Raw genomic sequence first — 72,089 nt, 5'->3', positions numbered from 1 at the left:
TAGTTATCCTGCAGTAATCAGTGTGTAGCTGCTGATATGTTGAGGCAGAGGGTGCTGTCTGTAGCTCTGGTTGAGGGTGAGAGGCTGTCAGCAGATAAACAGAGATCTGTGTGGGTACATGAGACCCTAAAAAAGAGGCTGGATCATGGGGAGTACCACCAGTTGGTCCAGGAGCTTCTCCTCCATCATGGACGCTTACAGGCAGATTTTAGGATGACTCAGGGGCAGTTTGACAACCTGCTGTCTAGCTTTGGGTATCCAGCAACCGCTGCCACCAGTTTCTCCTCCATTAGTTCTTGTCGTGACCACCACAGAAGGCCCGCCTCTCAAATCATCCCATTGGACAATGGGGGAGAAGCGTAGATTATGTGGGGCGCTTTTCCAATCTGAGTTGAAGTTTTTCAACTCAAGGAGCTCAGAGCGCTCCAGCAAAAACACCAGGCACCTAGAGCGCAGAAACACGAGGCGCGTAGTAACGTGAAAACAGCGAGCAAAAAGCTTAATTCTCATTAAAAACAACTTTAAAAAAAAGCCGCCTCCAGCTGCTAAAATGTTTCCTGTGTGGTTGGGGCCTGGAAAGATGTTGAATGCTCAAAAACACCTGTTTGGAACATTCGACAGGTAAACAGGTATCGTCAGTGTGTAAAAAAAAAAAAAAAACTGGGGGCAAAACAGTCCAACAGTTCCAGCTCGACAGTCCATAATATCATCAAAAGATTCAGAGAATCTGCAGAAATCTCTGCACGTAAGGGCCAAGGCTGGAAACCAACATTGAATGGCTGGGACCTTTGACCCCTCAGGCTGTACTGCATTGAAAACCAACACGACTGTAGAAAGGACAGTACGACATGGGCTCAGGAACACTTTAGAGAACCACTGTCAGTAAACACGTCGCTGCATCTTCTCTCCATCACAGATGAGTCCAAGCTCATCTGAGATGGACTGACACAAAGTGGTCTGACCAGTCCGTCATGGACGTCGTGTCCTCCAGGCTGAAGGCTGTGAAGGTATGGAGGTGTGTTAGAGCCCATGGCATCATGGGTAACTTCACATCTGTGAAGGCTCCATGAATGCTGAAAGGTACATTCAGGTTTTGAAGCAGCATATGCTGCCATCCAGACGGCGTCTTTTTCAAGGACGTCCCTGCTTATTCCAGCGAGACAATGAGACACATTATGCATGTGTTCCAACAGCGTGGCTTCGTAGTGACAGAGTGCAGGTACCAGACTGACCTGCCTGCAGTCCACACCTGACTCCCAGTGAACATTTGTGCACATTATAAAAATCCCCACGTTGTATGTCATGCAAGAATGGGAAAAAATTCCCAAAACTTCAACAATCAGTGTCCTCAGTCCCCAAACATTTACAGAGTGTTAAAAGAAAAGGTGATGTCACACAGTGGTGAACATGCCCCTGTTGCAGGCATCAAATTCAGAATGAGTGTATGTTTACAAAACACAATAAAGTTTATCAATTTGAACTTTAAATATCTTGTCTTCGTACTGTCTTCAACTGAACATGAGTCAAAAAGAATTTGCAAAATTTTCATTTTTTTCCTACAGGTTTTACACAGCGTCACAACTTTTTGGAATCTGGGGTGTATAAAAACCACAAACTGCTACCGACCAATATTTAAAGTTTGCTGTTGGAGATTTTTCGATACAGACGAGTCATATTTTGGGTTGAGAATCACTTTAACACCTTCACATCCTCACAGCAACAACAACATGACAGTAACATGAAAAACTGGTTCCTCGTTTCAACACCAGAGAGAGGTTTTGTGCCTCCAACTATAATTACAACTACAGTCAAATCCGTGTGTGTGTGTGTATGTGTGTGTGTGTGTGTGTGTGAGCGTGACAGTGCCTGATGCGTGCTCTAATTGACCGACTGACTGACTGGCTGTTATTTGGCGGGTTAGGACCTGCTGTGCAAATCACTCAAGGCTGCCTAATCACGCATTGTCTGTGCCAGTGATGGCTGCGTGAAGGAATGCCAGACTTCACCTCGCGGTCAGGGGAGTCACCGCCGGGCCTTGTGGATTCAAGCAGGGACAGGCCGCCCCGGTCAGGGTCAGGACTACGGGAGTCGCACTTCCCCTGTACCTCGACTCTGTCATCACCGACGTTGTTGGGTTTTTTTCTGTTTACATGCTGCTTGACTAACTCACCAGTGTGCTGAGGAGTTAAAGTGGTGGAGCCAGGCGCTGTCACATGGCAGGGTTACGGGTTTGATTCCCACTGAGACCACCCATGTTGGAGAAGTCCTGCAGGTTGCATCTAACCATGGCGTCCTGCAGTTGAATCCCAGTGGTGGAAAGTTACTAATTACATTTACTGGTGTACTCTACTGAAGCGTAAGTGAGGAGCTTTTGTCTCCCCTCTGGCAGTGAGAGGAATCACATAAACACTTTGACGTGTGCATACAACATATCAGGCCACAAATTTTTTGCAAACCATTGATATGTTACATTTGCACGTCGTAGTATCGTCAACAATGGTGTTGAAGTTTATGAGCTGGTTTTGTCATTGGGAGGTGGAGGGGATGGTGACACCTAGGCGAGACGCCTGCCAGGCTGCAGGCAAGTTTTAACCAGTCATTGCTGTGTTTCCAGCAGCTTTTTAGGCACCAGATGTGGGTGTTTTTTAGGGACCTATGGTTCTTTTTCTGGCATCTTTTCAGCCCCCACATTGGATGTTTGTTAGGTACCTGCCACTGTTTCCCACCAGGGCAATAGTGCCACGAAAAGCAGCTGTTTACTGAGACATTGCTGCGTTTTCTGTCAAACTGTGCCCCCAAACATGATCTTTTCCTAATCATAACCAAGTGGTTTTTGTGCCTATAACCACAGCATTGTTAAACCTATACAACATATCTGCTACAAAATAATGTGCAAATATATCCGTGGTTTTCAAAATTGGGCAATACTAATTTTTTTTTTTTTCTGGTGACTGGGTTGAATGCATGCCTGCAGGCAACCTTGCTGCTTCTCTTCACCCTCAAGAGAACTCTCCTCAAGTACTTTTTGGACTTAAACCCTTCCTCTGGAGACCAAGTTTCTTTTTCATCAGGAGCATCCACTCCAGAAGATTATCTTGAATGCTTCTTGGGATTCTGGGCAATAGATTTGGCCATATTCCCGGCTGTTGTTCTGTCACTATGGCCCCTTGCACATTCCTTTTTAAAAATCTTTATTTCAAACTGTAGCAATACATAGTGTTAGAAAACATCAGAATCATGCACATACAGATGAAGCATTAAGAAAAACAATGAAATTTGTCTTAATGTTTCAAAAACACAACAATCATAGAATAAATATTTAAAAGTATGCATGCAGGATTGTCAGTTACTGTTTTTTTACACGCTCGCTGGTGGAAGTCAAAACGACAGCCAACCTCAGATTCGCTCTTGTTTAATGTTTCACCTCGCTGTATTTGTGTTTTTGGTGTTGTATCTTTTGGATGCCTGCTGCTTAAGGTCTGGCAGCTGGTTGCTACCTTTTTATAAAGCCCTGACCTCACCTGAGCGCTGTGGGTAGAGACGCCCATAAACATCCAGAACACAGACAATAATAAGAAAATAATAAAAATCAGGCAGGGGGCACAGTCTCTCCCGCCACACTGAGAGTGGGTCATAAGTGATGATGGAGAGGAATTATTTCCCTAAGAGAGTATACTTTTTTTTAGGGAAATCCTGCATGGTATACCTTTAATGTCTCTCCTCGTTAACTCTGGCTGGTTGACATAAAACACATTTCTGGTGCGCCACAGACACCTCAACTCCGGTACACTGTGATATACAGAGAGCTTTCCCTGGCAGCGATACCCTTAATTAGCATTATGTTAAATCATTTAGCGAGAGACAGACATTCATTTATGTATAAACGTCCCACACTCCAGCTTCAATAATGGTGATATTTCAGTAATACAGGAAAACTTAAATCAAACACCCAGTCCCTTTTACTAGCCCGGTGTCGCTACACATTTTGACACATAAACACCTGTCTTAATTGAACACCTGGTCTGGTTGACAAGCAGTTCATTTCTATAGAAGTTCTTTGGATGGCCCGTGCACATGCAGCGTCTTTAACCGCCTAGAAAACACAAGGTTGGGCGCTGCTTTCAAGAGCGCGGTGGCAGGTTGCATCTGAGGTTGCTAAGCAACCTTAAAGGATAACTTTTTTCAACCTGGGCTCTATTTCCCCATGTGTGTGTGTGCGTATGATTCATAGGTACAACTCGTTCTAAAATTGGTTCAGTATTGAGGGAGGCGGATGCAGCTGGGAGCCGTGAAACGAGCTAAAACGGTAACGGGGGCAAATGCGTCCCGTATAAGTTTGCGCATTAAAAGTGCTTTTTTTCGCCACTGACCGGTTCAGATCGCCAGTGCTATCTCTGTAAATAGCATACTAAGGGTTTCCCTTACCTCTGGGCTGTGTGATGTCATCTCACGAGAGAGAGGGGAAATAGAGCCCAGGTTGAAAAATACCGAAGTTATCCTTTAAGAAGCACTGTGTTTCCATTGAAAAAACATAGCATGTGTACGGCCCCTAAACCAGGTTGTTGGCTGCCCACCTCAGCTAATGTCAGATAGCTGTATAGATCGCACAAACAAATATGAATGTTTAAACTTTTGTCAGTATAGACATGCTACACATCATTAGCTTGGTTACATTACCTCTGAAGCTGTCATAAGGTCTGAATATGTGTCCGTTCCTCAATTACCTAGTAAGTCATTCATAGTTCTTTAGTCCGGAAAGGTCCATGGATAAAAAAAAATAAATACAAAAAAATCAAAAGGGTTTTTCATAGAAAGTAATCCAAGTTGTGAATATTATTTTAACAGGATAAAGTCCTGTTGTGTCAGTATGCCGGGTGCTGTAACCCTCGAGTACAGTAACTCTCACTCTCTCTGATGCTCTGTCGGAGTTAGATTAAATGAATGACACATAATTAATACGTCATTCAAAATGTAATTTCTAAACAAGTAATATTTGTACTAGTTCAAACAATTTGACCGTATTTTCCGACACATTCTCACTCCATCCTCGTCACATATTAACATTGGTACAACACCACAAATTAACAAAGTTTTTTCCTTGTTAGCTCAAGGTTGGGTTGAAAAAAAAACAGGGTTTGGCTGTAGAATCTTACGGGACACGAACATCACTCTCTCGGGTGAAGGTGGCGTTTGTTGGACCCATCTCCCATCCCTACCACCCGGCCAACTCAAACTTTCACCACCTCAACTTTCGTCCTTATCCCGCCATGTTTCCCTCTGACGCTGCCTGGCTCTGTTAAACTACAACAGCAATTGGCCACATATCATGCCGACGTTAAAGGACACTTTTTTTCATTGGTTTCTGACGCCGCAAATCACTGCCCAAGCACCGACTTCGGAGAGAGGCCAGGCTCTATTTTCCCATCTTTGCTGAGCAAATGTTTTGTTTGAAATGAATTAAAGGCCTCTCCCAAATATAGGCCTGTTGAGTTCTGTGATTTAAGCAAATAATAGGTTATTAATAGAAGTTTTACAGTAGTTATCCCCTCCTTTAAAAGGCCATCCAGAAAACACCGTAAGGCCACTGGCATATACTATTCAGTGCATAAACACTACACAGACCATGAAAACTGTGAAATGTAAACCAAATAAAGATGGACGAAAGTTCACTCCTCTCACATTATCAGATAACCATAAACTGTATCTAACAGTTTAATAAAACGACAATAAATCATAGTCAAAATAATCTGAGTTAACAATTAACCCTTACCATTACTGCTTATTATCTGGCATGTGTATATTTTTAATTACCGTTCAACAGTTTGTATTTATGACACTTTACTAAATAACCTGCTTACATTTCAAGCATTTTGTACATTTGGTTTTTGCACCTTAGCAATACTCCTTATTGTTTATATTCTATTCTATTTGCACCCTGTTATTTGCACTCTTCAATACCACTGCTGCCAAATGATTTCCCTCTGGATAAAATTTGTCTAATCTATTTCAAAGCTGCTCACCTTTCTTCTGTTAATTTTGGGTCGTCTAAAACCAGCTCTGCTTTAGAAGATGTCATTATGTATGTTGAAACTGGCTGGATATTTAACTAGGAGGCACTTTTGTAAACTTTTGGCCTCAAACAGCCGGCCGACACAAACCCTCAAACATCCAGACAGCAGCCTCTTTTCTTAAAATCAGTTCCTCATGCAGGCAGCGTCCTCTGCTGGCGGCAGGCAGGAGTGACACGTCCAGGTCTGTCAGCAGTTACAGACCAGTGGTTCTCAACCAGGGGTCCAGGGACCCCCAGTGATCCTTGAAGGAGTTCCAGGGTGTCCCTGGAAAATTGGGGACTGTTTATTCTCACTATTTAATTAACTATAGAGGTCAGGCCAATGTGAGTAGATCATAAGAGTCAGTATTATGATTATGAGTTTCACCTCCTCCACACTTACCTCCTCAGTTGTTGACAGTTGGGCCACTATTATTTTTCATTATTGATTCATCTGCCCCTTATTTTGGCAATTAATCCATTTATAATTTTGTTAATAAAATGTCAGGAAATAGCGAAACATGCCCTATGTAATCTCCCAGGGTCATCCATCTCATCACCTTTCGAGACATTGCTCCTCAGATTGATTTGAGTTTGCTTATCTGTGAACGGAGCTCCATGTTGTGTCTGAAATGCTGTCAAAACGTTCATGTATAATTACCAACACAGCCTTCAGAATTCTGGACTAGGAAATAAACAAGGCGCAGAGAAAACAGAAAACCTAGATATGACCCCAAATCACAGAGATGCTGATTCACACAGCATAAATACTATTTGGTGAAATATGGCAGACATGGCAGATTCACATGGGATAAAGATCACAGACGACTTCTGGAGTTATTACAATCTACCAGAGGTCCTCATGTAAAACTAGTCCCTTGCAAATAGGGCTTAACAGTCCAAAAATTCAAAGTAATTAAGTTTATTATCATGTATGAAGTAAGGCATCAAATTCTCACGTTTGAGAAAGATGAAACCAGCAAATTTTGGGCCTTCCAAATTCCAAAAACGATTACATGATCATCGAAATATTTTCTGCCAAATCATTTTCAATCAATTAATTGACTACTTGTTGCAGCTGTAGTTGACGGTAAAAGAATTCTGGTCTTAATCATACTGAACAACCAAAATCAAGAAGCAAAAGGAAGCAAATTCTTATCCAGTGTGTGTCAAGTTAGGAGTTCTTGACACGAAAAAGGTGGAGACCGACAGTCTGCAGCCCCTTTTGCGCTGCTTCTCTAAGGCAGAAATTTCACGCCATTATGCCGCCTCTCCTGTCTGTATAGAAGGTACAGTGGTGCAATGGGGGACAGACTTGTCTCACCTTTGAGACAGTGGAGGTAGTAACAGCCCCGAAATGGCCTCTGTGTAAAAAGGACAGCTGGCAGGAAAGGACCATCAAAGGATGGGTGTGATGTTTTGACCACGTGTTGTGTCAGCGACCCACTACAGAATACTTAAAAAGCGGCCAATAGCAGTTAGCAGCTAACTCAAAGAAGAGAGAAACAGTGGACGAAAATGTCCATAAATGAGAACAAACAATGAGGCCCAGGAACTCCAACTCTCCCAGCAGAGGATGAGATCAGCCGCCACATAACAGGGATGGTAAAGTTAGCCAAAGTGGCCTAGACTTAACATGTACGATGAAATTAGCCGGGCCGCCTCCAGTTGCCCGACTTGGCTGACACTTGGCATGAATGACAACACAGATTCGGGCCAAATCAGCTGGCGTGATTCCAGCTGCCGACACTGCCATCACTTGGCATTGCTCATAAAGTGCTACTGAGGCCTATGTTACATGTCACGCTAGAGGGCAAGCTGTTGTGCTACATGTCACGCCCGTCACACCTCTGCTTCAACAATGTCAGTATGCTGTCTAAAATCACAAACTGGAGCGACACGCTGGCGCCGTTCTTTGGGTTCTGGGTAAAAAACAAAAGCGGCATAACGAAGGGACTCTGTGGCGGCCCTATGGCACAACCTCAGTGTAAAAAGAGCAACCGACACCCAAAGTGGTTTACTCAGAGAATTACACCGTGTCCTAGCAACAAGCGAGCTCCATGCTATCACGCCACATTGTGTTTCATTGGACGCTCTCTGTCCACACTGGATCTGTTCAGTATGAATCTCTGTCATGTCATGTAAACAAACCACGCACCTAGCAGCTGTGATCTCAGAGTAACCTTATCATTCATATTCATGTCAACACTACTGTGGATGACTTTTAGATATCATTGCATCATCTCCACTTTGTAAAACAAGCTCTGCTGAGCATCCCACGCAATACTTAGCAGAAATGTTCAGCTCCCTGGTGAACTCCATCCAGCCAGATGCCAACTTAATTTGGTTTTAATGGTGAAATGAGGAGGTATTATATAAAAAAAACACCTCATCTCAATCTTGTGAATCAGCCATTCTTCGTCCAGTATGGTGCTTTCAGTGTGAGTGACAGAAAATAGAAACAAGGCGTCTGACAAGTTTCAAAACGGTGTGTCGCTCATGGGCAGTTAGGACTGTCCAATGGAAAACAGTGCAGTCAAACGGATGTAGTCACTGATGCTCACTTGCATCACATCCAGTTATACACACAGGGTACACAGTGCTGGAATATAAGTTGATTTACTCAGATACTGGAATACTATTTTGAGTTACTAAAGGAATTTCAATTTTGGAAACATTGCACTGTTTAAGGCCTAACATTGTGTCGTTCACGTTTGCACACTGACTTCGAAACTTTAGTTCGTCATTTAAGTGACCTAAGTGATTTAAAGTGACCTTTTGGAGGGGCCTGACCCCCAAGTTTGGAACCACTGGACTAAACTAGCCAGCTTTATATAAAGTATTTCAAACTGGCTCCACCTGGAGCAGCTACACCAGGAACATGCTGCTCTAACATTGATGCTTCAGTATCAACATCAGTCACAGGGCCTGACAAGTACTTTTACTTTCAATGTTATATTTAGCTCAGGACGTTTACTTGTAATGGAGTATTTTTACACTGTAGTATCGGTATGTTTACAAGTGAATAATTCCTCCTCAACTGGAGATTTAATTCAGATTTTTTATTTTAGTCCAGAAATGATCTTCATCTTCACAAATCATCCACAGGGGTCAAAGGTCAAATATCTGACAACTTATTATTTTACCTCTCATACTTCTTCAGGCTGCAGTTTATCTTCATTTTTATTTCATAAAATGTTAAAGTTTTATTAACTTGTAAATAAACCTGTTTCTGATTTTAAAAAAACAAACACTCATGGTTATGTCACAAAATATTAACAAAAGATATTAGGTCAACAGGGTGACATTTTGTTTCTCCTCCTCATCCACAGAATTCATATCTGTGTACTGGACTGACCCTGAGGCCTGCATGGACCCGTCACCTCTGACTGTATCAGACGTTTTGGCGCCGTGACTCGTTCATCCATGTAGATTTCACAGAATGGTCCTGAGAGTAGCAGCGGGTCCCCGTCATCCAGCGTCTCGCCTGTATTTTCATGTCTTCCAGGACTCGGTTGATAACGCTGCTGGTCAGTAATGACAAAATAAACACACGACCACGGATCAGTCCACAATGTAAACACAGTTAATATGCACAGCTGCTGCTGACGTGACCACGTTTAATTATAGGAACTTGCATTAGCGTTAATGTGGAGGGTCTTTCATAGAAAGCTGAGGTGCTTTTACAGGTGACTTGGTATTTGGTGGTACTTTGCACTTTCAGAGAAATGTGTTTGACCTGCAGCTGCTGTGAGGAAAACTTCAAATTATTAAACTTCTACATGTTTCAGTGTATTTCACTGATTGTTTCAGTAAAACAGTGAGTGCAAGACTTTCACATCAAGGTGGTATGAGACTTGACTTTACTTATCCACGTTGATCCCTGTGGGTCATATGGCTGCAATAAGCTTGCTCCATGCACCACTCTCTTGAGCTTTGGCTGATGCTTCAGCCCATGACAGACCCATCTCCTGGCTCAGCCATCACTGTTCACCTTGACTTGACTTTAGTCTATTTGATCTCAGTGACTTGTATTTGACCCCAGTGACTCGGACGAGCAAAAAACAGGGCATATTTAATCTGCAACTTGCGAAACTTTAAAGAGACAGTTCACCCCCGAATCAAAAATACATATTTTTCTTCTTACCTGTAGTGCTGTTTATCAGTCTAGATTGTTTGGGTTTGAGTTGCTGAGTGTTGGAGATATCAGCCGTAGAGATGTTTGCCTTTTCTCTAGCGTATGGAGCTAGACAGCACTCGGCTTGTGGTGCTCAAAGGGCCAAAAAATTAGCCTGAGTGTCAGACTGAAGCTCCCAGAACCTTCAGTCTGACATGACCTCCATTGAAGGTGATTTACAAGGGGGAGGGAATTTGATTTTTTCCCTAACCAATCAGTAGAGATCAACAACTCACCCAGAATCTGACGTCATTAGTATCCATGCCTCGGGGGTGCCGAAAACAAGCGAGCATTGCCCGTTTAAAATGTCTCTGTCGTCGTGCACCCCCAGCTGCATCGCCGTTAAATCCAGTTTAGCAGCTTCCTTAATTTGGTCCTCCATTAACGCGAGTAGTGGCGAAATACCTCGATAGCATCGTTAATGTGGTCTGTAGGATCTGTAGCAGTCGCCATTGTTGCTATCCTCACCAGTTACCCACCGGTGTACAGCTTGACATCAGCGTGGCGCTGACTGGCTAATTGCTAGACCTCCAGCGTTCATTGGTCCGTCCATCGTTTGGACGAGATAAATCGCAAATTCATTGCAGTATGCCAGACCAGTAATGCAAGCCTACTCAGTTGAGTGGGCGGGGTCTATGGTCTGGAACTAGGCTACCAAAAAATACATCTGAAAAATTCAACAGCAATGTCTCTCTCCAGAAATCAGCAGCTGTTTCATGTAGGAACTATTTTCTTTCTACCAAACTGCACCTGCCAACTGTATCGCCACGCAGATGAACCATGCATCTAGCGCCACTGAGCTAGCTAACGTTACAGCTCAGGCGAGGAGGATACCAGCAATGCTCACATCTCATGTTGTCACAAACACGAGCCTCTCGTCCATGACTAGCCTACATTCAGAGATGGGACCAAGTCATTGTTTTGCAAGTCACAAGTAAGTCTCAAGCCTTTGCACTCAAGTCATCTTTCATCTTTCATCGCCGTTAGTTCTGTGATGTCGGTTTGATGTGTCTGAGTCTTTACAGCTTGGCTGAGAAGAACACCATTAATGTTTATGTCTCACACTGTCATGAGCACGAGCCTCTCGTCCATGAGTAGCTTAGAGAGGTGGGAACAAGTCATTGTTTTTCAAGTCACACATAAGTCTCAGGTCTTTGCACTCAAGTCTCAAGTCAAGATGGGCAAGTCCAGAGTCAAGTCCCAGGTTATAGGCCCCGACACTCTAAGCCAAAGGTCGGCATCTGACCAGTGCTGGGCCGATGGTGAGCGTCTGTCGCCCTAGTCGGTAAACAAACAACTAAAGTCAAAAGGGAGTGAGATCAAAACAAACTTGTTACATAAAGTACGATTATGTTCTTTAGCCACTGAGCTCTTTAGCGGAAATGTTTCATTACTGTTTGCATTTTTGTTCACTGGTGCATGGTCATGACTTCTGGAAAAAGACACTGCTGTTGAGTTTTTCAAATGTATTTATTTATTTATTTTGGCACTTTGAGCTGAGTACCATTCCAGTGGCAACCTCACAACCTACAACTCACCCGTTTACGTTTTATTAAGGCCCAACTGTTGGATGTCAGACCAGGAACAAGATTTAAGATTACATTCATTTTTATAGAAAATAGTCGCAGAGGACGACAAAATTTTATTTTCTACTACAGCGTTCTCTGCAACTATTTTGTATAAAAAAATAGATCAAAATAAATCAAACACACACTCCTCTACGTACATGAACAGAATTACTGACGTGGTGAAAGATAATTCATCATCATAAGGAACTGTAAAAACTCCCATTTGTCAAACATGGATTTGTCTTATCTTGTTTAAAGGGCCAGTGTGTAAAATGGGTTGAAAACCGTTGAAAACAGTGACATCAGTGGTCAAATTCTAGATTGCAGGGCTCACTCGCTCACCCCTCCTGTTGGGTAAATGATGGCGGCCTCGTAGGGACAAAAAGCCTTGTGCACGAGTTTTTCAGGAGTAGGTCTATCTAGCGACGAGGTGAATATTTATTTAGAAATCTTAACCATGTTACGATATTGTAATGAATCCCTCACGAGCAGGAGACCAGAGGAGCATTCGGGAAAAAGGCCCGTTTATTTGAGCACTCCAAAAACTCCAGTAACACTCCAGGGGGTAAAAGACTCCGTCCCGAACTCTGACTCTTCTAGCGTAACACACACACTTCATACACACATAGGCTACTCATTTACCATACCGAGTGGGGACCCCCTCCCCTCTCTGCTCCACCAATCTCCAGCCCGCACACTGACTGACAGCGTAGCCGGTAAACAGAGCTCAGCTGTTTATTTAGCCTAGCAATATCTCTGGACTATAGTAGCTGCAATGGACGACTTTGAACGCGATTTTGAAGAGTTTCTTGTAGCGGACACAGATTCAGAGCCATACCTGTTTGAGCCGGAGCATACAGATGAGGAACTCCATGTGTTTGATGCTGAGCGGGCGAGAAGAGAGGCTGAATGCACAGAACGGGATTCGGTGCTACTGCTACCATCGTTGGGGAGATATATCATCAGGAGGAAAAGTGCCACAGAGAGTGCATCACAAGGAGTGAAGTTGCGCCTTCTTTTCCTCGCAGATGACGGTTCGGGTTCATTCTCTCCTGTTGCGTGGTAAGTGTGGTCCATTCACAAACTTTATAACTACAAAAACTTTTCACTACTCTCTATCGATGAGCTACTAACATTCTCTGTTGTTTCCTCCTCCTTCTTCCTTCCTTCCGCTGTCTTCGTTGGTTCATTTATACACGCGAAACGCGTTCCCTGGCTGGCTGGATTGTCCGTTCGGTCTGCCGTATATACATGGCGGCACAAGATTGCGACCTCTCTAAAGCAAGGCCCTTGCTATATATATATATATATATAAAAGCATAATTATAAGGCTACGAAAACCAAACAAATTTTATTTTATAGCGATTATACACTTATATAAACATATTAATGGGTAGAATATTCAGATTCATATTCAGATTGACAATAAACCATGCCAAATATTACACACTGGCCCTTTAAAACTTTTGGAGACGTCCACATATAGTGTGGAACTAACAGACAACTTTTTAGCTAGCTAGCTAACGCTGCCTGTTTATTAACTCCTTGATCATAACAGAATATAGAAACTTTCACCACTGCTCATTTTTGAAAAGGACACCACAAGAAAACATGTTCTTTGTTTAGATTAATAAACAGACGATGGATCATTGTTTGTTTCTGGCTGACACTGATCAGCCATAGGTAGCACGCTAGCAACGTTAGCTACATTGCTAATGTGAAGGTGCCCTTTACTTTCCCTGCCTGGATGCAGATGGGATCGAAACATACATTAAAGGCTTTCTTGCGGTGTCCTTTCTAAAGTGAGCAGTGGTGAAAGTTAATATACTTTGTTATGATCAAGGTGTTAATGAGCTGACTGTTAGCTGGCTAGCACGCTAGCACGTTGATAAGTTGTATTTCCACATTAAATTATATGTAGATGTTCGGAAAGAAGTTGAAAACACACACTCCTAAAGTCCTAATTAACTGAGACAAACCTTTTTTTTCCCACAACAAGTAGATCATAAACTCATGGATACAGGAACGAGTCATTGCAATCGGTTAAGAAATATAAACGTTATAGTGCTTTTTACAGTTTATTTGGCGCTTACACCGACACCACTACTGTCCCTTTCTGCCACCACCCACAAAAAAAACACACCGCCTTGGTGACTTGTATTTGACACACAGAAGCTAATAAAGAGCTTAAACATTTAATCAATTATTTGATTAGTGAATTTAACCTGAAAGGTCCCCTTGAGTTTTGATATTAAGAGGCCCAGGCCGTGGATATCTTCTGTAAAATAAAGCAACACAAGATTATGTTAGTATAAAACAGCTTAGCTTAGCTTAACAGCGCTAAAACTCGGAAATTACCACAAGAGGGATGTGGCTTACCTCTCCCACAGAGCACAACAACAAAAGGGGAGAGGTAAGGCAGTAGACACCTCTTTATAGGTGGGGTACGCCTAAAGGTGAACATAGGGGTACAGAAACTGTATCGGTATCAAATGTTCCACATATTGACTATGGAGGACTGAGCGTGTCAGGTAATGACACCTGAACCAAATTTTGTGGGATTATAATACTCAACATTACAAAGTCGACTTGTCACACACATTACTGCTGTATAACTGACCCTGTCACACATATACGTAATTAATAAAATAATCTGCAGATTAATTGATGATGAAAATGATCATTAGGAGCAGGTGTGAACTACTGAAGCTTTGCTGTGTAGCTCTGAGCCCCCCTCAGCTAAGACATAAATACATTAAGGAGGAATGTTGAGCCTTTTCATTTCACTTTGTGTCACTATTTTGATCATTTTGATTCAAACACTCTCCACACACACCTCCAGTATTCCTCCCTCACTGGTGCTCTCGCATCCCAGTTCCCACTGACTCTGCAGCAGCGCAGTCCTGTCTGTCCTCATGTGACCCTGAAACATGCATTTTGAGTTGGAGCAGCCATAATATCCCGTTCCCCTGCAGTGACGTCACGTACTCCTACATACCAAGCTGCCTTTTTTTTGTTTTTGTGCAGTGTTTTGTGTTTTAGCTTCTCAGTCCTTTAATTTACACCTGTGATCACACCTGAAAAGCTTTAGCAGTCCGGTCAGCGGCTATTTACGTCCTCAAAATCTTATTAAGGGACTAGACTAACTGCGGCGCGCGTGTGTGTGTGTGTGTGTGTGTGTAGAGTTGGCGGGTGGAGGTGTGAGTGAGTCCCGAGGCAAACGAGGCACAAAAAGCCGTGAAAGTCGAACTGCAGCGCGGTGTAAGGTCGCCTCCGGTGCCGCTGCCTGTCGCACCTGCCTGCCTGCCTGCCTGTCTCTCTCCACCGTCCTCTGTGGGTGTCTACCTGTCTCTCTAGCTGTCTTTCTCCTGGTACCGTGTCGGGTCGAGCCGCCATTTCTGCTTTAGAGGACCGTCAGTTTGTCAGAGAAACGACACCCAAACACCGGCGGGACCATGTTGACTATGCTGACCTCCATGTATCTGGTGGTGCGGGCGTTTTCCTCGCAGGTGAGTTGAAACGCAGCCGTTTAATGGCCGGTCCGCCGCCGCGGCCGGGGACGGAGCTGACCGGCTGCGCGTCCGGTCTGAAACTTGACCGTTAACCGGCTGGACTCCGTTTACCCTCCCAAACTAAGTGTCGTGTCGGGCTTAGTTAGGTGTATCTCATCGTCGTTTAATGAACAGATGGGCGACTTGACAAGGAGAACAGCCCCCGGTGTTTCTGTACCCGGGGCCTTTTCCCGTTACACTTCAGGTGTGAAAATGGCCGCCGGAAACCAAACACCACCTCCGTGTAGGTGAAGGACCTCGGCAGGTTGCGTCTTTTTCTGACCCCGTCATTATTAATTCAGTGAGAGTAGTCTTCACTTGGCAGCTTTGGCGGAGAGTTTAGTGAAGCACGCCATGGTTAACAACAGGACATCCGGTGCGTGCCTTCAAAATAAAAGCTCTAAATTCGAACGCTGAGTAGATCAGATAATGTTTATGTCAGATTTAAATAAAAATAACAAAAAAAGAAGTGTTAACTACAGACTTGCAATAGCAGGGAAGCTTGTTTACCCCCAGAAAATATTCTTAAAATTAAAAAAGGACCGATAAAAGTACTTAATGTAAGTAAAATAAGAACTTATAAAACACAAAGAAGTGTTAACTACAGACTTGCAATAGCAGGGAAGCCTGTTTACCCCCAGAAAATATTCCTAACATTAGTAAAGGTCCAATAAAATTACTTACTGAAAGTAAAATAATAACTTATAAAACAAAAAGAAGTGTAAACTACAAACTTGCAATAGTAGGGACGCCTGGATACCCCCAGAAAATTCTTAAAATTAAAAAAAAAAAACAATAAAAGCACTTTCTGTTGTAAAGTAATAACTTATAAAACAAAAAGAAGTGGTAATTACAAACTCTTAGTAGTACTGAAGTCTGTTTAACCCCCAGAAAATATTCTTAGAATTTTTTTTAAAAAATCAATAAAAGCACTTTTTGCTGTAAAATAATAACTTATAAATCAAACAGAAGTGTATACAATAGTATACACTATACATTTAAAGTATACATTTATATTACCGATATCAAACACACCAAGACAAGGCAAGTTTATTTGTAGAGCACAGTTCGTACACAAAGTAATTCAAAGTGCTTTACAGAACAAGAAAATGCATTAAAATCACAATACAAAATAAAAACATAAATAATCATTATAAATACATAACAACTCATTTGGCCAATTACAGATACCGACATTGATACATTCCTTTTTTCCCCACCTAATTTTAGTGATCATCAAGTCTCTCATGTAGTGGAATTAACGCACTATCATGCATGCATGCTCTTATTGTGACTGCCCACCAGCAGATGGAAACATGAAATACAATACTTTTATTGTATGTTATATTTATTCACTGTGGAAAATAATAAAAAAAAACATATCTCCAGTACAATTCCAGTAGTTCATTTTAAAGCCAATATCGGCCAATACCGATGATGTGCCAATATTATTGTGCATCCCTAGTAAGCAGTCTTCCCTGACAGCTGCAACAGGACAGCATTTAAATAGTTTCATTATTTGTCTTTATGTAAATGTATTTTTAATTGAAAGGCATTAATCGATCCTTGGTTTTAACCTCATACTGAGCAAGTTTTATTGAAATAAGAGAAAAGTCTGAAAAAGTATTGACCTATTTAATAACTGAGTAAATTAGTCATCATAATGTAATCTGTAATCTGATAATCAATACTGGGGAGGTTACTTCTGAAACTAAATAGATTACAGAATACCCGTTAAAAATGCAACAAGTAATGTAACCATTTTGATTACTTCACCTAGGTAATGTAACTCATTACAAGTGATTACTGCTTGATAACTTCTTCAAAAAGTGTTTAAAACCGGGCCATCAAGCTGAAAAATGTCCAGAAATAGGCTGTGTCAAAAGAAGACGTTCCTGCACAGTGAAAAGATGCAAAGCAACAGAAGGAATGTTATTTTCTACATTTTTTAGCAAAAAGACTATAATCAGGTGTTATCCCATTGTAGCCTCCAACATTTTGATTACCTCTTACACTACCTGCACAGATAGTTTCACTATTTTAGAATAATTTTATAGTTGTACCTAAATGTTTCTTAACGTCATCATTAATTAATTTGTAGGACGTAATATGCAAAAAATAATATACAAAATAGTTTTTTGAGAGGTCAGATGAGATTAGATTTTCTGCTAAAGAAATACTCCATAAAGGGTACATCTAAGATAAGCATCAATAAAACAAAAGATACGATAGAAAACTATATATATGGTGAGCAAAACAAAGCACTTAATATGATATTTCCCTTAGAATTCCTTTTTATATCTTATTATAAAGCAACAATATCTGCGCTTTTATTTTGAAGGCTCAGTTACCAGACTTCCGGGGCTGAGTTCCCTGTTTTGCCGCCACCTTGATGCAGCAGTCCCGCCTGCAGATTATCAGCACCACGGTCAGTTCCTGCCAGAAGCCCAGAACCGCAGCCTGTTTTAGCTTCAGGCAGCTTTACAGAAACTGAGCCCAGCACACAGCACACGGATCCAACATGGCCGCCGGTGTCCTTGATGGTCTGAAGGATGGATGGAAGTCTGACTGTAATTTAAAACCTCACCTGGCTGAAACTTATACTCTCTCTGAAACAACATCCATCTCATTCACTTTCATTCTGAGCTCTTTCCTTTAAGGGAGCTGTTGGTTGACAAAAGTATGTGGACACCTGAACATTCCAGCCACACAGGATAGCTGCAGATCTGCTGCTACAGCCTCAGCTCCTCTGTTACAGCTGCCTGCACGTGTTGGCTGCAGGGTGTTGGATGGTGGTCAGGGCAAGTTGTTCCACATCAGGCTGGGAGAATCATTTCTTTATGACTTTGTGCACAGGGGCACTGTCATTTTTAAGTAAAGGGCTTTCCCCAAACTGTAGCCGATGTTAGAAGAACACAGCTGTCTAAAATAATACTGTGCGCTGTAACATTAAGATTTCCCTTTACTGGAACTCAGGGGTCCAAACAAGGAAAAACAGCCCCAGACCAGAATTACAGCTGTCCACATACTCCTGGCAATTTTGAAAATGTCACATATACTGGGCAGCCAGTGTTGTATACTTCTATTTTAACGCAGTCATTAACTCCAGTTTGTATGTTCGATAAAACTTCAATTAGTAGCCTGGGCTACTAAAAATCATTGAACTCAACAGGCTTATATTTGGGACCAACACATTCTCACTCCGACCTCGTCACATATTGGTCATGGACTTTCCACGTCCACATACGATGTGCAAGGTACCCTGGGTGTGTTGGTTGTTGACGTTCTGGGACACCGTGTTGAGTTCTCTTCTTTCAAAATAAACGTACTACGTTGGTACAACACCACAAATTTACGTTTTTTCCCTTCAACAACAAAAACACGTGGGTAGGTTTAGGAAAAAAGAACAGGGTTTGGCTTTAGAATCTTATGGAACGTGAACACCGCTCTCTCAGATGAAAGTAAAGAGAGTCCAGAGTTTGTTGGTTTCTGACGCCGCTAGTAGCTGACCGAGCATCGGATTTCGATGACTCTGAAGCGAGACCATGCTCGGCTATGAACTTCTATAAAATGAACTGCTTGGCAACCAGACCAGGCGTCTAATTGATACGGGCCTTTATTTGTCAAAATGTGTAGCTACACCAGGCTAGTAAAAGAGACTGTGAATTTACTTGGGGCTAGGCTTTTAATTGAAGTTTTACAGTATACTACAAAAGCCACATTTCAAAAGTAATTTTCAGCGAAAAGGTTCTTGTACTTTACCTGAGTATTTCCATTTTATGGAACTTTACACTTCCCCTCCACGACATTTCAGTGGGAAATATTGTACTTTTAACTCATTTAACTCATTTAACTCACAACATGTGATGAGCTATATAAATACAACACATTGTTAAAAAATTAAACCAGTGGTTTGTGACCTTTTTGGGGTAAAAAGGTTGCTTCTTTCTTCTCCCCTTAATCCTTTCACAGCAGCCCAGTCACCAGAAGAAAATGCTGGCATTGTACGTTTCTGCAAACCATGAATACGCTACATTTGCACGTTTTATACGTATCATCTCAGAGTGTCTACAGTGACATAACACCTAAGTGAGACGCCTGCCATGCCGCAGACTGTTAAAAAAACAAAAACAAAAACAAAAACGGTTATTTTTTTAGTGAGTCACTGCTGTTTTTACAACACATTATCACTCCAACTTCGTCACATATTGACGTTTTGGTCATGGACTTTCCACGTCCACATACGATGTGCAAGGTACCCGGATGTTGTTGGATATTGACGTTCTGGGACACCGTGTCAAGTTCTGCCTGTTACATGCATTGACTGTTTTCAAAATATACTTCCATTTTTGCAGGAAATGTACAGTTAGCATACAGTCTCTTAATAAATACGCTATGTAGGTACAACACCGCAAGAACATGGTTTGGCTTTAGAATCTTACGGGATGCAAACACCGCTCTCTCAGGTCTCATCCACCACCCCTGCCGCCACCCCTCTCAGACTTACACCACCTTAACTATAGTCCTTGTCCCGCCGTGTTCCCCCCTGATGCTGGTGGGCGTTGTTAAACTATAACAGCAACCGGTTGCATATCATGCCAGCGTTAAAGGATGCCTTTTTTCGTTGGTTTCTGACGCCGCAAGTCACTGCTCAAGCGCCGGAGTGAGACCAGGCTCTATTTCCAGCAGTTTTTTAGCATAGACTGTAAAAATACTGGACGTACCATTGGTTTGTGGACTCCATTTTTGAAGCCTTGAGTTTGGCATTTCACCGTCACCATCTTGTTTTTTTGGAGCCAGAAGTGACCATATGTGGGCAAGAGGTGGCGCTGTGGAGTGTGGGGTGGATCTGACTGAGAAGCTGAGGGCACTATCGGCAGACAGCCTGTCACTCAAAGCGGCCCGCTCTTAATTTTGCATAACTTTGAGCCTTACTAAAATGTAAAAGGGTGAGTTATATAAAAATTGCCTCCCCGTTCAGTTGTCATAAATGGGGAAATAAGCTATAGAGACCAAAGCTATTTTTTGTGTGAGGATGTAAACTTCTTAATTTCTGCTGTTAATTTGGGCATGTTACCATGGGGGTCTATGGTGATTAACTTGCTCTCGGAGCCAGCCTCAAGTGGCAGTTAGAGGAACTGCAGTTTTTGGCACTGCCGTGTTGGCTTCATTTTTTAGCCCTGGAGTTTGCTGCTTACCTGTTAGGCATCAAATGGGGTGTTTTTTAGGGACCCGTCACTGTTTTTCCAGCAGGGATAGTGCCACCAAAAGCAGCTGTTTTCCACAGAGACATTTCTGCTTTTCCTGCCAAGATAATAGCCTGAAAAAAGGAGTTGTTTTTTATATAGATATTGCTGCTTCTCCAAAAGGGATTGTGCCCCCAGAACCGTATCTTTTAAGCCAAAACATGATATTTTCCAAACGTTAACAAGTGTTTTTGTGGCTTAACCTAAACACATTAACAACAGTGTTTTTTATTAACTTAATGTTTCAACGTATCTGCAACATCATTACGTGTAAACTTGATATATCCGTGGTTCGCAGAAACATACAATGGCAACATTTTGTATGGTGGTTGGGTTGCTTACATCTCCTCAGATTTTTCTGGTGACCCTTTTAAGGGATCCGATCCCTAGGTTGAGAACCACAGGTGTAAACTAGCTAACTATATTTAAATTAGTTAAAATTAGCTCCACCTCAGGCAGCGACAACCATAACATGCTGCTCTACCACTGACACACTAGTATTAATAATATGATAATGTGAGAGGCACTTTTACTTGAGTAACATTCAGTGCAGGACTTTTGCTTGGAAGGAAGTATTTTTATGCTGTTGTACTTTCACTTAAATGATCCGAGTACTTCTTCCACCACTGGTGATGTGTGAACTTTTTGCTGTTCTGCTCTATAATTGTCAGCAGATCAGACAGCTCGTCTCGGCTCAGATTTACCTCCTGCGAGGCCGCAGATAACAGGCTGAACAAGAACTTAACAAGCTGGCAACAGAACCCAATGACTTCCTGTAGTCTGGGCAGTGAACTTGACCTCAAGAGACCTTTCACCTTTGACCCTGGTCATCCAGAATAATCTACAGACCTCACTGTGAACTGTGAGCTGTGTGGATCTTCCAGAGGAACTGGGACAAAAGAGATTAAGGTCCAAATTAAATTACATTTGCCTCCATCGTATTGGGGTGCATGGAATTGTTATATGTGTTCCCATGTTCCAGGATTTATTGGTGAAAAACTTTAAAAGGAAGAGAAAATGTTCGATTTAGGCCCCCAGGAAGTGCCCCGGACTTTTAAGTCAGTTTTCCTAGTGACCAAACAGTGGTACTGCGCTGGGCTCCGTCACGTGATGCCCTGCACCTAAAAAGACTTTTCCCCATGGACTTATATGGCGTAAATCTGTGGATACATATTTCTGAGCGTCACAACCCCCACAAAATGATTTGTTACACTATCAGGATTTAGTCCGTTTAGTCTTGATATCATTTGGAAAACCGCACGATGAAATCATGTCATGCCCTTTCAAGTTAGCAGAGCGTTAAACTGGAAGTTAACACAGACGGCAGAAGTAAGACTCTTGGCCACGCTCTGTCGCACTTGGCCGCTCTAAGTCTCTAGTGCACCTGCTCTATGGGCTGCACAGTGTGAAAGTAGTTCCAGCAATCCCAGAATCATCCGGGTAATTTTTTTGCGGCAGTTGAACCATTTTGGCTTCATATGCCACTGAACAAATTACATAGACCTGAACAGGACATTGTGTTCAATGCTGTATCCAGTTCTCCTAATACATCCATGGTTTGATTTAGTCATTAAACCACATAAAAAACCACATAAAATTCATAGCGTTGGAGGCCTGGCCCAGTTCATTCCTTTAAAAGATGCTCAGTGGTACAAAAAAGTTCAACTTCCCAGGTATAAAATTACCTGGATCTTTTGAATCTTTGGCCTATAGAGCAGGTTCACTAAACACTACGCTGGCCAAGCAGCTAACTTCCAGTTTGACCCTCTGCTTACTTGAATGGAGATACAAATTTCTAATTGTGCAGCTTTACTATAGCCTGGTTCCAGACCATAGACCCCGCCCACTCAACTGAGTAGGCTTGCATCTCTGGTCTGGCATACTGCAATGAATTTGCGATTTATCTCGTCCAAACGATGGACGGACCAATGAATGCTGGGGGCGGGGGTGGGTCTAGCGATTAGCCAATCAGCACCACGCTGATGTCAAGCTGTGCGCCGGTGGGTAACTGGTGAGGATAGCAACAATGGCGACCGCTACAGATCCTACAGACCACATTAACGATACTATCGAGGTATTTCGCCACTACTCGCGTTAATGGAGGACCAAATTAAGAAAGCTGCTAAACTGGATTTAACGGCAATGCAGCTGGGCGTGCACGACGACGAAGACATTTTAAACGGGCAATGCTCGCTTGTTTTCGGCATCCCGAGGCATGGATACTAATGACGTCAGATTCTGGGTGAGTCGGTGATCTCTACTGATTGGTTAGGGAAAAATCAAATTCCCTCCCCCTTGTAAATCGCCTTCAATGGAGGTGATGTCAGACTGAAGGTTCTGAGAGCTTCAGTCTGACACTCAGGCTAGCTTTACTAGGCTTCTGAAATGCTGTCAGACCAAATGGATCAAATCCCAACAGAGAAACGAGTCATTTTGCAGGGGTTGTGATGCTCAAAAATATGTATCCATTGATTTACAGACATCTCTTTCACAATGTAAGGTCTTTTTGGCCACATGGTGTCACAGAAGGACCCTGAAGTTGTGATTCCACAGTTTAGCCACTGTAAATTGTCTTCAATGTCAGGTGCTGTTCCTGGGGGCTTGGTAACAACATGGAAAAAGCACCGTCCATTTTTATGGGACCTTTAAGTCACTTAAAGGATCATTACGTGAAGCTGCTTAACTCCTGCAGGCAACAGAGGAATGTTGTTAGTACACGGTGGTAGTCAGTGTTCTCCTTTCTCTGGATAAATCTGTAAGGGTTAAGGCTGTAACCTGGTGACTCACTTCACACGCTTGTTTGATGAATGAAAACTTGATCAGAGAAGTAACTAGTAACTATATCTGTCAGATAAATGTGGTGGAGTCAAAGTACAGTATTTCCCTCTGAGATGTAGTGGAGCAGAGGTTTAAAGCAGCATGTAATGGAAATACTCAAGAAAAGTACAGGTACCTTAAATTGTTTTACCTTAAACTTGATAGTAATTCAGTGTAAAAATTGAGTAAATGTTGGAGTTCTTGATATAGATCTAGAAGTTGATGGGGCTTAAAGGGTCCTTGAGATTTTTTCAAGTTGTTCTTGAGGACACCCGGGGATCATTGAGGGGGACATTTGTGAGATCCTTTATGAGTTCAAAGGATTCTTCTGTGGTTTTACTGGTCTTCAGGAGATACCAGGGCAATCATACACTGTACGAATCAATCATACCTATTATGAAAATGCTCTTAGTTGTTTCTCAGGGGGTCAGGGACATACGAGGCTCCAATGTTTCCAGAAATCAAGGGTCTTTGAGAAGTTCTAAGGGGTGGCTGTGGCTCAGAGGTAGAGTGGGTCATCCACTAATGGGAAGATTGGTGGTTCGACCCCTGGGTCCTCCAGTCCGTGTGTTGAAGTATCCTTTGGCAAGATACTGAACCCCAAATTTCTCCAAGTGGCTGTTCGATTGGTGTGTGAATGGGTGTAAAAATGCCTTGAGTGGTCAGAAGGCGCTATACAAGTGCAGTCCATTGACCATTTACCATTCTAAGTTCCTGAGGATGTCCCTGTGTTTCAGGGGCTTTAAGTGGATTCCATGGATTCTTAAGCAGTTTCTATAGCTTATAAGGGGTATCTTGGGAGGGTCCTTATGGGATTACAGTTATTTCTTCAGGTGGCTCCAGGGGTGCCTGAGAACCTCCAGTGTTTCCAGGGTTTAAAGGTCCTAAAGGGGTTTTGGTTCCTGAGGATGTTCCTGGCGTTGTTTATGTCTCGTCTCGTCTCGTCTCGTCGTCCTGCGCTTATCCGGGTTAGGGTCGCGGGGGCAGCAGCCTCAGCAAAGAAGCCCAGACAGTCCTCTCCCCAGCCACCTCCGTCAGCTCTTCCGAGGGAACCCCGAGGCGTTCCCAGGCCAGCCGGGCGATGTAATCCCTCCAGCGTGTTCTGGGGCGGCCCCGAGGTCTCCTCCCAGTTGGACATGCCCGAAATACCTCCCAAGGGAGGCGTCCGGGAGGCATCCTTACCAGATGCCTGAACCACCTCAACTGGCTCCTCTCGATGTGGAGGAGCAGCGGCTCTACTCCGAGTCCCTCCCGGATGTCCAAGCTCCTCACCCTATCTCTAAGGCTGAGCCCAGCCACCCTGCGGAGGAAACTCATTTCGGCCACTTGTACTCGCGATCTCGTTCTTTCGGTCACTACCCAAAGCTTGTGACCATAGGTGAGGGTTGGAACGTAGATCGACCGGTAAATTGAGAGCTTTGCTTTCTGGCTAAGCTCCCTTTTCACCACAACGGACCAGTTAAGCGTCCGCATCACTGCTGACGCCGCCCCAATCCGCCTGTCAATCTCCCGCTCTATCCTACCCTCACTCGTGAACAAGATCCCGAGATACTTAAACTCCTCCACCTGAGGAAGGACCTCCCCCCCGACCTGGAGTGGGCAATCCACCCTTTTCCGGCTGAGGACCATAGCCTCAGACTTGGAGGTGCTGATTCTCATCCCAGCCGCTTCACACTTGGCTGCGAACCGTCCCAGCGAGAGCTGGAGGTCACTGTTCAATGGAGCTAGGAGGACCACGTCATCCGCAAATAGCAGGGACGAGATCCTCCCGTCACCAAACCTGACACCCTCCACCACTCGGCTGCGCCTAGAAATTCTGTCCGTGAAAGTTATGAACAGAACCGGTGACAAAGGGCAGCCCTGGCGGAGTTCAACCCTCACCGGGAACAGGTCCGACTTACTGCCAGCCACGCGAACCAGACTCACGCTCCTTTGGTACAGGGACTGGATGGCCCTTAGCAGAGGGCCACCAACCTCATACTCCCGGAGCACCCCCCACAGGATGCCCCTGGGGACACGGTCGTACGCCTTCTCCAAATCCACAAAACACATGTGGACTGGTTGGGCGAACTCCCATGCCCCCTCCACCCCCTGCCGTTGTTTATGTGTTTTCCCGAATTTCAAGTGGGTTCCATGGGTTCCTGATGGGTTCCCTCAAAGCGTCCCAGGAATCAGTGAGGGGAGGCCTGGAGGAGGTGTGTTTATTGATAAGGTACCCAAGGAGTCTTTGTGGGAGTTCCAGGAGTTCTTGAGGAGACTCAAAGGATCCAAGGAATTAATAACAAGCATTGTCAAATGGGTATGTGGAAGTTCTTGAGAGGGTTTTCAGAGGGTTTTCAGAGGGTTTTCAGGGGCTTACACAATCACTGACCTATTTTTTTTTTTAATATGAGAAGTCATACACAAGTAAGAATGAATAAAAACAGTAACAGACAAGAACACTCTCAAAGCAAAACTATTCTGCAGGACAGCGGTGCAGTTCCGCTGCCAGCCACGAGATGTCGCCAAAGCACAGTCTCCTGAGGTTCAGTTAAAAAAGGAGCCTTTTCAGAAAATCCTCTGCCGCGTATGGAGTGGGTGGGTGTGGCGTGACAATTACGGTGCATCATGGGAGAGTGTGTTCCTTTTGTCAAATCGGCTCGGTTGCGAAACCTGTTTGTGCCATAAAACGACTACAAGTCCCGAAGTGAGTGAAGCACGAGTCGTTTCACCGCCTGACTTTACAATACAGGGATAGAGGTGACCCTTCCGTCTAGACCGACTCTGAGCAGGGAGCACAGGCACCGCGGACCCGAAGCATCTCCACCCGATAGCTAAAATGGTAAGATGGCACATGAGCTGTTTATCGTCCTGATCTGATTGTAAAAGTTTGATATGATAATTGAAGTCCTTTATGAGTGCATGAGATGATTGTAACGGTGTGATAAACGATGCATCAGCAGTTGACATTGACAGGAGGGCGGCAGCGTCATCACTGTTACTTCACTTTATGCTCCCGTTATTTGATGTGCTTTAATGGAGGTTTTGATTGCGCTGACTTCCTCGTTGAACCAAGGGCACAGCTGCGCGCAGTTTGTGGCGCAGTTGCAACGCGCAGATTACAGATGGTGGTTGAAGGCAAACCTCAAAGATGCAGCGTTAGTGTCTGCAGCCGAGGGTGCAGGTTCATTTCCGCTGTTTTAACACACTGCACTCTGAAGCATCTGCCTCCATTTTAATGAGCAGGCTGTGGCGTGGCGTCAGCGTCATGTTACATCATCGGCCTATTCTTTTATTGAGTCCGGTTCATCGAGCATGGCAGGAGGCTGAACCTCGCTTCTCAAATCTCGCAAAGTAAAGATTTCTTGCTGATGAGACCAGTTGCAACCAGTTAAAATATGATGCAAGGCGATTTATGAATGTACCGGAAACACCCTTCATTTCGGCTCATGTTTAATCACTGTATGGTTTAGAGTTATTAAATTCTCGTGGGTTGCCCTTTCATTCATTACCTCGCACAGTGACACTCATTAGAAAGTTGTGTAAAGCTGACGGGTTTTAAAAAGTTTGTCTGCTGATAATATGCATGCCGAATTAAAGAGTGGCATCAGCTGTTACAGATAAAGTCTAACAGTAAACTGAAAGTCGTACCTATTCCTGCCAGCACCAAGGTCAGTCTTTATTACGCGATTTTCTTAATGGAGTTTGGTGGCGAGTCCTGTTGATACAAAGGGCAGAGTTCCACAGGAGGAGGAGCCACTGATGAAGGCCCTGTGAACCAGCAGCCTCACTGTGAGGATTCAATCTGTTTAAATATAGACCTTGTGACTTCACACCAAACAATGCATGTGCTGTTGCTTGGATTCCTCCCCCTGTTGTTTGTCTAGGTCAATGACACACATGAACCAGATCTGTTTTGTTTTACCCCCAGGCCGAACCAATCCGTGTTGTGGTGACCGGCGCTGCTGGCCAGATTGCGTACTCCCTGCTGTACAGCATCGCCAAGGGAGATGTGTTCGGAAAGGACCAGGTAAGACTGAGCCTGATCTCTTGATTACATAACCTGCAGCAGCAGCAGCAGAGCTCCCTCCCCCCCTTGAAGCTGATCACTGCACAGACAGCTGGGCGACGATGCACTGTGTGTGGCATGGCTGTTACATAAAGTACTTACCATGAATAATACATGCTTTAATGTAGGGATGCCATCAGCACATTGGAGGCCTGATCGGTGAAATATTGTCAGATACAGAAGGAAGAAACCATCGTATCGTCTCTAAATATTCTGCTTTTTAAGTCAGCACAAAAATATCGTTCCTCTCCATCAAGCCCCATAAGATGATTGACCCATAGGAGGCACCGTGAAATACACTCATCAAGTGATATGAAACTTTGTACCAATATACATCTCTAGTAGCATTTGCACTATCCTTGGAAATGGAAAGTTTCCTACTGATGCTGAATTAACCCTTTGAAACCTGCGCAAATTGGCTTGACTTTACAGAACATGAGAAGAAGGCAACGAGCAACGACAGATGAGATGACCCAAAAAATTTGCAAAAAAAAAATTGAAAACAAGAAAAATTGTTTAAAAAAGAAAAGGGAGGTAAAAATGAAAATTAAAACCAAGAAAATTAGTTTAAGAAAAGAGAGGAAAAAGAAAAAGGTGGAAAACATAAAATTTAAATAAGAAAATTAGTCTAAAAAAAAAAGAGACCCCAAAAAAGAGGTAAAAACAAACAAACAAGGAAATGACCTGTAAAAAAGAGCTTAAAAAATTATAATAAATTTCTTTTTTTACCCCTAAAATAATAATTAAAATAATTTTCTAAACCTTCAAGATCTGCAAGAAATACATTCTCACCATTTTGGAAGTTTGAAAACAAATATTGGTCACAAAGACATGCGGGGCATTATCTTATTTTAGACCTTGATTTGTCTCCATGTTGTGATTTGAAACATGACCTTTATGTGGCCGGATCAAAGTCATTTAAAGGTTTTCAGGCCACTTGTTAGTGACTGTTGTGTGTGCTTTTTCATTTAATACACAGGTATCGTTTTCAGGTGACACCTTTTTGTTGTGCTTCTTGTTTTCCAGCCAATCATCTTGATCCTTCTGGACATCCCTCCCATGCTGCCGGTGCTGGACGGAGTCGTCATGGAGCTGCAGGACTGCGCCCTCCCACTGCTGAGGGGTGAGCCAACTCTGTGTTTGTGTGTGTGTGTGTGTGTGTGTGTGTGTTTAAACCAAAACACTGATCTGACCTTTTAGTACAAAATAAAATGCGTTCCGCTTCATTAACGCTTTTGGTGTGGAGGTTTGACCCGGTGTTTTTCAAGGTGAGACAGTATGTTTATACAGCACATTTCACACACACAGGCAGCTCAAGGTGCTTTACATAATGAAGCTTTAAAACAACAGGAAATAAAAGTGCAAAATAACTTCATCTTTTACACAAAGAAGTTTAAAGAAACAATGGTAGCAGCAGTAAAGTGATCTAACATTTAAAGAAAGGTTAAAAGAGTGTCATGTTAAATAAAAGTTAGTCATGAGCGTTGCCGTCTTCAGCCTGTTTTTAAAACCAGTTGCAGTTGGTGCAAATCTGAGACTCCAACGATAATATTTTTTATGCTGGAGGAATGTTTCCTCTGGAGTTGTTCCAGTACTGAAAGCAGCATCAGAAATGTCTTCCATACTACCTAAAAGCGAGACCTGGTATTGGTGAGTGCGTGACTCTATGCACTGATTCAGTACCACAATTATTAATTAACTTTTATAGTGGTTTAATATCTGGATATAACAGTTTGTTTTTTTCCCACCTGGACCTTTATGCTCTGCCATTTCTCCTCTGATCATCACGCTGTGACAGGCTGTTATGATACCACAACTATCACACAGTCACATATATGGAGTTTGTTGTCGAGCTGCGAGCGTCACGTAGGTTTACATCACCAAAGGGTTATGACAAAATCACTTGACGACACAGACTCCTGTGTGTGTGAGAGAGGAGAGGGAGAGACGCTGTGCTGCTGCCAGAGGAGCCGCTGAATGAGTTCCCTCTGAGCGCTAAGAGAAGGAAAACATTCAGGACGCCACAGTTTATTCCACACTACTGAAGCTGCTCCTCTTTTTGGAACCACCGCGGAGTCGCTAATAATTTTGCTTTCAGCCATGCTTGTTGTTGCCGTGGGTAACAGTGTGACGTCAATATGCCAACAAGCGGAAATATCACAAGTATCATGATGTAAATTTTTCATATCATATCAAAAATGATGCTGGTATTACCATGAACGAGATGATGTGACACAGCCCTACTCTGATTCTGCGCCACACACCGGATGTGTCGCACAAGCAGGAGACATAGTGAAGGTGCAGTAGGTCAGAGGTGGAGATACGGGGAGTGAATGTCATGATGTTGCGTCAGTGCTTGGAACAGGACAGCGTGGTGTCGACCTCACTGACGTCCACACTCCGGTCGACTTAGATAGAAAACAAAAGGCGTGGATGATATGATGTGTCGGATGGCGGAAGGTCACACTGGCGTGTTTCACCCTGTGAACTACTACAGACATTTTATCTCATTTTATTTATCCATTTCTTAATTTCTTGTAATGAAAATGAGCGAACCATTCCTATGTGAAAGTCCACATTTCTAATGTTACAAACCTTAAAACACTATAATACTGTCATTTTATTTCATACCTGCAGTTACCTGTTGGCAAAATGGAGATTAACTTAACTCACTCTAATAACCATATTCCTACATAACACTTCGCTGCACACACAGGACCACATACATACTAATTGCCTGCAGTGTTTGAATAAGTAAAACGTGATTTGTCCAAAAGTCTGTCCTAAACTTGGTTAAAGTGTCTCGAACAGGTTTTAAAAAGCATTAAATTTAACTGTCTGATACCTGAAGAGGTGCTGGCCCCATCCAGCAAGAAATACATGTACAAAATGATCAGTGAAATGAATCATAGTGCCTGTGGTCTCTGCACCCATGGGTACAGCTAGCGGTATCTACCCCCCTGACAAGAACAAAATGTTAAACTGGCGTTATCTACAGGAGCCTCTGCAGTCCAAACCACAGCTGCTCTTTGTGTGGTCGACCACAGTGTCTCAACTGCTGTTGTTCAATGTGGAGCATCTGCTAAGTTTTTTTTAGCAGGACACACTGTGTGATTTTGAGTGTGAGGTATTTGTCCTTCATAACCTCTTCTCTGTGTTGCTGCTGCTGCTGTGAGGAGGAGGAGGAGGAGGAGGAAGGAGTGTCTAAAATAAGGCCTCTGGTTGGCTGCTGGTGAAAGCACCACAGGAGCCAATCAGATCAGTGGTGTGACAACAATGACCGCAGGAGAAGTGAACTCTGACTGAAGTCCAGTCTGATAGCAGCAGCGGACACCAAACACATCTTATCGTCGGGATTGGATGAGCAGCAGGAAATTTATCACAGAGGCTCTGAAATAATCAGAGTCTGTGGACTTTAATTATCAAATGAGAGTCTCCTGTCTGAGGACGTTCAATGACAGCGGGAACGTGAACAGAGACTCAGAGCAAATTAAGTTGAGAAAGTACATTAAGTCGAGGCAGAGTGAGTAAAAAATATTGTGATACAGAGAGGGTTGACGTACGCACATGTCGTATCAGTCCCAATACATCATCTTATCGTTATCAGAGTGTTCCTGTAGCAGAGCTGCCTCCTGTTATCTGCACCAACAGATAAGATATCCCTCACTGCAACAGGCTCTCAATACATATCAATAAATTAATGTGTCTCAGGGTGAAATGATTGAAGCACTGTGGATATGAAATTCTCCTTAAAGGGACAGGGAGTTTGTTGATACAGTTGAGCATCGTCTTCATCATCAGTTGGAAAAGTAGTTGACTTCAATGCAAAATTATGATTTATGTTTTATTTTTTATTGAAATTTCAGAAGATTTCCCCGAACTAAGACTAACAAAAATCGGAATTTAACTCTTCATCTTATATTTAAACTGTAAAGGGACAGTTCACCCCCTTTAAAGTTTAAGTGTTAGTTAAATTGAGGAGTTAATTTCCAAAATGTTGAAGTCTCAGTCCACAGAAATTAGGGCTGCTCCGGACTACAACTCCCAGCAGTCCTCATCAGGGTCCATCAGTTTATCTAATAATCTTAATAATAATACAGCTGTGCGTTGCCTCTGTAATAAAGTGAGTCCATGCTGAACACGTCCCTCTCCTCCCCCCACAGAGGTGATCCCCACTGACAAGGTGGAGGTCGGCTTCAAGGACATCGACGCCGCCATCCTGGTGGGCTCCATGCCCAGGAAGGAGGGGATGGAGAGGAAGGACCTGCTGAAGGCCAACGTGGCCATCTTCAAGACCCAGGGAGCCGCCCTGGACAAGTACGCCAAGAAGACCGTCAAGGTGACGTTTAATCCTCCATTGTATGTATTATCATTTCATCATTTATTCCTTCACTGATGTTGTTCCCACAGCCTCCTCATTCACTCAGTGTGGATCGATCACTCATGCTGGAGGGTCACTGAACTCTTTCTCAGGGTTTTCTGGGAGTTTTAGCTGTGCTGTTCAAACAGGGGGAAATGAAAGTGCTTCTCCAAACATCTTTCCTTTAACAAAGCTGAATGTTTCTCTTACTGCGGCTTTATGTTCCTGCACAGCTCTAATCTGGAAAAGCTCAGCAGCTCTCCAAAGTTCCTCTGTGCGTTTAGAGCCGCTTGTGCTGTAATGTGTCAGCCCCATAGCTCGTAGATCAGCAGGAGGGCCCCTAATGACCCTGAGTCCACTGTGAGGCCCAGCATCAGAGTCTCTGCTGAGGTCAGAGGTCAAAGCTTCACATGATGTTCAAGGTTCATTTATTGTCTTTCTGCACCACCACGTGCAGGCTGTCGTCCCTTCATGCCACACGAGAAAACCAAAAACAGGAGTGCGTTTCTGTCGGACAGTGTCTTGATTTGCAGCAGGATATGTGTGCAACTGTTGTTACACCAGAAACCTTCAGAAAAAACAGATTTGTCTCTTTATTTTTAACTTTTAACTGTGAAATGGTGAAAAAGTTAATTTAGAAATAAACATCTAGGCAGTAAAACTTAATATTCGCCCCCTAAAGTTTACTTAAGATAGTACTAATTTGATTCACCTTCAGCTCTGGTCGTACACAATAATCTGTTTCTTGAGACTTTGAGAAGACATTTTAAAAGACTGACACTCCTCTTATATCTAAAGACAGTGAGCGGTTTTAGTCGCACACTATAAGATTTCACCAAGACTGGAGATCTTGCAGGGTCACCTTTTGCAAAACTACAACTAGATTACTTTTGATTATTTCTCATCCTGCTCTTGGTGGAAAATATTACGCCAAAGTCCCTTTAAGAAATAAGTCATATTAACAATTCCTTATGTGTCCGCAAAAACACATAACTCTAGAAATACAAGATAAAACGTGTCATATATCGACAGCATTCTTGTTAATTCGGCATCAGTATAAACCATAAAGATAAACTGTATTTGTGTACAAACTTTATATTTTGGATTTTGTCGCCTTAAGGCGCTGATCACACAGAAAGCTTTATAGCAGCTGGAGGCAGCTTTGTGGAATTGTTTTTAATGAGAATGAAGCTTGTTGCTCACAGTTTTTGCGTTTCTGCGTTCTAGGGGCCTGGAGCTTTTGCTGGAGCGTTCTGAACTCCTCAAGTTAAAAACTTAGGGCCTGTCCCAATTCCCACACTTCCCCTGGAAATACCCGCTTGCACTTGGTTGTGTGCGTTCATGTTTAGGCTAGTGGTGTCCCAAAACAGAACTGAGGTAGTGGAAGTGGTTTCCAACACTTAAAACCTGCCCTAGATTCCAAGGGAGGCCCGACCCACACTCTCAGCGAAGTGGAGGATGAAATTTCCCAGAGCACCTTGTGAGGTCAGCAACTTCGGCAAGTTTTGGAAAACAGTTTGTTACTGTACGATTGGAATGTAGCCTATACAAACAACAGACGGTTGGACTAGCGTAAACTCATCAGCAACTCAGCTGAACACAGCGTCAAAATATTTAAACAAATCGACTTACCCGAACAAAATCGATCAGAACCAGAAGACGTCGTAGGCGCCTCCTGTTTTCAGCATTTCTTCTCCGTTGATTCATCAGACAGAGAAGAATAAACATAGCACACGCCACAACACAAGCGCTAGAGCCGGCATTTTCATTGTGTCGCCTCTATGTGTGACGTATGCCCGCACGTCGGTCACGCCGATTTGCATGAAGTGTTGTCCCATTTCTTAGGGAAAGATCTCTACCCTAATATTTCTCACTTCCCTCACCAAGGGTTATCTCACAAACGAGGGCACTAATACCAAGTGGAAGATTTAAGGGGTAGAAATTGGACAGGCCCTTAAACTCAGAGCTGAAACACGCCCTACGTCATCTCTGCTTTTTTCCCATTTTCCAATCAGATGATTTGAGAGGCGGGGCTTCTGTGTTGATCACGACAACAAGTTTACAGTTGGTGAACAATGGAGGAGAAACTGGTGGTAGTGGTTGCTGATGATAGACAGCAGGTTGTCAAACTGCCCCTGAGTCATCCTAAAATCTGCCTGTAAGCGTCCATGATGGAGGAGAAGCTCCTGGACCAACTGGTGGTACTCCCCATGATCCAGCCTCTTTTTTAGGGTCTCATGTACCCACACAGATCTCTGTTTATCTGCTGACAGCCTCTCACCCTCAACCAGAGCTACAGACAGCACCCTCTGCCAGCCTGTGTTGGTGAGCTGCGCTGTTTAGTAGGAGGAGAAGACAGTCAAGATTTCTCTCTAAAATAAGTGCTGGTTGATGGATCAGATACTTGCTGAATTAAACACTGACTATTGTTCACTCCACAACTCCAGCAGTTTCTCCTCCTTTCTCACAGTACATGAGAAACAAGACTTGTTCACGTTCTTGTGCCTCTCCACAGTCCTCCATGTTCACGGTCTACCCAGTTTGCCGCTTCCTGTTTGGTGTTAGAGAGAGCGCAGCTATTGGTTGTTGACATCATTGATTGAGCCAAGATCTAAAAACTTACACCAAACAATTGAGATCTTCACATTTTATTCCATATTGATTCCATATTTTCACGCAGCTGCCGGCTCACCTGTGTGTCACCGTCAGTCTGATGAAGGTGTTTCATGTTTTTCAGGTTCTGGTTGTTGGAAACCCGGCGAACACCAACTGTCTGATCGCCTCCAAGTCTGCTCCATCCATCCCCAAAGAGAACTTCTCCTGCCTGACCCGACTGGACCACAACAGAGCCAGCTCCCAGGTACACATTTGAATTCTTTATTTTATTCCACCAATTACATTAAATATGGCAGGGAATCAAATACAAAAGGGGTCAAGAAGACAATACTGGTCACTGCCTAGAACAGCAGAAACAGAGCAAAATTTAGCAAGCTTTTTTGCTCTGCACTTAGATATGCCAGCAATGTTCAGGCCACTAGTGGAGAATTTGCATTTGTAACCAAGACTTGTTATGATTTGGAGTAATGGTTGATATTTTGAATATTTGTCATGGAAAGCCTGGTCCATGTACAGGTCAAACACACAGCCTACTTCCAAAATCAGGACCTCCATGTGGCGGCTATCAACAAAAACAATGTCAGGTGTATTGGGGATGTTGGCAAAGATGTCATAATCCAGGTCAAACCAACCTGGCAACACTCTCAAGTTTTTATACCTTGCAGCGCTTGATGGTAAAGCTTTTTGCACAGCCTCAGATACTAGATCGACAATGCGATCATGACGAGCAATATACAGAGCTTTGTAAGCATGACACCCATTAAGAACATGTGCAGTTGATTCAAGTTGTTCAGAATCATGGTTTAAACAAAATGGTTCATGCACATTTGGGTACACACACACACACACACACACACACACACACACACAAACGCACATGATGGCCCTGATTATTTTCTATGTACAGCTACACAGCGGCGGCAGCTAGACGTACGCCAGCGCTCATAGACGTGTGATTATATTATTTATCTGATCTTATCCATTCATGCAGGCTCATCTGGTTCTTTGTCAGTTCAATCAGTTTGCACATTTCTTTTTCCCCACAGTTAAACAACTTAACTTGCGTCACCATTGTCTCTAAAGCCCAGCTCAGACCAAAGATTCACGACAAGACGAAACTATTTTAGAATGTTGCAGCTGTGTGAGCTCGACTCAAGCCGGCCGATGGTGTCACCTGCAACTCAGCTGGTCAAATCACCGGCGGCTCACTATCACTATCCTTAGTCATATTTTGAGAAGCTACAAATTATATTCAGCCACAAAATAAGTCTGAAAAGCTGCAAATCAGAATAAAAGGTACAGAGAGTTGTTGCACAGAGATGACGCACCGTCTCATCTAGTTGCAGTCAGAACGTTGCAGACCACACGTTGCAGGTAGTCACCTGTTTCAACTCGTCTCGTCGCAAATCTTGGGGATATCTTGATAATATTGACCAATCTAATATTCATTTACATTAATAATTGTTCTCCATTATTGATCATCAGGTGAAAGTCACTTCTCATTTGATTTATTTCTGATTAATGGAATAACTAGAGTGACACTGTTGCTGTACCTGTCCCTCACCTGCAGGTGGCGATGCGTTGTGGCGTGTCTTCCGACAAAGTGAAGAACGTCATCATCTGGGGGAACCACTCCTCCACCCAGTACCCCGACGTCCACCACGCCAAGGTCAACTTAAACGGCAGCGAGAAGGCCGCCTACGATGCCGTCAAGGACGACGCCTGGCTCAGAGGAGACTTCATCTCTGTGAGCGCTCGCTGTTTTCATCTGATTTAATTCTGAAGAGATTTAAGACAGATTTTTTTTCCTTAATTAAACAGTAGAGCTTGTTTCTGTCCTCTTTTCAAACCTCTTCATCTTCCTCTTCCTCCTGCAGACAGTGCAGCAGCGCGGTGCAGCCGTCATCAAAGCCAGGAAGCTGTCCAGCGCCATGTCTGCTGCCAAGGCCATCTGCGACCACATGAGGGACATCTGGTTCGGCACCAAGGAGGTCAGTGTGGACGGAGAGACAAACAGAGGAGACGCAGCTGAATGTTTCAGTCCGACAGTGATGAACATTTTAGCACATTTTCCAGGCCTGGGAAAAGTTTAATATTCAGTCAGAGAAAAGTTTTATTCACTTAAACTGATTTTAAAAAACAAACAAGAAATGTAAACATTAGTTATGAGTTACTGTCAAGTCAGTTGTCAACTTAAAGAAAAGATGTTCCTGTTTGTAAGAGGATATAGAGGGATAAATATATTCACATCACAGGTGGTATTTGTTATGGCTACAGCTTTACGTCAAGGAAATATTCTCAGTGTTTCTGCAGCATTGTGTCTGCAGTTCAGTTATTCACAAAATTCTTTGTCTACAGATTAGGACTGAAACGGTGCGTGAATTTGTCCAGTACCGTCACAGATGATGCTCGCAGAATACGTGGTGTGTAGATTGACACATGTAATGCAGAGCAAAAGTTCACAAGCCAAGATCTGCCCGTGAACTTTTAGCTGTATGCTGTTCGCACACAGTGTGAGTCAGTCACACTGTGGTGAGTGCAAATGAAACGGTGGATCTGGACGACCTGCCTCCGTGTTCCCCGTCAGCTATAACAGCAACAGAGAGACGGTTGCGAACAGGACGAGGACGATGTGTCAGCTTTGCTCCACTGTTGTGGTGTCTGTGAAAGGAAACGCGTCCAACACACAAAAGCCTCCTACACACTGTGAGATGTTAGGAGTCTTATAAGTTTAGTGCAGCTACACTGTGCGACATGGATCTAATAAACTTGGGTACGATGTCAGGCTTGATGTCTGCAGACTGTACGATGACAGTGCCTACTGAATCACAGGCTACGACGTACGATGCAATAGTTTCTGATAATGACACATATGGACAATTTAGAGTCACCAGTTAACCTGTGTGTCTTTGGACTTTGGGAGGAAGCTGGAGCACCTGGAGGAAACCCACGCTGACACAGGGAGAACATGCACAGAAGGGCTCCCTGTTATTTATTTATTTATTTTAATTAAATAAATAATTTATTAAAATAAAAAGTGAAAACAAAACTTATAACGATCTGACAACAGGCTGCACAGTGTCTGATATTTATTGTTGCAGCAGGATGTGTTGTTGTTGTTGTTTTTGACTGACTGAAGTTGTTGTGTTTCCTGCCGACAGGGTGAGTTCATCTCCATGGGCGTGTACGCTGCCGGAAACTCCTACGGCATCCCAGAGGACCTCATCTACTCCTTCCCCGTCGAGATCAAGGTGAGCTGCCGGCAGTTTTTTTTCCCCACTTTCATTCATTTACAGAAATACAAATAGACATATAGACTTAAAAAATGAAATACATAAAAGTTCTTAACATTAAATAACAGTAGAAAGTCATTAATAAAGTTCAGGAAAGACAGTTTGTTTCAGATGAATATGGAATTTTCCAAAAATACTAAAGACTTGTATGTATGATGAGCAACATTCTTATCTGGACTGAAATAGAGCACTAAATAAACTTATTTATTCCAACATTTATCTCAAGTTCCTTTTTTAGAAAGTTGGAAACATCAATCCAAAACACTCTGGAGGGCACAGTGAAAAAATACATGACAAATACAAATGTTTTTCTAGTCGAAAGAAATCACACTTACAATAAATATTCAACTTCTTTCTAACACAGGCAGGTAAATTATATGTAATATCTTGCTTGTTGGTTAAACAGGATTTCTCCCACCGTGTATCATTAAATTAGGAACACCAAGAACATCTAGAAGAAGAGACACTAACATAACTTATTGTGTTCCTTATTCCGTCCAATCAGCTGCCAGCCAACAGAACATAGACGCTGATGTCACTGTCAGTACGTTTACCTGCACAGTGAAGTGGAGCTACAGTTCCAGCTCGACTGGGACATCTAACTGGACTCCTGTCCTTGTCCCAGTATACGAGCACAGAAGGGGAATCCATTTATTGTGCGACTCCTCTACGATAGGTGGAGATATGCTCCCTTTCAGCTTGTTAGTATTGGACCAACTTCCAGGTCAAAGCCCGGGGAGGAAACTGTGGAGCATGCTCAGAGCGCCTCGGCCAGTTTGCGTCTGATTGACTGTATACATGCAGGAGTCACATGACCTGGGTGTGTTAGTGCGACTTTGAGAAATTCAATTTAGTACGATTTCAGTCGCACTAACATGTTTTCATTGTAGTTGGACCGACACTAAATGAATAAACGCACTGAGTGAACATCACAGACAGGCTGTACTTGTAAAACCAGTCCACGTTGTGTGTGGAAGGTGTGTTCGATAACTAGGCTTTGCCGTGGTGATGACACGACGCCATTCTGGTCAATTACTTCTCATAGTGTCAAGATATGAGAACCTGAGAGACACAATTTGGCATCAGCCGTATTTGAAGTTCAAACAGAACCAGATAAAATACCACAAAATGAAAATCTTGACCTCTGACCTTCCCTCTGTTTTCGCCCACAGAACAAGACCTGGAAAATGGTTGACGGACTCTCCATCAACGACTTCTCCCGCGCCAAGATGGACGCCACAGCGGCCGAGCTGGTGGAGGAGCGAGACACCGCCCTGGACTTCCTGTCCCAGTGACTGTCGCCTCCTGCTGGCCAAGAGCAGCACATAGCTCCCCTGAAGGCTCGCTGCTCACGGCTCTGAAGAAGAAGAAACCCTCCACTCTTACTTACCGTCCCAGCTGGTGTCTGTGTGTCACCTCTGTGTGTGTGTGCGTGTGTGAGAGTGTGTGTGCGCGTGTCAACTGGCCACTTCTTCAGGTTTACAGAAAACCTGTTTAACAACCACAACCTGGCCTCCTCTGTCTGCAAGACACTGAGAGAATGTCTCCGTTGGTAGATGATAACACACACTAGCTGTCCAGAAACTGTAACGGAACATGTTGTCACCAATAAAACAACAAGGAAACTGACATCACACAATCACGCTCTCCTTCTTGCTTCTTTTAATGTTCGCAAGTCTCAGTATTTTACTCTGCAGGCAGTTATCACAGATGTTTTTACCTGAAAAATACACTCTTAAACTTTAATTTGAACATAAACACCACAGAGGGGGATTAGGGCTTCCAAATACGTTAAAAAATGGCCGCCCACAGACGCCATAAGAGGAGATCTGATGCCCTCACTGTCTTTGGTTTAGTTTTACTCACTGTTCAGTGATCCAGGTGTTTCAGTTGGCTTTAGAGTCGACTGATTTGCAGGATGTGTGAAGAGTTGCCAGAGGACGCTATGAGCTGAATGTCTCGAAATGAAAACTAAAAGAGGCCTGAACAAAACAAAGTTCAAATCAATGACGTATTAAACAATTTTGGCACCAAGAAATCAAACCTCAAACAAGTGCCGTTATTTAGATAAATCTAAGTGACTTTTGTTATTTGGATATTTTGTTGATGTATTTACAGTATAAAGGAGATTATTATTAGCTCCACTAGCTTCTCAGTTCTACCTTAAGCTTTAGAAACTCTTTTCAACATTGTGAGAACATCTCATCGGAAAAGTTTAACATCCTCATTTATCTGTTCGCACAGCACCTTTAACAGACAATACAAAGTATATTAAAACCAAAAATACAGTGATATAAAATGACACAGAGGATTCTGAAGGAATAAAAGATTTTTTTGCTTGTATTAGATAAATGAAATTTTCTGCTGCATTCTAATTGTTTTAAAAATATAAGATTATAACAAACTAAAATTGAGTCGAACAATAAAACAGAAAAATGTCAGTGGAGGTAGAGATAGGAGTAAATATCCTGTAATTTAATAAAAGAGACAGTTGGAGCAGAGTTTAAGTTTTGGGGGTGTTCTGCTGTAGATATTTTTTTACATAGAAACTTGAGGCTTCTTCAAGTTAATATTTGATGCTCAGGTAATTTGTTTAAAAGCTTTCAAAAACACAAGGACAATATGTGGCAGTGTTTCAGCAGCCAAGAGAGACATGACATCACTTTCAGACTCCCTCCCGGGAAAACTACCAGTACAAATCTCAGTTTGTATGATGACAATTTTCTTTTATTTAACGGTTTAAAAAAAATGTAAATTTAGGATTTGAATCCAATATAATATAATAAGTGAAATCTAACAGTAAACTGATGAGTGATTTCTGTCAGCCTCAGTTTTTATCTACCTGTAAATGACTTACATGAAGTCCTCCAGTGTTTTGCAGTGGATCATTTTAACCACACGAGGGCAGCATCGAATTAAACTGAACATATATTGTGTGATTCTTTTTCAACTATTTATTTATTTATTTATTTATTTATTCAGTTACTTATTTATTATCTTAGGAGCTTGAACATTCACTCTCTTTATATTTGGAAAAAATACAATAACAAGAAACTATATTCTCTTCAAAACAAAATGTGTGAACTGCAAATAAAATCAGTTGGCCTACTGTATTAAAAAAAAAAAAATGCAGTAAAAGACTGCTGAGGGACCCTAAAAGGTTCACTGTGTGTGTTTTTGGTAATTTGATTAACGTAATACTGAATTTCATATGACTGAACAAGATCAAATATATATTAATATAATATAATATAATATAATATAATATAATATAATATAATATAATATAATATAATATAATATAATGTGTGGTAGGCTGGTAGTTGCCTCATATTAAAACAATATGTTATTGCATAATAACGTGAAATAACAAGATAAAAAAAAGTTCATTGTTACAACTTATTTTTTTTTACAAGAACAGTTTCTTGTTTAATGTGAAAATATCTTGTAAAAATAAAAAAAGCCATCTTTTTATAACAAAAAAAACAACTTTTCATGTCATTACCTGATACTGATTTTATTTTTATTTGATTTCATTTTTTTATTTCATTTAATTTTATTTCATTTCATCATTTTATTTCATTTTATTTCATTTCTTTTTTTTCTTCATTTCATTATTTTATTTCATTTTATTTATTTTTTAATTTCATTTCATTTCATCTCATTTTATTTTATCTTATTTTTATTTCTAAATCATGGTGTGGCAGCTCTACTCTTAGGCTGAGATACTCTAGTGATAAAATAAATTGTAATGTAGACAGAAACAAATAAATACATATGTAACGTGCAGTGTGTTCAGATATAAACAGATAGTAATAGTAGTATGAAGGTTAAGTGTACAGGGGACACTAAAATTATGTAAAAAAAAATCAGTTAAATTATTTCTAATGTTTAAATTTGCAGTAGAATAAACAGGAACTGAGTCAAAATTGAACTAAAAATAAATAAAATGGGCATAAAACTGAATAAAACTGATCCGAAATGTGACGAAATATTAGTTAACTGTATTAAAACCTTAATATATTTAAATAACATTGAAATGAAGACATTATTTTAATAAAATAAAATCATTTTTTGTAGTAAAAATAGACCATCCTGTGTGGGCGGGGCATGTCGGCAACTTCCTCTGATTGACAGATTACTTCCACCAATCACCGTTCTTCTTTATTGTTGTGCGTTCTACGTCACCGCGTTCAGCAGCACGTTTGTCTGGCGGACTGTCAGCTACAGAAGCTAACAGGCTGCAGCAGGAGGATGAAACTGCGACATTTATCCGTTTAACTCGAGTTCTGTTTTATAACACTGAGTCCTCCGGGTGTGTTGGTGGTCTGTCCCCGTCTCAGGCTGTCCCTGTTGTCCTCGGCTGTGTCTTTGAGGCTGTCCACTGTGTCCAGGTGGGTAAAGCTCCGTCTGACAGACATATTGACATATTGAGCTTGCACCAAAAGTTTGTCATAAACAAGTTGGTGTCTGCAGTCTGGGGGGTTTAAATGGGAATTTAACGCATTTAAACTATGACTTAAACATGTCTGACATGTCTGCTGTCATGGACCTGTGTGTGTGTGGCTGTGTGGGTGTGTGTGTGAGAGTGTGTGTGTGAGAGTGACTGAGTCATTTAGAGGCGTGTCACCAGTGAACTACCAAACAGAAAAACTAATTCGCACAGCAACATTATTGAGGTATGCATCAAAATATGTGAAGATAACCTGTATAAAAATATTAAATATTCATATCTGAAATTATAAATTAACTTTATAAGATGTTATTTTTGTTGTAAACAAGGTTTAGCAAGGAAGAAACCCAAGGCCGTGTTAAAAGACCTACAGTTAATGTGTTTTAAAATGTGCTTTAGTAGGTCATATAAATTAGTAAACTGTAACTGAACTAGTAAAATCAAAATTAAAAACAGTATTAAGTAGTTAAGGAAACAAACCAGACAGACATGTGTTGCTTTAGAGGTGAATTAAAATACATTCAACTCAAAACGATCCTCATTTGAACGCTCATTAAGGCCACACTTTGATCACTCTGAACACATTTTAAAAGACTCTGAATAATAATAATACTAAGTTGACCTTTAGGGTGTAGAAGCCAAGATAAAGGTCACCATTACAACCTCGCAGATGTGAGCCATTAAAGCAGCAGACATAACTGACAGCTGCACCTGACTTTGACACGTATCATCTGCAACAACTACAAGACTATAAATTTGAGGTTGGAGCCGGGTGTCAAACGTACGGCACAAGATCCAGAACCGACTGCCAAAGGGTCCAATGCGGCGCTTTAAATGACTTTGCACACCTGATATTGAAGCAGTTGTGACGGCTACGACGCACAGCTGTCTGGAGCAAGTTCTCATACTCGGTGTGAAAAGCTGCTTCAGAGGCTCCTCCACCCCGACCACAGTACAGTTCACTGGAAATACAGTAAATACTTTTGGAGTCATGTTTAAGGATGTTGAACACTGTGCAGAATGTTGTCAATCAGCAGTTTCAGTGTAACAGAATCTGTGTCAGACTTCTGTTTTAAAACACATTTGGTGGAGCCCTGCAGCTGAGGCACTGCTAGAGATGGTGGTGCAGATACAGCACAGTATCGCAGTATTTTGCATGGCAATAATGTTTCAGTGCACAGACTCCAAGTATTCATTTTTAGATTATGTAACTAAGTAATATTTCAAATTCAAATTAAACCTGTGGTAGCATACTTAAATCATCCATCCATTTTCATCCACTTATCCGAGGCCGGGTCACGGGGCAGCAGGCTGAGCAAAGCACCCCAGACGTCCCTCTCCCCAGCAACACTTTCCAGCTCCTCCTGGAGGACCCCAAGGTGTTCCCAGGCCAGATGAGATATGTAATCCCTCCAGTGTGTTCTGGGTCTGCCCCGGGGCCTCCTACCAGTGGGACGTGCCCGAAACACCTCTAACAGGAGGCGCCCAGGAGGATCCTGATCAGATGTTGAACCACCTCAACTGACCCCTTTCGACATGAAGGAGCAGCGGCTCTACTCCGAGCTCCCTCCAGATGTCCGACTCCTCCCCCTATCTCTAAGGCTGAGCCCAGACACCCCACAGAGGAAACTCATTTTGGCTGCTTGTATCCGCGATATCATTCTTTCAGAGCTCATGACCATAGGTGAGGGTTGGGACATAGATGGACCAGGAAATCCAAAGTTTCGCTTCCCGGCTCAGCTCCTTCTTCACCATGATGGACTGCGCCAAACCACCGATCCATCTCACGCTCCATTCTACCCTCACTCGTGAACCAGACTCTGAGATACTTGAACTCCTTCTCTTGAGGCAGTAACTCTCTCCCAACCCAGAGGGGGCAATCCACCGTTTTCCAGCAGAGAACCACGGCCTCAGATTTGGAGGTGCTGACTCTCATCCTGACCGCTTCACACTCAGCTGCAAACCGCCACCAGTGCATGCTGGAGGTCACGGTGCGATGGAGCCAACAGAACCACATCATCTGCAAAAAGCAGAGATGCAATTCTGAGGTCACCAAAACCAGACCCCCCCAGCTGTGCCTCGACATCCTGTCTAAATTAGCCCAGGGATCAATAACTTCTTACCTAACCTGTAATAATAGTTGAGCTTAGAGGACTTGTTGTTACTGTCCCTAAAGGTGCGGACACACCAAACCGACATCAAAAAACTAGCGGCGACAAAAGCCAACTGTTGCGTCGTCTACGTCGCCTCACGTCGCCTCACGTCGCCCTGTGTCAGTAGCATTTAAACACACTACACGGACTACATCCGACGGCCAAGTAGCACGTACGTCCTGCGCCTGCGTGAGAGAGAGCGGAGTGAGAGAGTGGTACATCCTGTCAGCCGAGAGGTTTCCTATCTGTGCAGCCGAGCACCGCAGCACCTCCACGGACTATTACATCCAGACGGTCCCGGTGTTTCCTCCGCAGGCTCCACTTCACTCAGCTGCCCGATAAACCCGCTGCTTCTTCCCACTTTAACCTGAATAACAAACCAGGGCTCGGTGCTCCGGTTGGATCCAAATAGAGAGCCGGGGCTAGCTCAGAGACTAGCGGAGGCTAACTGGCTGTGCTTCCCTCCGGTCATGCTGCAGCTAACGCTCTGCTAGCCGTTCCCAGCTAGCTCCGGCTCTCCGTTTCAATTCTAATGGAGAGCCGGGGCTAGCTGGGAAGCTAGCGGCCAAAGTGCCGACAGTGCAGGACACACCGCAAAAACTAGGCCGACAGACGCTCACCGACGGCCTGACTGTGGTCGACGGTCGACCGTTGGCTTGGCGTCTTGAGTGTGAGAAGGGTAATCACTTCATGGGGGTCATCAGGTGGGCACCCTCCTTCATTGGTGTTTCGTTAACAGGACGACACCTCCACAGGGCTCAACAGTGACACCTGGTGTCCCAGGTGTACCCCCCTCCGCTTTTAGCCCTCATGTTGGACATCCTGCAGACCAGTTGGGGTCCTTCCTCTTCTTCCAGAGCCAGTTGCTGCTTCGATCAGCAGCCTCTGATATCGACATAATGGCTTTTCAGTAGGCCTGTCCTCGAACCTCCATAATCTTGTAATTTCTCGTGTAATTTTGGTGATTTTATAAGAAAAAAGACATTTTTTAATTGCAAAATAAACAAAAAATACAACCATTTAAATTCCCCCAGGGATCATGAAGTTGTTATCTAACGTGTAATAATAATAATTGATCATACACTTCAATATTTGTTTATTTATTGCAATGAAGATCGTTATCGTGATATTCATGAACATTGTTTTCCTCCCATCATGCAGCTGTATTTCTGTATCAATCATCTGAATCTGCAAAGTGACTCAAATTGTCAGATAAATGTAGAGGAGGACAAAGCGCAGTGTGTCTCTGTGATGTAGTGGAGTAGAAATATAACGTAGCAGAAAATGGAAAGACTTAAGTAAAGTACAAGTACCTCAAGATTGTACTTAAGTAAATGTACTTAGTTACAATCCAGCACTGATCTTCACCAACGTGTTGGTTCAGCACTAATTGTTTTATTGTGTCTCAGGATGTAAAAACACTAAACTCACTGAACATTTAAAGCACTTAGGAGTGTGTGACGTGGAGTGGGCTGCACTGTCTCACACACACACACACACACACACACACACACACACACACACACACACACACACACACACACCCTGTCTGGCTGTGTGTGATTGGCGTGTGTGGCTGTGGGCAGGCCTTGTGTCGAGCTCAGGGTCGGAGCTGCAGATCTGTGGGCTTCCTCTGAGCTGAGGATGAGGAGGACGTCTGTTGTTCTCTGACAGCTGCTGACTCTTTTTCTCTCTGGGACCAATTTTTTTTAACTTTCTAACAAACACATGGACTCACTGTGAGCGACGCACCTGCTGCCAGAAACCTTCAGACAGTATCTTTGTTGTGACTTGGTTTTAAGTAGACTGTGATAAAATGTCTCTGACTGTAGCTGGTAAGTTTATATCCACGTTGTTCAACCAGATTTTGGGACTGAGTGTGTTTGTGTGTGATTAGACTTTTGTCCTTTCACAGAAGTTAATAAGTAGTAAGTAGCAGAGCCGATGTGACATGGTGTTTTACATAACCAGTACTTCAGAGTATCAAATATTTTCGTTTTTATAATTTATCATAAATTATAAGAAAACAATTTCATCTTCAAAACTTTGAATGACGTAATTTTCTTGCAGACACTGACAGTGAATTTTACTTTTCAGCAGCTGATTTAGCTTTGTTTTAAAATCAGTTTAATACAATAACAACAATAATAATAATAATAATGATAATAATAATAATAATAGTCTGGGTCTTGTTGGACAGCATGACGTGTCTGTCTCTGAATTAATTGTTGGAAACTGTAACTTCAGCGTTTGTGATCTTTACATTTTAGATTAAATCGGAGAATTTCTCGTCAGAGTTTGCAACTCATGAACCTTGAAAAGCCTCCAAATTGTGTTAGATCTTTTTTTTTTTTTTCAAAAAAGCTCCTTTTTCAAATGTTGTATGAACACTATAAACCAGAACCTTTCCCAGATAAATTACAACCTAAAATTGGGGAAATTCTGAGTTAAACCAGGAACTAACAGGTCAGACAACGAGGAAACAAGACTCAAAACCTGACCAGATATTTAACGCCAGTTTTGGTACTTGACAGTTTTCGATAGTCGGTGCTTCAGACTTGATTTATAGCCCAACCAATACTGACTTTTTTTTTATTTTAGGATCAAGAGCACATATATTTTGTTTAAGTGGAAAATGTTTTAAATAATTTATTGAACAAATGTGAAGATGTGCAGCAGGGATGACTTTATGTGTTGGCCACCACGGAAGTTAGAGTCGTCCTGGTGCCCTCAACAAAAAGCCAGTGGCATTCTTTCCTGTTGGATTTTGTTTTTTGAAGTCAAGTTTTTATTGTTTTAAGGGGTTGGTAAATGGCATACATGTATTATTTTTGGGCATACATGAATACAAGGCACATATTTTTATAATATGGAGATGGACTCCAGTAGTAGTCTGGAAGAAAAGCGGAAACAAGCTATCAGACAACAACATGTCATACATCACTCTGCAGGGTCACAGTCACAAAGCAAGTTAATAATTATGTAGGCTTATAGTTTGGTTTGATGTGAGTCCATAACCGGTCCCTGATCGCCATTTATTCTACTGAGCAAACATTCATAAGATGCTATTTCCAATGGATGTTGGATTATTGCATTAAAAATGAGCTTATGATACTTGAACTTTTTTCTTTCATCTTCACAAACTGGTTTGCAGCAATATACCAGTTTGAAGGAACACCGTGATAGTGAAGTTGACGGTTGTCATACTGTGTACATTTGCTTTTCTATGATATTGAAAAAAAAATGCAGCTGGACGGTGAATCCCCCCTTTATTTTAGTTAGAGACTTTTTACATCTACATCCATTAACAAAATGGTTTCAAGTTTTGATTATGAAAATGAAACGTTTGTTCGACTAAAATAATCCTTCTGTCTTCATTACTGTAAAGGTCATTCTGACTGATCACAATAATTCTGTTATACCGTGATACTGCAATATTTTCACGGTTTTATTGTAACCGTGAAAATCTCATACAACCCTGTTCACAAATGAACTCCACATAATGATATTTGAAGCGTAAAAGCAAATAGCTAACGTTAGGCTATAACCGAACGTGACAGTCGCATGACTTCAACGTCTCCATCACAGTGAAGCCGTGTTGGCTGTGATTAGGGATGGGTCACGATTTTCGAATTTCGAATAGTCGTTTTATTTTTGAAAAATCGATTTTTTTAATGCGACTATTACTATTCGCCGTCTTATTTCCCCCCTTTATTTGACATGCAATTCAGCTTCTAACCACACGAGGGCAGTATAGGATTGCTACAGCGGTGTGAGATGGGCTACCAGCTAGTTTGATGCTCTTCTACAAACAGGAGAAACACGCAGAGACTACTACTCCGCGAGGAATGTCCGCAGTCATTTGGGCTTTCATAGTCGAGCACACTTCCACGTCGTAGTTTCCTGTAAAAATGTCCGTGAAAAATCCCCGCGATGTGAAAAATACATGCCGAGCAGTCACTGGCGCGCGGAGCTTTGCGCGCACAGGGCTTGCAGACATCCGCTTTGAGTCTGCGCAGACCTCCGTGGAGTCTGTTCCACGTACGTTCCGTCCGAGTATGTTCGGGCATTTAATGATGAATGGATCTCTGTGTGCGTGGCTCCGGGAGCAGACGATTATTCGAAAAATTGACGAATAGTTGCCACAATTTTCGAATGGTGTTTTTGCTTGTGCTGCCCATCCCTAGCTGTGATGGTGTTCTGTCGTCCCATTTAGCCACTTCTTAGCAACTACCTTTTTTTTAAGACACGTAAAAGCTTTAAAATTCACAGTGCAGAATTTACTGATGTGTTTTATGTTGTAGAACAAAAAGTCTCTTCAGCTTGTGTTAGCCACAGACCATTTTTCAGACATCTAACCAAAAACCCATTGAGTGCAAGACGAGGGAACCGGGAGTGCTAAAATGCTAACTTGTGTATGAGATTTAGGACTCATTTGTGCAGGACTCTTAGTATTGCAGGTATTTTTGATACACAATGGTTTGAGTTGAAGGTGTGAGAAAGAATAGTATCAGTAACATTGTTAACACTGTGCTACATTACAGAGAAATACAAACCATACTAATGAACCTTCATTAATATAGGCCTATATTTTATCTCCAAGTGCACGTCACACACTGAGCGAGCCGCCTGTTAATGACGCTGTGGGCTAATGGGCATGTAGCTACTTCCATGTTTCACATGATACGTCATGTTTGTAGTCGACCAATGAAGATGAGTTTACATATCACCTTGGGTTCGTCCTTCACCTTCTCAAAATGATCCCACACTTTGGATTTCCTGCCCGACATGTTATTAACTAGCCTGTGGAATAACCGCAGGTACCAGCCCTGGAGATTAACCTGACTCCTGTCTGACTGCTGAGCGTGGACACTTCCTGTGTCTGTCCTTTCACATTAAAGTCACACATGCTCCAGTCATATAGGTTTGGATTTATTTTGACAAGGCACAGCTCCTGATAGAGTTTCATGTTTGTTTGTTTTGTGTTTTTCTACAACTAAGCGACCAATGAAATCTTCTTCATTTCTTCTTCAATGAAATTTTCTGGTTGACTTAAGGTTGGTGCACTATTAAGGGGCAGCCCTGTTATTTCCCAGTACACTGCTGTTTTTTGGGGGGAAAATTTGTTGTTGGTGTCATTAAAAATATTATTTTTATGGTAGCGTTCAGATTGAGTTTTTAGAGATACAGAGACTTCACTTCAGACATGTTTTACTGATGTTGCACAATTTGCAAACTTGAACAAGATGGTTTGCCTCAGCTGATTCAGGTTGTTCAGGATCAGCTCACATGTTTAGACTGCAGCTGCCAATAGTTTGTAGTTATATCTTTAAAATCAATACTTTGTGTTTTCTGTTGAATTTGCTTGGTTTTTTTAAGCATTGAAAGCAGCTTTAGAAACACATCAGATATCGTCCGAACCTTAGTAAACCTGATGCCCCTGTTAAGATTTTTCTACAGTATGTGTTTTGATAGATGTTAAACTGTCCTGAACTGTTCTGTGTAAGTTGAGTCTTCGTTGTAAGGGGCACTCTGTCTTTAAGGGCTGTCTGAGTTGACTGTTTTATCAGCAGTGTGTGACCTCAAACACGCAGATAAACAGATTGTCCTCAGGGTTTGGTCTCTGATGAAAAGTAAAACTTAAAGATCTGTGCGTCCTTACAGACCTGACCAGAGGAGCGATGACAGAGTTCCAGGAGAAGCTCCGTCAGCAGCATGAGGAGTCGATGCACCGCGAGTTGGAGGCGCTGCTCAGTACAGCCAACAAGGCGGAGGCAGAGGTGAGAAGAAGTCTCAGTTTATACCCGTACCACCTCACAGCCACAGCTGTGAGCTTTCTTCAGCTTCAGCTTTCTTTATCTTCTTTGTCGTCATCGTCTTCATCATTGTCTTCTTTGCTGTCTTCTTCGTCATCCTTTTCTATTTTGTCTTCTTTGTAATTTTTTTCTACCTTCTTCTTTGTTGTTGTCTTCTTTGTCTTCATGTCATTTTCTCTTTTATCTTTGTCGTCGTCGTTGTCATCTTCGGCATTGTCATCGTCTTCTTTGCTGTCTTCTTTATCTGTTTCTACTTCTTCGTCTTCTTTTTCGTTGTTATCTTCTTTGTCTTATTCATTGTCATTTTCATCTTATTCTCTGCAGTCTTCTTTACCGTCTTCTTCGACATTGTCTTCTTTTACGTCTTTGTCTTCTTCTTTGTCTTCCTCTTTCTCTTTGCTATCTTTTTCGTCATGTTTGTCTACTTCTTTGTTTTCTTGTCATACAGTCATCTTCTTCGTCATCGTCTCTTTCTACATCTGTGTCTTCTTCGTTGTCTTCTTTGCTGTCTTTTTTGTCATGTTTTCCTGCGTCTTCATCTTCCTCTTTATTGTTGTTGTGTTATTCTTTGTCTTCATCTTCTACTTTGTCTTTGTCATCTCGTCATCGTCTGCTACGTCTTCGTCTTCCCCTTTGTCTTCTTTAGTGTCTTCTTTGTCATCTTTCTCTTTTTCACTGTCATTTTCTTCTTTGTCTTATTCTTTGTCATCTTCTACATCTTCGTCTTCTTCATTGTCGTTGTCTTTTTCTGCTGTGAGTGTTCCTGCAGCAAAAATCCTAAGACCTAGAAACACCAAAATTGGCAGGTGGGTCACAGATTCCACCCACTATTCAGGCACATCTAATGACACACTAAATCCAAAAGGTCAAAGGTAATGCTAGTTTTTTTTTCTGTTCATTTAGCTTTAGCGCTGCATCAGAGCCTTCTTATGGTCAGGAATACGCTGCTGTTTATTCTGGCATCATGTTGGCTAAAATGTTGGCGACATTGTCACGGAGCAGGCAACATCGTACAACAAATGGACATGACCTTTATCATTTGCGCTGACTTCAATAAGTCGACAACTAATTGGAGCAGACCTACAAGAATCCAAAGGTTCCCAATTTCCTGCCTTGTTTTTGTGTTTTTATCTGTGTTAAACGGAGTGAATTCAGTCTGAGGTAGCATCAAAACATTTTAAAAATGTGAATTTTTGAACCACAGATTGCAGTTACAGTGGCACACGAGGTAACGAGTGTCATCATAGGTTGATGTATCTGTTACAAATATTTGTGAAGTGTTGCATACAGAGGGTCCACTTGGTCATCTTATCACACAGATAAAACACAGACTCTGCTGGGAGAGATTTGGCCTTCTGGTTGAACATGAGGTGAACAACCCTGAGTTTACACACACACACACACACATTCTGCACACTCGTGCGCTGCTGCAGTGAATACTTTGAGGACAAACTGGAGACTTTAAATGTGTTAGAGCTGCAGCACTTTATCAAAGAGAAGCCAGAAAAACTTTTTAACAGACTGAAAATGGGAATGACAAAAACATCCTGATACAGTGGTAAATGTGATGATATTCAGAAAATCCTGTTAAAAGACCAAAACCAACAGTGAATGTATTCTGACAAGAGTAGCGTGTATCTGTCGTTCTCTGTGCCGTGGAGCTCCATTGTTTAAATCACTGTTGCACTGCGCGACATGTCCCTTCATTTCCATGAACACACACTCTGTAGTTTATTTTGACTCACACACACCATCCTGCTGCCATGAATACTCATGCGGCAAGGCAAGTTTATTTATGTCACACAGTTCGGCAACAAGGCAGCTCCAAGTGCTTTACATAAAACATCAAAAGCATCGAGACAAAGAAAAAGAAAGACATTATAAAAGCACAGAGAGATAGAGAACAGAAAATAAAAGCAAGCTTAAACATACGAAGATGGTTATAAAATACAAGAATAAAAGTTACAGGCAGCAGCAGAAACGTCTTCAGCCTTGATTTAAAAGAGTTGAGAGTTGGTGCAGACCTACAGTTCTCTGGGAGTTTGTTCCTGACATGTGGAGCATGAAAACTAAACGCTGCCTCTCCATGTTTAGTTTCGACTCTGGGGACACAAAGCAGACCTGTCCCAGCAGACCGGAGAGGTCTGGGTGCTGTAGCAGAACGTCAGAGATAAATCATCCAGTGTATGATAAACCAACAGTAGTGCTTTGGAGTCACTTCTCTGAGAGACAAGAAGTCAGTGTAAAGACCTCAGAACTGGAGTGATGTGATTCACCTTCTTGGTCTTAGCGAGGACTCGAGCAGCAGCACTTCCAGATCCTGTTGAGACATCACTCCTTTTATTCTCTGTGTTCTCAAGGTGATGGCAGGCTGAGTCTGTATTTGTCTTAATGTGGCTGTTAAACATTGCCAGTTAAAGCTGAGTGCTGATTTTTAATTGTTTCTCCGTGGCTCCAAAAACAAAGACCAAATGTGGATTAATCCTCCTCTGAAAACAGTTCCCAATAAATGCACTTCTTCCTGTTTGTCTGATAAAACCTACAGTGAGCAGCTGTTTGATGAAATGACTGAGACTTCTTAAAATATCAGACTTATAATTTGTGTCTTTAAAGATTTACATCTTTAGGAACCAATGGGCTTGGAGCTGAGAGACACAGACAGGAAGCGGTCATCAAAAGCATGGGGCGTAGTACACCTTAAAGGTGTGAACAGGTGCTTCCAAATGTTCACCAGCTTTACTTTTTGGGCTTCGTCCTCTGTGTGTCTGCTGACTAACACAGGAAATATGTATTCATGGGTTAATTGAATGGGGCTGTGTACATTAGTAAACATTCCTCTAAATGTGCCGGAGTTTTATCTGCTTAAAGAAATGCCCAAAAACAAATACTGACTCTGCAGACTTTCAGCTGGATAGATTTTTGTTCTTACTGTCACTGCCATTCAGTTTATCAGAAGTTTTTTGTGGTTTGTTCTGTTTCAGATCTCCAGAAAAGATTTCAATGGCTTCAGAGAGCTCTTCCACAGATTCCTGCAGGTCAAAGGTCCTTCAGTCGAATGGGCCAAGATCAACCGTCCGCCAGAGGACTCGGTAAGCTCCAGATACCGCCGGTCACACTGTTTCCCAGAGGCCAGGGTCTCATGTTGCAATCCTCTGTGTTGTAATCCAAGGTCATACAGAGGCCCAGCTCAGACACCAGAACGACAAAGTGTTAACTGACTGCACAGATCATCAGGAGTCGAGCTGGACCAGTGTTAGCTGTTGTGCATTAAAGGAATAGTTCACCCAATAATAATATAAATTGTGTATAGTGCCCTCCTCCCTCAGCTCTGGATTATAGATACAGGAAACTAAGACAGCACCTATTCGCTCAAATGAGAATTTGCCTGGCGCATACCCCAAAAACTTCTAGCTTCCTGTTTTACTTCCCTAGTTTGCAGCCCACTGAATATGTGCAGTACGCCTATAAGATCTCCCCCGGCTCGTAGACTTTACATTGTGATGTTGTCACAGGTTTTTAATTTGCGTTTCTTAGCTTGAGGAATGTTTTCTAAATATTAAACCTCCATGGATCAAAAATTCAGAATAAAAAGGGTTATTGTGCTTGTTTGCAGTTTGATGTGTCCTGTCAAAAAAAAAAAATTGGGTCGTAGGGGATTTTTTTTGTTGTAATACCACAAGTGGCCACTGCGGAAAATTGAAAGCGAGGCTGAGCTGCGTTCCTGGGAACCTGGTGCAAACAGACTGCGACAAACAATGAACGACAGGAAAAGTTCGTAAAACATCAGAAAATCTTTCTGAGAATTTCTGTGCAGCATAATAAAAGTGTTGTGTGTCTACGGTTGCAACAGTAGCCCCAGTAAAAATCGGGGTGTTGTGGTTTCACGGTATTACAGAATTTGTATTATTATCAGTTAGAATGATCCTTAAAGGGATGAACTTTAAGGACGTTAAGTAAGTGATAACATATAATGAGCTGGTGAATACTGGGAAAATAACTCCCAACAGGGGAATAGAACCCCAACGCGCAGCTTATTACACGGCTAATTATCAGTTAAATAAATAATTTGAGACAGAATATTGATTAATTATACGATTTTTATTGATTTATAAATAGTGCTGCACAATTAATCTAATCACAATCGCGATGTCAGGCTGTGCAATTACATAACCGCATAAAAGGCTGCGATTTTTAAATAAATGTTAACGTGTGTGCCTGTGAACGTGACTGCCTCTCCTGTAGTGTGTGGAGTTTGTTGACATCACGCCCACAAGCTATCCTGGTGCGTGCAGCCGGCGTGCAGCAGTGACCAACACAGACGCTGAAGAAGAGCATGAGCTCGACCATGAACAGGCTGAGTTGGTGGCGAAAAAAACGTCTGTTACATGGCGGTACTTTGGATTCAGGTACGGCGACGTTGAACAGACGTGCTGTGAAAGTGTAAAAGTTAAAGTCGCCACGTCCCGCGGCAACACGACCAATCTGTATCAGCACTTGAGACGGGACGTGGCGACTTTAACTTTTAAACTTTTACACAGCACGTCTTTCTGTCTGAGATTCTCCATCCAGCTGCAGCACTGTAGATGAAGAAATGGTCATAGTACGATAACCGTCAGTGTTCTTACAGAGGTGTCGGTGAAGATTCTCAGTCATCCAGGTCGAAGTAATCATAAGTGCTGTATTGTAGACAACTGGACTTGCTTGCGTTTCTTGAAAACGTTTCACCTCTCATCCAAGAAGCTTCCTCAGTTCTGACTGGTGCAGAGTTGCAGGCTTTAAACCCTGTGTGGGAGTGAACTTTGACTTTGAATCGTTGGTGTCACAATGTGACTTGTTCAACTCTGCACCAGGCACTTAGAACTAGGGATGCACCGAAATGAAAATTTGTGGCCGAAGCCGAATGCCGTTTTTTAGTTTATCATTAGTTTTTGCAGATGAACCCCCTCCAGATTAGTGTTGTCACGGTACCAAAATTGGGACCCGCTGTACGATACCAATGAAAATATCACGGTTCTGAGTAGTATCACGATACCACAGCGAAAATGAGGCAGATGTGCCTTTTGTCATTTATAAAAAGATAAATCACTTTTCTATAATACATCAATGATATTTCAATGGAATAAATTACTTATTGACTTATTCATACTTCAAAAACAGCATCAATAAGTGATTAACATAGGGGGGGTCAAAATAAAATAAATAAATAAAATAAAAATCAACCAGCCACCCTCCTCCCCTGACAAGTAAAGAACAGTGTAATGTTTCTCCTCTGACACATGACATACCTGTGTGCCGCCATGGCTCGGCTGTTCAGGTACTACTGGGCAGTCATGATTTGACAGGAATACATTACTGTCTGTCGTTTCTGCTGCTGGTTGAAATCTGTAGCGTGCTGAATGATGCGGTGATGGATGTGGGTTCCGAATATATTCAGTTACTGAATATTCGGTGCATCCCTACTTAGAACTGAAGAAGCTTCTTGGACGAGAGTCGAAACGTCGTATACGTATACCTTGAGACCAGTATACCACTAAAACCCTACGTGTATCCATTTGTTGGCTCATGGAAATTTAAACACAACTATCTTTGCTGAAAAGGGCACTTCTCCGATTTTCAACCAGCTTTGTATCTTAACAGTGTGGGTAGTGTGTGTACATTAACTGTAAACTTCCTTCCATCAAACCAGTGCTTATATATCTCTCCTCGCCCCACGGCAAAGCTCTGCTGAATAACGCAGATGGCACAAAACTTGTCATCCGGCAGCGTTTGCTTGCTCTCCTAGGCCGTTGATTAAAGTACAAGCTGTACTTCCGCATTTTCGTCTTGCCGACCACCCATTCTGCCATCGCAGACACAAGGGGCATAGAAGCAGGTCAAGACACGGACCCGTCCCCCTGTCTCCCAAACTCTAATCAAATGGTAAAACCTGGAAGTACTGACAGAACATATATCAAGATTATGTTACTGCACTGCCTATTTCTCCACTAAAATGTTTTCAGAAACATTTTTAGTGCCATGTTTAGCTGTAATAGGGAAAGTTTGTGAACAGGAAGTAGGTGTCATACTGTTTCCTGCACAGTGAAAATGGAGGCCGAAAAAACTGAGATCAAACCGTAAAGCTAAGCAGCACTGATGGAATATAAACGAAGATTCTGTCACAGCATCGCCCATTTCCAAACATATTTAACTGTATTGCAGGATCATTTGTTACCAGCCGGCCGCCGTTGTGCCAAACTGATGAGTTCACATGGCGTTGTCGCCCACTGTTTACTGGTCCGGTGAGGCGCAGTGCATTCTGGTAGTTATAGGTTTTCTACCTCTTGAACAAAAACAGATGTCACAGTCCTTTCCCTCTGTTTTCTCTCACCATGTAGCACCACTTCCTGCTGCAGCGACAGCCCAGTTTTATTAAGACCGTCCTACCCGCGGTGAAATACTCCACAAGAGGGAATGCTTTGTGCATAAGCGTCTGCAGGGTACTGGCTTAGCTAGGTGTGTGTTACTGAGGAGAAGGCACCTGAGAGTCTGTCTTTAATGACTTCAGTGTTGCCTTCACTCTCAACAATCTCCAACAGCATCAGAAACTTTGCTGCGTATCTGAAGACGTATCTGTTCCCACCATCGCTCGTAGAACAGAGTGTAGTGAATGAAATTAAAGCAGTTCATCTGGAGCTGTGCTGTCAGTGAGCTGAGCTATGAATCAAAATGTGACTGAAATCAAGTGACTTAGCTCTCCTCAAGCTAACTCTGACAGTATAGGATGGCTATAACATGCCTGGATCTCTCTCTGTGTGCACAGAGATGAAGATGTATTTTATCAACATCTACTGAAAGGACTTTCCTCTTCAACCAGCTATCTAACCAGTCTGACAGAGCATTATCTACAGTTTTATCACTGCTGAATACTACAAACACACAAAAAACCAGGCTTTACTCGAAAAGCTCAGCTGAATAAGCAGGTTAGGTAAAAACTTGTCCCGACGCTTTATATTGTCCAGTTTAGAAAGCTGAATCCAACTTCCATTTTAAAAACCCATCCCACTATGCACACGTGTCAGTACTTACCCGCTGAAGAACTTTAATCAGTGTGATGCAAAGTAAACCAGTGACAGTTTGGACTGCTCCCGATCTAATCAATAAAAGAAATGTCAGATTATGTTTATCACACATTCTCCACTAAAATTTTAAAGTATATTATCCTTTTACCATTAAAATAAATGAATGACAGTGAATGAGGTAATGGCCAAAACTCATATCAACAGACAAATAATGATAATATATTATATATTACCTTTGTCACTTTACAGCAAAACTCTCCTCAGTTCTTTCAAGACAGTTTTCAGTCTGATCAGTTACCAGATGGACACAGATTCAGACAGACTGACCAACACCTACAGAAATGTGTTCTGGTACTGCTGTATAAGCGTGAGCTGTGAAACAGCATGACATTTTTCCTCTTGAACAAAAACAGATGTCACAGTCACTGACAACACCATGCACCACTTCCTGCTGCAGTTTACAGTTTGGTGTCCTGACAGACCTCCTACCTGTGAAACATGACACAGTGTCTGTGCTTCAGATAATGTCCTGCTCTGCAGGGTAGCTAGCCTCTGTCAGATAATGTCTGCCTAGTTTGAGAATGAGACACTCTTTCTCAAATATCTCCAACAGAGAAACTTTGTCAGACAGTGTCCTCTCAGATAATGTCCTGCAGTTCATGATAATGTCTCCTGTCCTCTGTCAGATAATGTGCACAGAGAGACAGCTGACTCTCCTGTCCTCTGTCAGATAATGTCTCTGACAGTAGGAGAACATGGACATCCCTGTCTCTCTGTCAGATAATGTCCTCTTTGGAGAGAGTGATGATCCATTTCCTATCATCTGACTGCAGGTGTCCTGTTCTGAAACAACTCCTGTCCTCTGTCAGATAATGTCCTAGTTACAGAGGACGTGAGACAGTGTCTCCTGTCAGCTGATACATTTTGCACATGAGACAGTGTCTCCTGTCCTCTGTCAGATAATGTCCTGCTCTAGTTTGAGATACATGAGACAGTGAAGGTTATTCGAGATAGACAGCCTCCTGTCCTCTGTCAGATAATCAGGAGGAGACAATGAGCCCTGTTTCTGTCCATCACTCCCGCTTGTCAGTTTCACAGTGAATGTCTGTCAGATAATGTCCCGCCTCTAGTTTGGAGAGGAGCTGCGTTTAGACCCCTCAGTTGTCTGATGAGTGACAGTGTCTCTGTCCTCTCTGTCATAATGTTTCAGTTTGAGAACATAGGCTCCTCTGTGATAATCTCATTTTGTTAGACATTTGAGAAAGAATGTATTTGCTCCTGTCAGATTTCTAGTTTAAGAACAGAGACAGCTCTGTCCTGATGTCAGATAATGTCAAAGTTTGTCATATCGAGACACGACCTTTGTCAGATAATGTCCCGCTAGTTTGGAAGACAGCCCTAATTCATGCTGTCTGTTCTAGATGGAGAACATGAGACAGTGTCTTAAAATCTGTCAGATAATGTTGCAATAAATGATAGAGGTGTCAGAGGGCTCACAATTCTCATGCCATGATAATGCCATATATCTAGAGAACGTGAGACAGCGGTCTCCTGTCCTCTGTCGGACAATGTCCCGCTCTAGTTTGGAGAACGTGAGACAGTGTCTCCTGTTAGACAGTTGTGGTTTCTAATGTAGTGCAGCCTGAGGTGAAGTCTCTTACACAGACGCCGATGACGTCAGCACGCTGGCTGACTCTGTCGTCTGTGGACATTCCCACAGGAAAGTTGTAATAGAACTAGTGCTGGCTCCGCGCGGCAGTGATGTGATTGGATCCAAATCCGTGTACTGCCGTACTTCCTCGACCAGTGGCTGATTAGCTTTGCCTTACACCCGCCTACACTGGAATTGCTGTTCCCCGAATTGTTGTCCGTAGTACAACAGAAAAGGAAGTGTTCAGTGCGTCGCAACAAGAGATTAAAATGGAAAATGATTTCATTTGATTCAGCTCTATTGCAGAGCTGCAACGTCTCTGTTACATGTAACACACGTGCCGAACCTATGGCAACGCCGTCACGTGGTCTGGATATCCTTGTTCATTTCTATTACAAAACAAAAGACAAATGTCCCCCGACTCCCATTCTGGAGTAAGGGAGGCTGGTCACACGAGACTACCTGAGGGGTCGAAGGTCACGGAGGTTTAGTGATGGTTTTCAGCCTTGGCCTCTTACATGCAGAGATTTCTCCAGATTCTCTGAATCCTTTGATGATATTATCAGTTGTAGATGTGGAATCACTAAATTCTTTGGCCTTACTACTTTCGAGGATGCTCCTTTGCAGCATCGAACTCAGAATGATACGACAAAACAATAACGTTTATGAGTTTGAATGTTAAATATCTCGTCTTCGTACTGTACTCAGTTGAATATAGGTTAAAAAGAATTTGCAAATCATTGCATTCTGTTTAACATAGTGTCCCCACTGTCTGGACTTTGGGTCAGTATGTGTTGATTTCCATCTGTCCCTTCAGTTTCTTTTCTTTTTATTGTAGCACCTGTACATGATTTTATCAACTTGTCTTTTGATCCTTCTTTAGTATTACTTAGTAAGTTATTTCAGGCTTCACGTTTCAACATGTGAAGTTAAATGTTTTGGTTGTTTTTGAAAGGAAGACGAGGTTCCTGAAATCGCGACAGCATAAAAACACTTCCATGTCAGAACTGTTTAATGATGAAGTAGATATTTTTTTTAAATATATTTCACTGTGTGTAATATTAAGCCACTGTCCTCCAGCTGTGTTAACACTGGTTGGTAATCAGGGTAAAATAAGGTTGTGTCATTGCCTAACAGTCTGCTGTCTGCTCTGTAAAGCAAACTGTTTGCTCTCAGTCTGACCTCGACCTCAGTCTGTTCCTGTTTACCTGCAGATTTCCTCAGTGCATAATGTCAGTTACCCCCTGAGGACACGGTTAAACATATATTTTGTCTTTTATAAGTGTAAATGTGTTTGGCAGGCAGGAAATTCATTCACCAGAGAATATCCCGACATCATTCAATTCACTAAAGTGCTTCTGCTCTCGTGGCTTCAGTAGATAAAGTTTAGCTTGTGTTTAGGTCTAACTTCTGATGTCAAAGCTTTGCTGCATCATTCATTTGGATTCAGACTGTCAGGCAGAAGCAGGAAGCTAATATTCATCTTGGAAAACTGCAGCACTTTTAAATCTATGCATGTGTGAATGAGTGCAGTGTCTTTGTGTGCATTGATTAGTAATACAAAAACATTTTGGGGAACAGGTTAGTAAAAAAGACAGACTCAGATATGGTCAGGGATGCAGGCACAGCAGACAGAAGACAAGTCTTTAAAGTGAAACCTCATCGTTTTACCTGTTTAGATAGGTAAACATGTTATACTACATCCAAACATGACGTGCACAGTAAGAAGATAACTTGAAATTGAGCAGGAACATGTGCAGGTGGAAACGTTCTCTGTAACAATGACGAGGGGCCATACACATGCTGCGTTTTTTGCACCCTCAAATTCATTGTTTTCAATATAGACACACCGTCGAGCTGAAACACCAGAGCGACCCCAGAGTGATGTTGTCGCGGTGTGCACGCGTTCCCAAGCACCTATTTTTCAGGGTGCCACGGCTGCGCCCCAACTTTTGGAACACAGCAGCGCGCAACGCATGTCATGTGACGAGGAACAACCAATCACAGCCGACAGATATCTTTCCCTTCTTCTATAAATATCCAGTCTGTGATAAATATGGAGGAGAAGTTGATCACGTTAGTGCAGAGCTGTCAGAGCTTTACATCTGTCCCACAGACAACAGGCCTACACACTTAAAGACAGCTCCTGGAAGGAGATCAGCTCTGCTCTCAGGATTTTGGGTAAATAGATTATGATGCAGTGCTTGTTAAGGTTGCTTAGCAACTTAGACGCAAACGCTGCCGTGCTCTTGAAAGTCTGCAGTTTTTGCCAAAAACAGCACAGGACCATAAAACGGGTATGTCTGTAAAGAGGGGACAGGTGGGTATCCATAGAAACCATTTTAATTTCACATATCTTGGGGTGAGAGGTTCAGGGACCTCTGTGAAAGTGACCATGTCAGTTTTTCCCTCGACAAAATTTAGCCCACCTTTCGAGCATTATTTAACCACCTTCCCGACAAGATAGCAGGACATGGTAGGTACCAGTGGATGGCCGAGTTCCTCTTAACTTCTGCTACCTCTGAAAGACGTCGTGGTGTCAGCTGAGGACGCTGGTGTCCTAGTGTACTGAAAGAGGTGAAGGCACAGGCATGTTACCTGTCAACACACACATGCTGTGATACTCTGTTCTACCCAGTCAAAACCTGACGTAATGTCCCTTTAATTATGTCTCTGCTCAGATCCAGCCGTACGAGAAGATCAAGACGAAAGGTCTTCCTGACAACATCACCGCCAGCCTCAACAAGCTCGCTGTGGTCAAACTGAACGGCGGTCTGGGAACTAGTATGGGCTGTAAGGGTCCCAAGAGTCTGATCAGCGTCCGCAACGAGAACACCTTCCTAGACCTGACCGTCCAGCAGATCGAGGTAGAGACTCACAAAACATCACAACAAGCTGCTCTGAACCTTCGAACCTTCGCACCAGGCTGAACTGAACTCTGTGTTTCTGTTGTTGTTTTCAGCATCTGAACAAAACCTTTAACGCAGAAGTGCCGCTCGTTCTCATGAACTCCTTCAACACTGACGAAGACACAAACAAGATCCTGCAGAAATACAAACACCACCGTGTCAAGATCCACACCTTCAACCAGAGCAGGTACAGCACGCACACACACACACACACACACACACACACAAAGGTCAAATGTCAAGGTCATCCGTGACCTTGTATCCATCTCTTTCTCATTAACACAATATCTCAAGAATACCTGAAGGGAATGTCTTCAAATTTGGCACAAACATCTACTTGGACTCAAGAATGAACTGATTAGACTTTGGTGGTCAAAGCTCTCTGTGACCTTGTGTCCGTCTCATTTGAGTTTGAGTCCACCTTGAAACTGTGCTCATTGTATAGATCTTCTGTGCTGTCAAGGGGAAAACGTGTGTGAAACATCGATGTTTTCACTGACGTGGATGTAAACTGTAAGTGCAACTGGTGTGTGGAGGCATACAACCCCAAAGCGTAATTCTAGTTTCGACATACTATACTATGACTTTTTTTCCACATGCTATACTATGACTTTTTTCCACATACTATACTTTGACTTTTTTTCCACATGCTATACTATGACTTTTTTTCCACATACTATACTATGACTTTTTCGACATGCTATACTATGACTTTTTTTCCACATACTATACTATGACTTTTTTTCCACATACTATACTATGACTTTTCTCCACATACTATACTATGACTTTTTTTCCACATACTATACTATGACTTTTTTTCCACATACTATACTATGACTTTTTTCCACATACTATACTGACTCCACATACCATACTAACACCCACATACTATATGTGACTTTTTCCACATACTATACTATGACTTTTCCACATACTATACTATCTCTTTTTCCACATACTATACTACAAGATCCATTATACTATGACACTTATCACACACACACCAATACACACACACATGATATACAAATTTCACATACTATATGACTTTTTCCACATACTATACTATGACTTTTTCACAATCATAATACTACACTATGACTTTTTACATATATACTGACTTTCCACTATATACACTTTCCATATTTGACTTTGTTCCACATATATACTGACTTTTTCCACATACTATACTATCTGACTTTTCCACATAATATACTATGACTTTTTCCACTTGCTATACTATGACTTTTTCCACATACTATATAATTCTGACTTTATATGACTTTCCATACTATACTATGACTAGTTTCGACTTACTATACTATGACTTTTTCCACATACTATATACTATGACTTTTTTCCACATACTATATACTATGACTTTTTTCCACATACTATACTATGACTTTTTTCCACATACTATACTATGACTTTTTTCGACTTACTATACTATGACTTTTTCGACATACTATACTATGACTTTTTCGACATACTATACTATGACTTATTTTTTACATACTCTACTATGACTTTTTCAACATACTATACTATAACTTATTTTTTACGTACTCTGACTTTTTCGACATACTATACTATGACTTTTTTCGACATACTATACTATGACTTATTTTTTACATACTCTACTATGACTTTTTCGACATACTATACTATGACTTTTTCGACATACTCTACTATGACTTTTTCAACAAACTATACTATAACTTATTTTTTACATACTCTACTATGACTTTTTCGACATACTATACTATGACTTTTTTCGACATACTATACTATGACTTTTTTTCCACATACTATACTATGACTTTTTTCCACATACTATACTATGACTTTTTCGACATGCTATACTATGACTTTTTTCCACATACTATACTATGACTTTTTCGACATGCTATACTATGACTTTTTTCCACATACTATACTATGACTTTTTTCCACATACTATACTGACTTTTTTTCCACATACTATACTATGACTTTTTTCCACATACTATACTATGACTTTTTTCCACATACTATACTATGACTTTTTTCCACATACTATACTGACTTTTTTTCCACATACTATACTATGACTTTTTTCCACATGCTATACTATGACTTTTTTCCACATACTATACTATGACTTTTTTTCCACATACTATACTATGACTTTTTCGACATGCTATACTATGACTTTTTCCACATACTATATACTATGACTTTTTCCACATACTATACTATGACTTTTTTTCCACATACTATACTATGACTTTTTCCACATACTATACTATGACTTTTTCCACATGCTATACTATGACTTTTTCCACATACTATACTATGACTTTTTTTCCACATACTATACTATGACTTTTTCGACATGCTATACTATGACTTTTTTCCACATACTATACTATGACTTTTTTTCCACATACTATACTATGACTTTTTCGACATGCTATACTATGACTTTTTTCCACATACTATACTATGACTTTTTTTCCACATACTATACTATGACTTTTTCCACATACTATACTATGACTTTTTTTCCACATACTATACTATGACTTTTTCCACATACTATACTATGACTTTTTCGACATGCTATACTATGACTTTTTTCCACATACTATACTATGACTTTTTTTCCACATACTATACTATGACTTTTTTTTCAACATGCTCTACTATCACTTTTTTCCACATACTATACTATGACTTTTTCGACATGCTATACTATGACTTTTTTCCACATACTATACTATGACTTTTTTTCCACATACTATACTATGACTTTTTCGACATACTATACTATGACTTTTTTTTCAACATGCTCTACTATGACTTTTTTTCCACATACTATACTATGACTTTTTCGACATACTATACTATGACTTTTTTTTCAACATGCTCTACTATCACTTTTTTCCACATGCTATACTATGACTTTTTTTTCAACATGCTATACTATGACTTTTCTCCACATACTATACTATGACTTTTTTCCAACATACTATACTATGACTTTTTTTTCAACATGCTATACTATGACTTTTCTCCACATACTATACTATGACTTTTTTCCAACATACTATACTATGACTTTTTTTTCAACATGCTATACTATGACTCTTTTTCCACATACTATACTATGACTTTTTTCCACATGCTATACTATGACTTTTTTTTCAACATACTATACTATGACTCTTTTTCCACATACTATACTATGACTTTTTTCCACATACTATACTATGACTTTTTTCCACATGCTATACTATGACTTTTTTTTCAACATACTATACTATGACTCTTTTTCAACATGCTCTACTATCACTTTTTTCGACATGCTATACTATGACTTTTTTTTCAACATACTATACTATGACTCTTTTTCCACATGCTATACTATGACTTTTTTTTTCCCACATGCTATACTATGACTTTTTTTCAACATACTATACTATGACTCTTTTTCAACATGCTCTACTATCACTTTTTCCGACATGCTATACTGATTTTTTTTTTCAACATGCTATACTGACTTTTTTTCTCCCGACATGCTATACTATGATTTAATTTTTTTTTTACATACTATACTATGATTTTTTTTACGACATCCTGTACTATGACTCTTTTCGGCATACTACACTATGACTTTTGTTTCTACATACTATCCTATGACTTCTTTCGACATACTATACTATGACTCTTTCTCGACATACCGTGTACTGTGACTTATCTAAACATACTGAGTTTTTACAGTTACCAGTATTTCTCATCTTGTGTCTTAAATTGTAACGACACTGATTTGTAAAGGCATGAACATGCTGGTCTGTGTTCATTGTGTTAGTTTGAAGTACGAGCAAGTCATCTTTTTGAACAGTAATTTTATTACTAACATATAAACAAAGACACAGACATCACCAACAACACACTGTGGCCACAAGAACTTAACATCTGACTTGGATCAATGATATATGATGATACACAGAGCACACAGTGAACTCAAAGAGAGAAGTGCAAACTCGCCTAAATATATTGTGGAAGTATAAATGGTAAAATATTATAACATCGATGTTTGTATGTCCATATTTAAACAAACAGTCAGTCCCATTACGCTGAAAAAACAGGAAGCAGCGGTGAAGTGCGGCTCACTACAATAACTATATTTAACTGCAGCCAGGATGTGCGTTCATTTGTTTCAGGTGAAGTATTTTACCGTTAGAATTACCATTGCTCTTCCAGTAACTGTCAGTGGCCTCCTGGGAAATACGCATTTGTTACAGAAGAAGGTGGAGCAGTGTTTCGATGACAGATCAGTGGAAATTATTTCATTTTAATGTTAAAAAAAAAGTGTTGAAACCCTGTAAAAACAGCAGGAACGGTGCATTCCTCTTAATCCAGAAAACATTAACAAAGTGTTTTGTTAAATGATATATTGTATTTAAAATCTTAACAAACCGAGAGTAGTAACCAGGGTTCAATACAGTATAACATCTTTCCACACAGTGTCTTAAGCACTAATACTAAAATGATACTTCTTATGGCATTATGTTTTCAGGCTGTCCGTCAGTACGTCCATACGTCTCATCCTTGTGAACGTGATATCTCAAGAACGCCTCAAGGGATTTTCTTCAGATTTCAAATTCTAGTTTTATAGGTAGCTCACTTTGATAAACAAACATCTTTTTCTGCAAAACATTCTCTTCATTTAACAAAAGAAGACAAACTTCTCAAATGTTAAATGTTTAAACAGAAGCAGCTGTACAAGAACTTAAACTAACATGAAGTCTAAAATTAGGAATTAAATCAGGAACTATGTGATGAAAGAACAAGATGATTATGAATCTGACCAGACATTTATGGCCAAGAATATTTGACAGTTTTTGATGCTTACATTAAGTTTGGTACCATGAAAATTTGGGGTTTGAGACTTAGCTCTGTTAGTGGTTTTAGAATATAAATCTTCTAGAATCTGGGCTAAAATTGTAAAATTCTACAAAAGTTCCTTTTGCAAACACACAGATGTACACTCCTGTTAAATCATATTTTGGTGCAACATAAAACAATTGTCCCTTTAAGTATCTTAATTCTTCTCATGCAACATCTGTACCTTTTTGTTTTTTTACCACAGTGATCAATTATTTTCCTCGCAGGTATCCGAGGATCAACAAGGAGTCACTGCTGCCAATCGCCAAAAACATGGGGATGAGCGGAGAGAACGGGGAGGCCTGGTACCCACCGGGTCACGGAGACATCTACGCCAGCTTCTCCAACAGTGGCGTGCTGGACAAACTCATCGCTGACGGGAAGGAGTACATCTTCGTGTCCAACATCGACAACCTGGGCGCCACCGTCGACCTCTTCATCCTCCACCACCTGATGAGCCAGCCGGCCGACAGACGCTGCGAGTTCATCATGGAGGTCACAGACAAGACCAGAGCTGACGTCAAGGTCAGCGCAAGTTTTCATTTACGTGGTGATCTTGGCAAGATGAGATGAGGTTCTGCTCAGTCTCTGTGCTTTCTGTGTCCTCCTCTCTGCAGGGCGGTACGCTGATCCAGTACGAGGATCACCTGAGGCTGCTGGAGATCGCGCAGGTGCCGAAGGCCCACGTCGATGAGTTCAAGTCCGTCACCAAGTTTAAGATCTTCAACACCAACAACCTGTGGATCTCTCTGCCCGCCATCAAGAGGCTGCACGAGAAGAACGCCATGGACCTGGAGATCATCGTCAACCCAAAGGTGATGGACATGAATAATTAACTTTTCTTTCTTTACAGCCTTGAGGCCTTCAGAATGTTCTCACTGCACGGTACAGATGCTGCCTTTTCCTACTCTTAACCCCAAACCCCTGAATGTCTCTGCAGACGTTGGACGGTGGTTTGAACGTCATCCAGCTGGAGACAGCCGTAGGCGCTGCCATCAAGAGCTTCAACAACGCCATGGGTGTGAACGTCCCCCGTAGCCGCTTCCTGCCGGTGAAGACGTCGTCCGACCTGCTGCTGGTGATGTCCAACCTGTACAGCCTGGACGCCGGCTCGCTTACCATGAGCAAGAAGAGAGAGTTCCCCACCACGCCGCATGTCAAGCTGGGCAGCTCCTTCACCAAGGTCAGCGACGGCTGGAAAACACAAGCAGGGAAACATTTAAATATCACTGCTGTCGACTTCACTTCTTTTATCAGTTTCTTTTATACGGAGGCCAAAAGCAGACGTTATCTTTAAATCAGGAGTTCAAGTAATAATTTTCTCGTTACCTTGGAAAACAAAAAGTTAGTTTCTTGAGATAAACATCCTGTTCTCTCTTACCTGATAATTATCTTGTTATCTTGATGTAGAGATAATGGTTTGTGTCGTTATTTTAGGAAAGCAGTTAGTTTTTCATGATAATGGAATAATTTAGTTGTTATCTTTATAAGTTCAAAAAATCATTTCAAGAACGAGAAATTTAGATGAGAAAATTATTCTGTTATTTAATTATCTTAAGATAAAGGTATAACTCCCTGAATTCAAGATAATGAGATAACAGTCATCTTTTAATGAGAACATAAATCTTATCATCTAAAAGAAGTTAAAAATATTTCTTTGGGATAAATATCTCATACCTGATAATTATAATCGTCATCTTGATGTAGAAATGTTTGTTTTCTTGTGATTATGGTATAATTGTCTCGTTATTTTAGGGAAGCAAAGTTATTTTTAGTGATATTTTCAGAAGAAAAAAAAACCCAATAACATAAAAAAAATCATAGTTTTATGTCGAAATAACAAGATAATTATTCTGTAAGATAACAGGATATTTATCTAAAGAAAACATTTTGTTTTTTTGCAGGTAACAAAAAGGTTTTTCTTTGTCATCTTGGGATAAAGAGATAAACTGAACTCAACATAATGAATTTGATTAAGTCATTTATTGTGAGATCACAATAATTTTCTCGTCACTGTCAAAGGGTTCAAGTTGGATTCTTTTTTTAAAGTGCTGACACTGTTTTTGTCGTAGATCAGAAATCAATAAGAGGAAGAATATCCAGTGATGATTCTGATGTTTGTTGTGCAGGTTCAGGATTTTCTGACCAGGTTCGAGAGCATCCCGGACATGTTGGAGCTCGACCACCTCACTGTGTCCGGTGACGTCACCTTTGGAAAGAACGTCTGTCTGAAGGTGAAGGTTTCAGTGCCCTTTTACACTTTTCATTGATGCTGCACTGCTGATTTTAGTTTTTTTTAAAAAACTACAATAATTCTGCTTTTTATAAAAAGTTGAGTTTTCCTAAAGGAGAGATTCAGGCAAGAGGATAAGTTCACAAATGGTTAAGTCTGTTTTTAAAACATGTTTAGTCTCGATTAATGAGCATTAAAGCTAGGGTTGGGTCCCAAGAACCGGTTCCAAATTAGAACCGGTTCCGAATTTTCGGTTCCACCTGAATCATTAAGAAATTTTAATTTCGGTTCTACTTTTCGATTCCTAAAAATTGTCCCTCGCCGCACACACTCGTTTCTGTTAAAAACACGTGCAGCTGCATCTACCCCCAGCTTCTCGCGGCATGCCACTCTTTTTGGACTGCACACGGATATTTTCTTTGTTGAAAACACGATACGAACCTGTGTAACGTAAGCTGTTTGCCATCATGGAGTGCAGCAGGCGCTCTAAAGTATGGCTTCATTTTGTCAAAACGTTTGACTGTTCGGCACAGTGCAACACCTGTGACAAATGTATTTCGTGCAATGGAGGATGCACCATGAATATGGCAAAACATCTTCGCCAGCAGCACGGTATACAAATCAAATAACGTACTGTGTTCAACATGTTGCGCCGGCCTCCCTCCTCCTCACAAGCCTCGTCCTCCTCCGTCAGCCCGGCTCAACCAACAGCCAGCACCTCCTCGTCGGAGCCCTCGCAGTCGGGTAAGTTCAGTGAACTTTTATTGAAGATTTAAATAACGTTTGTTTAGTTTCTAAATTTAATAAAGCAACTGTGTCAAAAGTGTTTTTATAGATGAAAGCTCACAGTCCCAGAGTTTACGGCCTAACGTTACTGCTCAAGCTAACAAGCTGGTCCCACAACGTGAAACTCCCTCAGAAGCTGTAGCACCGACATTCAGGTAAGAAAATAGTTTAGCTAACTTGTTAGCAACCTGCCCCGACTCACACTAACAGTAACGTTATGTCATGTTTGTTTTTGTGTTTATAGAGACATGCTCAGTGCTTTAAACCCCAAGTACACCCAGAAGATGACTGACAATGCTGCTGTCTGGGATCGGATCAAGGAGAGGCTCCTGGCTGGAAAGTTGACAGACACTGAACAGGTGAAATGTCATTCATGCACAAACGCTGTCTCTCCTCAGTCATCACAGTGTTTTATCTAAATGCCAAATGTTGTCTGTAGTTAACGGTGCATGATTGTGGAGGAGATGGTGAGAGGAGCCAGGGCATATGATGGCAGAAATTATATTTGATAGATTCTTAATCTTAATTATTATCTATGGATGCTTGAACTTTTTTGGATAAGCTTGTTCGTTATTTGTTTTGCAGCCACCTCCCTGCAAAACTGTGAGGATGACTCCACTGGAGGAGCTTTTTGCTGACAAAGATGCTGTAAAGATGACAACACTGCAGACCTCCACATCCATCCAGGACGCAGTTGCAGATGTACAAGGATATGCCACCCATCGTTACATCTGATGACCCTGCTGCTTGGTGGTGGACCATGCAAACGACGTATCCTTGTTTGTCAGACATGGCCTTTTCATTTTTATGTGTACAGGCCTCCTCTACACCAAGTGAACGAGTTTTCTCCACTGCGGGAAACACAATCTGTGCTGAACGTTCACGTATACTGACTGAGAAGGCTTGAGATATGCTTATTTTCTTGAACTGTTTCTATTCTGTTTTTTATACCTGCTAGTTTCCTGCAGAATGTGAATGACTGACTGAATGTGAGTCAATTTGTGGAAAGGTGTATACAAATAAAAATAAAAATTGTCTGAAATAAGCATTTGACATTTTTTGACCCCGCCCATCAAAGAATCGGAATCGAGAATCGTTAGGAACCGGAATTGGAAAGCAGAATCAGAATCGCTGAAATTCAAACGATACCCAACCCTGGCTGTAGTTGGTAACTTTTACAAAAAATAACATTTTTTATATTTGCTGAAAGTGTCACAATATTCACACAGTAGTACATGAGACAGATGACCTGTGAAAAAATCATTTATGTACATATATACAAACACACGCGTACTGTACGTACATATATATATTTTTTTATTTATTTATTTTTTTGATACTGTACATACATTTTCCGATTATATTTACACACTTTAACTTAAGTAGCACTTTCAGTACAGGACTTTTACTTGTAGCGGAGTATTTTCACAGGCTGTGTCTGAAATCATTCACTCATTCACTCTTCCACACTCACTATACAGGGAGCTCTATGTAGAGGACTATATAAACATGAAAGAACACTTTCTGACATTACTCAGGTCATTTTCTCTGCGCCGTTTATTACATCATTGCTGTTGCACAATGAAAATATGTCATATCAACATCATGGAGTGGTGAGTGATTTGGGCCACAGTGTGGCGTCAGTATCTCTACTGAAGTAAAGGATCTGAGCACCTCCTCCACTCCACACAAACAATAAGCCAGTAAAATGATATCACTGTGTTTATTAATAAAACCTTTCTACCCTCACCAGGGAACCGTCATCATCATAGCCAATCATGGCGACAGGATCGACATCCCTGCCGGAGCGATGCTGGAGAACAAGATCGTTTCAGGAAACCTGCGGATCCTCGACCACTGAGGCCTTCTGGGGGGAAACAAAGACAAATAGACGAAGCCATCTGCGCCTTGAAGAGACTCAAAGAGATTATTTTTCTTCTCTTCTCTGATGAACTATCTCACTTTGTTTGTTTGTCTGTTTTCAATGTAAAGCCAACCTGAAAGGGTCAAAGGTCAGCGTCTTCCATGTTCCTCCTGATGCAGACGTGATGAAACTTCCTGTTACTGCAAACAGCCGCTGCAGAGTCTGAGTCCACTGTGTGTCGTCTGCTTCTGCTGTCAAATAAACAAGTGCAATATGGGTCAGATGAGTGTCATGTGATGTTTGGACTAATGTCATATTTTGAATAAGATTTAAAAGTTTTCATCCTCTGGACTGTTTATTGGTTTCAAATTAAGAGTCTGAGGATTACAAATACTGACAATCACTGACAAATGAGTTACTAAAATTCTAAAGAATAATCTTTGGAGGTTAAAGAGAGGTTAAATTACCTTGACCATTACTGGCTGGCATCAGGCAGCCATGTCTAT

At 41.8% G+C, this 72,089-nt stretch overlaps 2 protein-coding genes across 3 annotated transcripts; both read left to right on the top strand.

The window, feature by feature from the left end:
* The first annotated feature begins 26,073 nt into the window (after positions 1-26,073).
* LOC125886379 (malate dehydrogenase, cytoplasmic-like) lies at positions 26,074-39,364 on the top strand. Its single transcript, XM_049572563.1, has 9 exons — positions 26,074-26,229; positions 27,319-27,417; positions 28,483-28,579; positions 31,620-31,795; positions 34,554-34,676; positions 36,003-36,179; positions 36,310-36,423; positions 37,594-37,683; positions 38,898-39,364. The coding sequence occupies exons 1-9, from the start codon at positions 26,227-26,229 to the stop codon at positions 39,018-39,020; spliced, it is 1,002 nt and encodes a 333-aa protein (XP_049428520.1). The 5' UTR covers positions 26,074-26,226; the 3' UTR covers positions 39,021-39,364.
* A 2,558-nt stretch (positions 39,365-41,922) lies between these two features.
* LOC125886364 (UTP--glucose-1-phosphate uridylyltransferase-like) lies at positions 41,923-71,864 on the top strand. 2 transcript variants are annotated; one of them, XM_049572541.1, is made up of 10 exons: positions 41,923-42,119; positions 49,996-50,111; positions 53,129-53,236; positions 61,538-61,723; positions 61,819-61,952; positions 66,928-67,225; positions 67,318-67,515; positions 67,641-67,883; positions 68,830-68,934; positions 71,473-71,864. In XM_049572541.1, exons 2-10 carry the CDS (start codon positions 50,013-50,015, stop codon positions 71,578-71,580), a joined length of 1,479 nt encoding a protein of 492 aa, XP_049428498.1. In that variant the 5' UTR covers positions 41,923-42,119; positions 49,996-50,012; the 3' UTR covers positions 71,581-71,864. The 2 variants fall into 2 exon arrangements, with proteins under 2 accessions (XP_049428498.1, XP_049428497.1); XM_049572540.1 differs by lacking the exon at positions 41,923-42,119 and adding an exon at positions 45,957-46,166.
* The last annotated feature ends 225 nt before the right edge of the window (positions 71,865-72,089 follow it).

This window comes from Epinephelus fuscoguttatus, linkage group LG3 (assembly GCF_011397635.1).
Source record: "Epinephelus fuscoguttatus linkage group LG3, E.fuscoguttatus.final_Chr_v1".
Classification (NCBI taxonomy): domain Eukaryota; kingdom Metazoa; phylum Chordata; class Actinopteri; order Perciformes; family Serranidae; genus Epinephelus; species Epinephelus fuscoguttatus.
Note: the sequence above shows the minus strand (reverse complement) of the source record. Positions and strands in the feature narration are given on the sequence as shown.

What these genes read in the sequence shown, in the direction of transcription:
- LOC125886379 (XM_049572563.1), top strand. An exon ending in CGCCCTCCCACTGCTGAGGG is followed by an intron (nt 28,580 to 31,619) that starts GTGAGCCAACTC and finishes CTCCCCCCACAG; the next exon opens with AGGTGATCCCCACTGACAAG. An exon ending in TCAGAGGAGACTTCATCTCT is followed by an intron (nt 36,180 to 36,309) that starts GTGAGCGCTCGC and finishes TTCCTCCTGCAG; the next exon opens with ACAGTGCAGCAGCGCGGTGC.
- LOC125886364 (XM_049572540.1), top strand. An exon ending in ACCGTCCGCCAGAGGACTCG is followed by an intron (nt 53,237 to 61,537) that starts GTAAGCTCCAGA and finishes GTCTCTGCTCAG; the next exon opens with ATCCAGCCGTACGAGAAGAT. An exon ending in GAAAGAACGTCTGTCTGAAG is followed by an intron (nt 68,935 to 71,472) that starts GTGAAGGTTTCA and finishes TACCCTCACCAG; the next exon opens with GGAACCGTCATCATCATAGC.